Below are 72,089 nucleotides of genomic sequence, written 5' to 3' on the forward strand. Positions count from 1 at the left end.
GAGAAAAAAGAAAAGGAAAAAAAAAACAAAAGGTAAAAAAAAGAAAAGGTAAAAAAAAAAAGAAATAAAAAAGAAAATAAAAAAATATATTTATTCTTTTTCACCCCAATCAAGGCATATTTCATTTGCAACGTTAGGATTCAAGATAATATCTAAGAGGAGATTGTGGGGAGTTGAGTAGCGAGTTATCTGTTCACATTATATTCTGATGCGCCAGCCTAAATGTGGCAAGAATATTCTATGCGTGAACGAATTGTGGCTTTGTAAATATATAGGATACTCTCTAGTCGACATAATTTTCTACACGTTCTTTGCACATTATATATATCTAATATATAAAACGCTGTATGTTTGTCTGTCTGTCTGCCTGTGCACATATTTTCAAACTATCTCCTCCAAAACTAAAAGTTGTATGGATTTTTACGGACCATTCTTTTATAAGTCTTCGGTGGTTAAAATAGTTTTTAAGGGGTCAAAAATTGGGCAGAATTGAAAAAATCAGTTTATATTTTGCACATTCATCTTAGTTTATATTTTATTTTTAATCCGTTTATGTGTGTGTCACGTTGGTACAGTGGTAACGTCACCAACTTTGAATGCTTCGGTTTCAATTCTAGCTGATGGCACCTGAATACTTTTGGTTTTACTTTTGAAATCACAATTCTATAATAATATATACGAAATCTGGACAAATTAAAATATCATATTTAACTGTATTTTATGCCCGGGTAAAGCTGGGCGCCCCGCCTAATATATATATATATATATATATATATATATATATTGTGTCTGATGATGCTAAATTTGAAAAGGACATCCAATGTAGAATTAATAAAGCTAGTGAGGCATTTGGTAGGTTGCGACACAGACTCTGGAACAGCCACGATGTGTCTCTAAAAGTAAAGGTGGCAGTCTACAAATCTGTTGTTCTGCCTACTCTTCTGTATGGTGTCGAAACGTGGACCTTGTACCGCAAGCGTATAAATCAGCTTGACTCCTTCTATATGAGACGTCTGCATTTTATTTGCAATGTTGGATGGCAGGATTGTGTTCCGAATAGTGAATTACTGGAGATGTGAAATCACTGGTATTGAATCATTTTTGATCAGGATACAAATGCGGTGGTCGGGTCATCTTGTAAGAATGGATGACTCAAGAGTCCCTAAGCAACTTTTTTATGGGCAACTGCAAATTCTTGCCGTTTAATAGAGCGTCCCCTGCTTCATTACAAAGATAAACTAAAAGACAACCTGAAACGTTGTGGATTTTCTCTGAGTTCCTAGGAGAGTGCAGCAGGGGATCACAGAAAATAGAGGAAGATGTGTTTCCTGGGGACCAAAGAATTTGAAAATAAACCGCCTTTGTCATAGGGACGCCCTTCGTGCAAATATGAAAGCAAAACACAAGAAAAATCCACCTAAAAATGAATATGTATGCCATTGTGGTTTCAGAGCACACAGCAAAGCAGGGTTATCTGTTCACTCGAGAAGGTATCTTTGACGGACGAGCATATGCAGGTTCACCATTTCACCATCGGTGGAGGAGTGTGCCAGACGTCTACAGGATTGCAATTATGCATGTGGTGTCACAGAGCTTGGGAGCTGCTGAAGATAGCATACTGAACCCTCATTCATCGTCTTCGATGAGAGAATCCACCATATATATATATGATTACTTAATTTAATCACATAAATTAATATAGGAAAGTATAAATTTATGCGTAAATTTTAAGTATTTACTTCAACAGTGCTCAATATGTAGGTAGAGCTAGATATCTTTCAAGAAAACATAAAAGATAATGTTGACATTAATTCTGTTTTCATATGATCAGAATCAGAAACAGTTCGGACAATTCACAAGCTGCCATCTTTCTTCACCGGCTGCTGCTGATTCATGACAGTGTGTGTTTTGTAAGGGATTATTGTAAGACCTTTCACTCTTTAGTCATTTTTTTCTCTCTTCTTCTTTTGTTGTTGCTGGTCAAACAATTGCAATGGTTGGACACTTCATCTGCCTGGCTGAACATAGCTTAAGGTTGGATTATTTCCTGAAGGGGTGGGCGTAGATACATCTGCTTCACTTGTCAGTAAAAACTATTTATCACTTGACATTATGGATAGAAGCACTGAATCGCTTACACTACAATCGTGTTAATGTTAATACGTATGACGCTGATGAAATTGGTAAAGAAGAGAGTTATCCTCCTTTTTTAGTGTAGCTCATATTTTTATTGAGTCTAAAATAACTATAAAGAATATTTACTGTCAAGTATTATTTAGGAAGTGTAATTTATGGTCTACTAGCAGACTGCTCAACGTTGCCCGGTTGTAAAATGCGCATAAATATTATATTTTAATTTGTGCAGATTTTGTATCTATTATTATAAAGCCAATTCTCTATTAATTATAATTCAACATACAGTAATGATTTCAAAAGTTATTAGCGTTTTACGTTCCAATCTTAGTCGTTATTATCTCTGAGCTAATAACATAGATACAAGAGGTTAAAAATTAAGAGACTTTGAACTATGAATGGTTAGTTTTGCGCATGTGCAAAAGTAACAGTAGAAATAATGTTTATTCAACTTACTCTGCCAAGGTAAACCGTTTTGTTTTCAATTTTGACCACTTAGCAGTAATTTTTGCCAGCTAAAACCCAAATCGAAAGTGTGCTACAGGTCCAATACATCCAATGGCTCAACAAGAATTTGTTTACATTGGATTTGAAGGTTACCATGTTGTATTCAGCCGAGAAGCAGGGCCGTAGAAGCAGTTCTGGGAAAGAAACTTTGTTCATGGAATCTGCGTTTAAATATTTTTTTTTTATTCAATTTTCACCCCAAACAAGGCACAGTGCCACTTTGAAGCAGGGGGCTACCATCAGGGACTTAGTTAGCAGGGTCATTATGAAGGGAGATGAGTAGAAAGATGTTTGTTAACATTACACTTGAACTTCTGCATATCAGTGCAGTTGGGAAAGCAGAATCCCGGAAGGGAGTTCCAAAGACCCGCAGTTCCGGGGAAGAAACTATTGGAGTAAAAGGCTTTCTTGCACCTAGGGATCTCTACTGTAAAGGGATGAGACTTAGTAGCTTGTCGGGTTTGTCGGGGGAAGTTACGTCGGAGAGGTACAAGTGTTTGCAGTTCGTCAGAGCATTCACCATTAAAATATTTGTAGAACAGGCAGAGGGATGCAACATCTCGTCGATGGGACAGAGGCAGAAGCCTAGATGACAGTTCAGGACCTATCAAGTTCGTAACTCTCTTTTGAACCCTGTCCAGGAGCGAGAGACAAGAAGCAGATGCACCAGCCCAGATGTGACAACAGTACTCCATACATGGGCGAATGGTGGCCTTATAGAGGTATAGGATACTGTCAGGCGTAAGTAGTTTTCTAGCACGGTAGAGGGAGCCAACCTTCCTTGCAGCAGCCTTGGCAATGCTCTCAAATATTTTTGCGAAAAGCGGGAGGAGGCTAATAGGGCGATAATTTAGTGGGTCAGTTCTTTCACCAAAATTCTTGAAGACTGGCACCACAGAGGCGGTTTTCCAGCAGTCGGGAAAGCAAGATTCGTTAAGGCATTTATTGGAAAGTTTGAAGGGAACTGGAGCAACCTCGGCAGAGCATTTTTTTAATAGCACAGCCGGGATGAGATCTGGTCCACATGCTTTTGAGGTGTCTAGGTTTTTTATAATAGCATATACCTGAGAAGGGGTGATTTTCAAATCGTCTAGTGTGGCGTCTGTTTGCAGAGGAAATCAGGGAAGGAGTAGTGTACCGAGTTCAGTGTGGAGTTTGAGGCAAACTGACTGGCAAGCAGATTAGCCTTGTCAGTTGCCTTGCAAGCAACCTCATGATTGTTTGATAGTGGGGAATAGTTGACTGTCCATTATTTACTACGCTGTTGTAGATTTTCCAAAAATCCCAGGTTCCTAATTTCTGTGCTTCGATGCGTTTTCTGGTGATTTTAGAGTAATCTGTCTTAGCTGTCTCTATCACTCTCTTACAATTATTTCTAGCTTCTATAAACTTCTGTTTATTTGATCTGGACTTATGTCGGTTGAATCTGCGGAACGCATGCTGCCTTTGACAAATGGCAGCTGCACAAGCAGAAGTAAACAATTGGGGAGAGTGGGGCTTGTTATCGAATTTCCGTGCGGGAACATGTGCTTCAATTGCAGTTTTGAACCATTCAGTGGTCTCATTTGCACACTGTTCCGCTGAAAGAGTAAAGATATTTTGCCATGGGGCATCTCTGATGAGTTCCCTGATGGCTTCCCAATCAGCCTTTTTGTAATACCTCGTTGTTTTGAGTAGTGGGTCTTCAGTTTTAGGGTGAGAATTTAGGCTGATTTCTACCATTATCACAGCATGATCAGCATTCTCGAGTGGGCTATGGCATTTGTTGTACAGTCATCGGGAACCGTTGTCAGAAAGAGATCTAGAAGTGAGGCATGTTGATCTTGCTGGTCTGGGAAACGTGTCGGAAATGTAACCAACTGAGATAGTTAAATTTAGGCATAGATAGAGAGCGGGGAAATCGTTTATAGTGGTTGTAGTTAGTCAAGTGTTTTTGCAAAAGTTTAGTGAGGGCGGATCATAGATTGGAGTTCAGTTGAGCACCTACCATGAAAATAATGATAGAGCAGAGACAGGCTCGCAATGTCTCTTCTGTCAGAAAGAGGTTGCAGGGAAGAGAAAAGGGCATCACTTACAAGATTTCGAAGGTGGTTCGGAACTTTATCAAGGCTGGATAGGGCGCGCTGAGCAGCTCCTGCCAAGATATGAAAACAGAACTCAATTTTATGGCATACTGGCTCTTATACAGGTAGAGGATTGCATCAGCAGTGAGATACCTGCTGGAGCGGTAGAGTGATCCAACTATTTTGTTTGATCATCGCTTGTTTGTATTCGTTTTTAAAATTAATGAAAGTTAACGTATGTATAAATACATATCACATGTATAAATACATATAACATATGTATAAATACATATAACATATGTATGAATAAATATTACATGTATAAATACATATAACCTGTATAAATACATATAACATGTATAGATACATATAACATATGTATAAATACATATAACATGTATAAATACATATAATATATGTATAAATACATATAACATATATATAAATACATATAACACATGTATAAATACATATAACATATGTATAAATACATATAACACATATAAAAATACATATAACACATGTATAAATACATACAACATATGTATAAATACATATAACACATGTATAAATACATATAAAATGTATATAAATACATATAACACATATATAAATACATACAACATATGTATAAATACATATAACATATGTATAAATACATATAACATATGTATAAATACATATAACATGTATATAAATACATATAACACATGTATAAATACATATAACACATGTATAAATACATACAACACATGTATAAATACATACAACACATGTATAAATACATATAACATATGTATAAATACATATAACACGTATATAAATACACATAACACGTATATAAATGCATATAACACATATATAAATACATATAACATATATATAAATACATATAACATATATATATATATAAATACATATAACATATATATAAATACATATAACATGCATGAATACACATAACATGTATAAATACACATAACATGTATAAATACATATAACATGTATAAATACATATAGCATGTATAAATACATATAACATATATATATATATATATATAAATACATATAACATATATATATAAATACATATAACATATGTATAAATACATATAACATATATATATAAATACATATAACATATATATAAATACATATAACATATATATAAATACATATAACATATATATAAATACATATAACATATATATAAATACATATAACATATATAAATACATATAACATATTTATAAATACATATAACATATGTATAAATACATATAACATGTATAAATACATATAACATATGTATAAATACATATAACATATGTATAAATACATATAAAATGTATAAATACATATAACATATGTATAAATACATATAGGATGTATAAATACATCTAACATGTATACATACATATAACATATGTATAAATATATATAACATATATATATAAATACATATAACATATATAAATATATATAACATATGTATAAAGACATATAACATATTATAAAGACATATAACATATGTATAAAGGCATATAACATATGTATAAATACATACAGCATGTATAAATACATATAACATGTATAAATACATATAACATGTATAAATACATATAACATGTATAAATACATATAACATGTATAAATACATATAACATGTATAAAGACATATAACATATGTATAAATACATATAACATGTATAAATACATATAACATGTATAAATACATATAACATGTATAAAGACATATAACATGTATAAATACATATAAAATATGTATAAATAAGCTAAAGAAATTCAAATGCGTGAACACCATTGAACACATCCGTAACCATGACAATGAAAACTTTGAAATTATTGAAAGAAATTCCAAGTCATAGTTAAACGAACATTTTCAAGTATACGAAAATATTTATATTATAAAGTATCCTTTTTCTTCTTTTTATAGCATGTGATGCACGGTTGATTAACTTTTCAGTGAAATATAATCACGTCATTTAATGAGATACAGTTTTGGCATTTGATGCACAGTTGATTAATTTTTGAATATAATCATGCCATACGTCATTTAATGAGACACAGTTTTGGCATCGTCGCATCCTTTGAATGCAATTCAATTTATTTGGCCAAAAATAAAACAATCATACTTCAAATGTCATATAAGGAAACGAAAGCAAAAATGTACACAGCAAAAGACACAGTAATCTTAGCACCTGTCCAAATTTACCTTGAATTGTTGCGTTATTGGTGCATTTGTTACCTCACTTGGAAATCTAATTCAAGGTTCAAGGATCCTGATTAAGAAATGGCTTTCCTTTGGTTCAATCGAAATCAACAATGGAATAATTTCTTGTAGCATCTGTGTAGACCTCTTCCTCATGCCGGAATAAAAACTTCTAAAGCATATCATAATAACCATGGAGGAGATTGTAGGCCAAAATAAGATCAAGGGGCAAAGGTTGTTTTTTGAGTGGACTTTCATGGGCAGATCTGATAGATCCTGCACGATTCGAGTAGCCAGTCTTTGAACTCCAAATGCTGGATATCAGGTATTAGATAAAGAGTGAATATTCCAAAATAATCTGATGAGGGAAACATAAAGAAAGAGAAATATTTCAGGAGTTTACAGAATGAATGTTGCAGGAAATTGAATGCAATGTTTAGATGGCTTGAAGGACGAGTCAACCAGAACGCCAAGATCTTTTGTTTCGATCACCTCCTTGAGCAGAACAGTGTCATCATTGAAAGTAAGGGCAAAGTTGAAAGGAGATGTCAAAAAGAGCAGAGAGTGTAGACTATAAACAAAGTCTGTGTGTAAAATTGATATTAAAATTATTTCTCTCTCTCTCTCTCTAATACCATATGATAAATATGGATTTTCTTGGTTTATTTTTTTGGTTTTGTGATAATAAAGTGAATGCGGTATTCTGGTGATATAATTGATTGGATCAAAACATTTAAACTTCTACAAGTTAGTATTTGTGAATTGCAGCAATGGGACAGAGACTGAAGCTTGGTGGATGGGATATGACAATTTTTATTTTTCCTTGAGAAATGGAAAACTAAGATGTTTGGGTCTCCAAAGCTGGAATTGTTGCAAAGGTTCTGAATGTAAAAATACTATTAAGATCTCTGTGTTTCTGAATTTTTGAGATGAGGATTCGTATTATTTGGATTCTTCAGACTATTGTTCTCATCTTGAGCGTTGCTTTCACAACTAACATTGTCAGACTGCCAAACTCTAGTGCACACTGAGTATTGCCAACGTCCCTATCACATCACTTTTTCTGTCTTATAATAATAATGAAACATGAAAACGTGATGCCGCCCTACCCCAAAGTCCAACTCTCGAATTGTAGAATTGTAGTAACAATTTTACAAAACACAACAACGCCTACCATCAAAAAGTCCAACTTTAAAAAGGTCTATAAAAATAAATTGCGCCAAAACACAATATCGTAAATCGAGTAATCTGAGATAAATAACGCCAACTCAATCGTTTCTCGTTGAACACCCGACGTGCTCCCAACTAATCGCGCCAACTTTATTTTCTCCCTGGGTGGAAAATTCTTACTTTTCTTTTTTATCCCAATGAGAATTTACCCATGCAAAACAATGCTCATTTGCTTAAGCAAAATCTTGTCATTGCATAAAAGTGACTATCTTATATTGAGAATAGTCTGGGTTCCATATCTGATGAATAACAAATGGTGCTATCCAAAACGCGCATGATGATTGATACTATTTTGCACTTCATACAAAAGCATATTGCCACTTGAACCTGAGGAGCTACGAATTGGGATCATGTCTACAGGGTATTATATAGGTGGTTGAGCAGTGAGATGTCTGTTTGAGTTACATTTAGACTTCTGCAGGTTAGTGCAGTCAGGGAAGCAGGAAACAGGGAGGGAATTTCAAAGTCTAGCAGTCCGAGGGAAGAAACCATTAGAGTAGAAGGCTTTCATGCATCTAAGGACCTCAATAGTGAAGGGGTAGGATTTTGTTGCTTTTCAGGTACATTGAAAGTGTTGATAGTTAATCCATTAAATACTTGTAAAACAGGCACAGGGATGCAACATTGCGGTGATGGGACAGAGGTTGGAGCTCAGTTGATAGTGCGGGACTTATTAGATTGAAAACTCTGTTTTGGACTTTGCCTAGGAGGAGGAACACAGGTGTGGCAACAATACCCCACGCATGGATGAATGATGGCTTTGTAGAGATTCAGGATACAGTCAGATGTGAGTAGTTTCTTGCATGGTAAAGGGAGTCTACTTTCTCTGGAGTAGCCTTGGCAATATCTTCAATGTATTTGTTCTAATTCATGCTTCCTGTAAATGTTAAGCCAAGGAGTTCAATGAGTTTTCAGGTAGAGTGTTATTAGTCATGGGAAGAAATAGTTGAAGGGAATATCGTTTCAGAATACAGTTGGTTGTGGGGATCTGGAAAGTGGGTATCATCTGTCAGCAAAATTTTAACCATGTTGGCGAGAAATTTACAAACATTTAAACAAACATCCAACCAATTTTTTTTTATATATAGACTATCAGGCCAACAGGCATTGCCCAGTCGCAAAATATGCTTAAATATAATATTTTAATTAATGTTGATTTCGTATTTATTATTATAAAGTCAATTCTCTATTGATTATTGTATTGTACCTAATATATAGAAGTGATTTCCAAAATTTTATAAATAAAATATGACTTGGGTGCATCAGTTAGAATTGAAACCAAAACATTTAGTTGTTACCATATGATCTAAAAATACTTGGATATCAGAACGTTAAAAGTTAACACACTTAAATGTATAAATGTATACTTGCACATACGTAGACGATACACATTAAGTCGACTTATGCCTGCTAAGTTTCAAATTTTCAATTTTGACTCCTTAGCAGCTATTTTTACCAGCTAAATATCGAATCGAATTTGTTCCACAGGTCTGAATCTCCTATATATGAACTTTCAAGTTGTAAACCAAAAATTGATAGAGTAGTTTGTTAGCGATCGTTTCTCAGACAGACGGAAAGACAGACAGACAGGATCACTTTTATACTTTACAAATAGATTTATAAGGATTTTAAACATTATGTTGGAAATGAATTAATTTGATGAATTAAAATAAATGAGGATTGTAGGAATAATTACATTTGGTTGGAAAATTGATAAAGCATTAGAAATCCAAAGATGCAACTCTAAAAATTAATGAGCTGAAATGATTAATAGGATTTTTATAAAAGAATTAATAAATCCTAGGATTAAAATTGGATGTTTGCTCTGTGGTTCCATTCCACTGTGTGCCAATTAGTTTCACTTTATTTGCGATTCATTAACAATTCGATTGTATATGATTAAAGCAATAATTAAATTTACATTATTGAAATAATTCAGACCATTATTCTCGATTGTGGTTGTTACAAACACAACGTTCCGGTCATTGTACTAGTGACCAGTCTTTCTCAGGAGACACCTATTCTAATTGCGAAACAACAAAGAATTTCAAATTGGATGTTGATTTTCAACGTTTTATTTTTAACTATTTTTATCATGTTTTTATTATTTAACATTTTGCAAAGAAAATCTCGATTCATTCCTCGAGAAATCTACAGACGTTGTCGCTCTAAAGAAAATAACACTACAGTTTTATTTTAAAACTTTATTGCAAAAATTCCATTCAGGCAACTTGATTATGTAATAGAGCTGACATCTATTAAATGTAGCCGCATTCAGCCTCAATCACCACCTCGATACAAATCCAGAACTGGGAGCATGCCTTTTCCACAAGTGTCAGTGGGAGCTTGGTGAACACTCGGTGGATGGTGGCAATCAGTCTAGCTTTGGTGTTGTGGAAGGTCATGTTGGTGATGTTCTCGACTATAGATTGCACAGGTTTTAATAAAACGTAACTATGTCTTAAAAAATATAATAAATTTCTGAAACAAATGTAAAAAGTGAGCAAGCAAGTGAGAGAGAGAGAGGAAATAAATGTTTGTTATTTTTTTTGAGCATTGCCATGAAAAATGTGGAAAGCGAGCGAGAGAGAGAGAGAGATAGATAGAGAGAGAGAGAGAGAGAAAGAGAGAGAGAGTAAATGTAAACTTACACCATTAAATGTAAGAAAATGAACGCAGCAATTTAATCAAAGTGAAAAGTAGGTATCATTGTGATGCCATATTTGAATGGTACATTAGCGTTCGTTTAGCATGTGAATACTGTTAATCCGGAATATAGGAATGGTCAGAGGTCAGTCAATCAGATTGAGCTGAATTAGTCTGGGGAAACTTTATTATTTTTTAATCAGAAAAAGGAAAGATTATGTTATGTGGTGATAGGAGGACTTGTTATTTAGAGGGAAAAATAGGAACTACTTCCTCCAAAGATGGTTGCAATTGTGATGTTGTTGTTCCTAGGATGAAATGCAGGATTTTATTATAATGACTAAATGTGTGTAAAATGGCGTTCTAAACTTACATAAGATAGTAGTTAAGAATCTAGACATAATAAATTTGCATGTGCCATCTGTTGTTACAAACCTACGGTATTTTAGTCCAGAGGGGAATTTCTGCAATCAAAATATTATATATGGAGGTTAGATGAAGAAATCACCCGTGGAATTTTCACAGGTCCCACAAGTTTATACTAATATAAGACGTATGTCTATGTGTCCACTTATTATGTTTAAGCTATTAGTAATTATTGCAAATGAACAGTTTAGAATTCACCTAGTTTTAAATATTGAGATTTTCGTGAATTGTTTTTATGAAAACTGAAATAATTTTTCTGATTTTTTAAGATAATCTCCAACCTTTTTCAGTATCTTCTGTTTCTTGCGAACTCGGGGATTTTTTTTAATCATTTTGATAGAGTTTTGCAAGGTTTATCATTTTCTTATTAATTCGAATCTGTACCGATTTGATATTGCGTTTATGAATTTAATTACACCAAGTGGCAATATACTTTGTCGTTAATAAGAGTAAAAAAAACAAAAAAACTCTCATTTTTGTGAAATTTTAACAAGAATTTGACATCAATTCTTCGTTAAATTTAAATTTCTTATTTTAAAGAGCGTGTAATATGAACACAAGTTTCCATTTGAAAATTCAAGCATATATCATACTTGCATAGAATTTAATCCATAGCCATTAAACACCAATTAAACCAGATTTCCTGGATTCTAATTTATTCTTAAGATTTGTTAAGCTTAAGCATTTTCTAGAATCAAAATCATGTAATGGATTGTGATCAAAATTAGAATAAGGATTCTAGACATGATGTGTATTACAATTATACAAGGTGTCTTCAATAAGTTTCCAGACTTATTTTGTATAGGCACTTTTATTGATAGTACATACATGAAACTCTAGTCCCCTTCTAAATAATCTCCTCTGGCTGCAATACATTTGTACCATTCCAACAATTTCTGGAAGGCCCCATGAAAGTCCTTTTGTGTGAGCATGTCAATGACTCTTGTCACAGTCTCTTTCATCTCCTCAATTGTTTCATAATGACAGCCTCTAAGGCTTTTCTTGAGCTTAGAGAATAACCAAAAGTCTCAAGGAGCAAGGTTTGGACTATAGGGACGGTGAAGAACTGTTTTGATGCCTATCTTGGTCAAATAGTCTGTGGGAAAGATGAAGTTGTGGACTGGTACATTCACACAAATCTTCTGCATCTTCAGTTTATCACAAAAAAATGTGCATACAATTCCCATACTGACATCAAACTTATTTTCAAGAATGAGAGTTCATATAGAATTAAATTAAAATAAAATATGCATCAAGTGCGCTTGAAAGCCAAATCATAACGTAATATAAGGAAAATAAACAAATATTTTACTTGTTTGAAATTTATCACAAATACATTTCAGAGGTATATTCCATCTTCAGTGTGTTGTTTTGTTTCTTTTTTCCTTTTCGTCTTCCTTGCCATGTTGTAAAGTTTGAGAAAAAAAGTCTGCTCGTAAGGAGTCATGCGTTGTATCTGGCGGTTGTATTTTGAAATGTTTGAACTGTGTGTAAGCAACGCGAGAATAACGTCAAGAATGAGAGTTCATAGAGAAACGTTGTTTTAATTTGAATTAAATAAAATATTCATCATTCTTGGCATTTTTCCAAGTTTAAAACAGAATTTTATTGCATATCATTATTCTTATATATCCTCACGTCCAGCTTGCATTTTTGAAATTCACCAATTGTGATAATCAGGCTTTAGTAGGGTGTATTACAATCCTGCTGTAGCTGTTCATTAGAAATCATAAAAATTGGTCAATCATGTCATAAGATGCATAGTAATAACATACTGAATTTTTAAGAATCTACAACAATTTTAAATGCCTGCACAAAAAAGTCTGGAAACTTATTGAAGGCACTTCATAAACTTTCAGCACACTTTCTAGGAAGTTGAAGCACTCACTAGGAATTATCACACAGGCCATCATCAGAGATTACTCACTAATAATAACCGGCGGTGTTCCTTGGGATCTGGATGACAACAAGTCTCCCCAAATTCCAGGTAATCTCTACCTCTATGGATAACTTTGCAAATAACTTTGTGTTACCACAACAGCCGCTTACCATTAAGTTCTCACAGGCAACAACCATTAGTCTTCACTGGAATTGGGGTGGCAATAAACCTCTACAAGATCCCTTGCCACCCAAATTCCATGAAGACCAATGGTCATTACTAGCAAGAAATTATATAATAATAATAATAATAATAATAATAATAATAATAATAATTACTATTATTATTATTATTATTATTATTATTATTTGTACTAACTAGGAGTTCTCACAGGTCGTCATTAGAGATTGCAGATTAACCTGTGGTGTTCCCTCGAGTCTGGATGACAACAAGCCTTCCTAGATTTCCAGTACTCCCTTTTTAATAACCTTGGCAAATGAATTTATGTTATCGCAACAGCTGCTTGCCATTAAGTTTTCGCTGGTAATGATCAATTAATATTAATATAATTTTTATTATTAGTGTTATTATTATTGTTGTTATGATATGTGTGTGCATATACCGTGATATCGAACTATATTTACTGATAAAGTAAGTAAAGGGATGATGGGTGTAAAAAAGAAAAGATGAGGGGATGTAGAAGAGGATGAGTTATCCAAGAGTAAAGTGGATATTAGGTTTTGTATGCACAAGTTCGCGGCTGAGTTGTTTATCAAATGTGATTGAGATCTGCACAACGAAGCAGAAATCTGTGCAGCACCCGGACGAGCACCAGGCAGAAAATCAGCTTTACTAAATCAAGCACGGACAATACAGTTGCGATAATTGCTTCCATGTGTATCCGTGAACACACACACACACACACACACACACACACACACACACACACACACACACACACACACATATCTACAATTATATAAATGCAATTTTGTCTGAGTCTGTATGTGAGTTCATTCCTTATAGACTCCAAAACGGCTGAACAGATGTTCTTTAAAATTTACAGAACTTTAGTGTATAAGTCAGATTTTTCACGGGCTGTTCTTTTATGGGTTTTTTACCGATTAAAATAGTTTTTAAACTGGAAAAAATTGAAAAAAAATCGTTATACAATTTGCACATTCATTTTAGTTTATTTTTAATTTTTAACTTGAAATTTGTAATCTATTCAGATGCGTGTCAGGTTGGTACAGTGGTGACGTCACCAGTTTTGAATGCTACGATTTCGATTCTAGCTGATGGCAGCCAAATACTTTTTTTTTATTTTTTAAATCACGACTCTATAATAAATATATACGAAATCTGGACAAATTAAAATATCATATTTAAGCGTATTTTACACCCGGGCAAAACCGGGTGCCCACTCCCCCTCCCCCGCTAGTTTATTATAAATATTTTATATGAAAATAAATGAACAATTTTTACTTTTATTTAAAAAAATATGTAATATTTATTTCTTGTAATTAAGTTAATTTTCTTTTTATGTGTGACATTTGTAAAAGTAAATAAACATTTTTTTTACAGAAACTTATCATTCTAATTATAATAATACAACTACTACTACTACTACTACTACTATTGATAATGATAATGCTAATAATAATATTAATAAGAATTATTAATGCTTTTAAGGTGTCTAGGTTTTTTTATAGTATCATGTACTTGGGAAGGCATGATGTTCAGATTATCTGGCAGAGGAAAATCAGGGAGGGAATGGCTTGCTGGGTCCAAGGTAGAGTTTGAGGAAACTGACAGACAAACATGTTAGCTTTCTCAGTTGCTGTGCAAACAATCCCATGATTGTTGGATAGTGGAGGTATTGTCGATTGCCCATTATTTACTACACTATTTTAGATTTTCCAGAAATCACGAGTTCCTAATTTTTGTGCTTCAATGCATTTCCTGGTGGTTTCAGAATATTTAATCTTAGCTGTTGCTACTTCTTTCTTAAAATTATTTCTAGCTTCTATATACTTTTGTCTGTTTGTTCAGAACCTATGCTAGATAAATCTATAGTATGCATGTTGCCTCTGAGCAATGGCAGCTGCGCAAGTAGAAGTAAACCATTGGGAGAGTGGGGTTTACTATAGAATTTCCGTGTAGGAACATATGCTTCAATTGCTGGTTTGAACCATTCAGTAGTCTCATTTGTGCACTGTTCTGCTGGAAGAGAAAAGATATTTCCCCATGAGGCGTCTCTGATGTGATCTCTAATGGCATCCCAGTCAGCCTTATTGTAACACCTTGTCGTTTTGAGCAATGGCTCTTCAACTTGGGGTCGAGAGTTTAGAGTAATGTCTATCATTATCAATATATGCATATGTTTTTGTAAACGTAAAAACATACACTCATTTTTTGTGATTTTAAACAACAAATAACACTAAAAGCTATAGATTTTAATGTTATTTGTTGTTTAAAATCAATGAAGATTGATCAGGAATGGAAAATGAAATTTTCAACAAAAACGAACAAAAAATATAAATTATTATCAAAAATCGTTTTTAGCATCGGAAAATTGGTGCAAATTTTCTAATTCCAATACTGATTCTGATACCAACAAAAGTTCTGATTTTTACGATTTCCGCTTCCAATTTTGATCAATCGTCCCAATACTAATTTGTATGCTCACTTTTGTGATCCTTGTAGACTTAGCAAGCGCTACCTTCACATAAGTTTTTTCATACATCGAAAAGGACTAAACAAAAACAAAAATATTGGAAGATGGAGGAGATTTATTTGATTTGATCTTCGTTCCAAATTACTGACCAGCAGAGTGGAGGTTTAGATGGATGGAAATTTGGATGCCGTTTGTAGCGGTCATAAAAAGTTGGAATCTGTCGTTGGTCAGTAATGCATGGGTTAGTTTTATGCCCTAACTTTTGCCTTTAAAAAAATATTCCTTTTTCAAATTGAAATAAGTTTTTATTTTTATAAAAAACAAAACAAAATGTGTTGTTTATTCATAATTAAAATGCCTACAAACATTCAATCCCAGTATCAAACGTCCAAGCAAGATAATTCTCTGGAGAGAATTAATTCTGTGGTGAAAACACTGTCAATGATGATGCCAAGAACTCGGAAAAGACCTGTCAAACATACGTAACAGACGACATACCAAACCTTTGAATAGTCTATGTCTATTGTTTTATCGTGTTTAACACTTGGAGAGCTGGTTGTCATGACCAGGATGTAACAACCATTCCAGAAATGTCCCCTATAACACTGACACACTAAGTTACTCTTCCCAGCAAGTGATAATATCACAATGGATAGGGGGAGGGGCGAGAGAGTGATAATCACTTTTTTATTATATTTTATCAATGCAATTTTAAATTAACATGTCGCACGTGAAGTACATCTAAGGAACTGCAGACTTGCCTTTTTCTCACTTTCTCTATCAGCCATGTGACATCACATCCGTTTCTCTCTGTTCTCACAGTTTTGCAATTCTAACCTTCAGTTTAGAAAGTTGACTCCGACTGAACTTTCATTTCATGTTATTTTCGAATAATCTATTTAGATACTTGTAGGTTTATTTTCCCAATATTTTCTGATACTCCCAGCACAGACTGTCTGAAGATATTGGCTTTGGGGCTTAAATTTATCAAACATTGATGTTGTTTTTTTTTCCTTTTACTTTGAAAAACTCAATCATATTCTGTAAAGATAAAAACAAAAACAACAATTTTTCTTTTTATTTATTTATTTATTTATTTGTTTGTTTATTTATTTGTGAACTGTTATCCTCATCTTCATAGTTGTTGTTTCATGACATTTCGGCCAACTATTCCTCTGGCCTTCGTCAGGTGGTAACCGCAACGGGATAGGAATGCTAAGTGTCTTTACTGTATCTTCAGTAATTACTGCCTTCCATAGTTGTCGTCTCTCTACGTTTTGGCCAACTAATCTTCTGGCTAACTTTGGGTAGGATTGAACCCGCTATCTTCAGACAATGTCAGGGCCCATAGCACAGTGGATAGAGGCGTCGAATTTCTATGGTTACAGATAAGCATTCTTATCTCGTCACGATTAACCACCTGATAAAGTTCAGAAGAATAGCTGACCAAAACGTTGCGAAATAACAACTATAAGGATAACAGTAGTCCGCAAATAAATAAATAAATATACAAATTACTCGTCCCAAAGGATTCCAATAATAAAATAACAATTTTTCTCTACAAAACAACCAAACCAAACACCATTAATAAATATTTAAAGATATAAAAAACTTGAAGCATAAAAACATGAAAAGGGTTGATATGCGATAAAATAAAACATCCAAACCAAACAGCATGAATAAATATTTGAAAATGTAAAGAACTTGAAGCATAAGAATCTTTTGCCAAGTTACTGTATTCGGTATTAGATAAACCGAAAAGGATTAATATGCTGTAAAACAAAACAACCAAACCAAACACCATGAATAAATATCTAAAGATATAAAGAACTTAAAACATGAAACCCTTTTTTCTAAACTTACTGGCTTCAGCATTAAATAACCTGAAAAGGGTTGATATGCCATAAAACAAAACAGCCAAACCAAAATTAGAAATATTTGAAGATATAAATAACTTGAAGCATAATTATTTTTTAAAAAAAATACTGAATTCAGAATTAATAATCCCAAAAGGGTTGATATGCCATATAACAAAACAACCAAACCAAACACCGTGAATAAATATTTGAAATAACAAACAACCAAAAGTGTAAAACTTTTTTTTTCTCCAAAATAACTAGATTCGACATTAAATAACCCCAAAAGTGTTGATATGCCAAAAAACAAAGCAACCAAAACCACCTCCCAGTATTTAACGCACGTTTTAAATTCCGTCTAAGTTCCTGAATTCGATATGAAAATTTCCAAGTTGGACAAGAAGATTCCCTCTTTTTAAAAGATTTTAAAAGATGTCGGAGGTTACAGCGGCCAAAACGTTTCCACTATAATAATGAATATAAGATTAGTAATCCAAATAATACACATAAAAAACTTAATGTTTGAGGGGAAAAAATCTTTAAATAAAAAGAAATGCGCTATTGTGTGTGAGAGGAAGAGGAGGAGGAGGAGGAGGAGGAGGAGGAGGAGGAGGCGGAGATAAGGCTCTTTTAATTCCGGTAGACGTCTGCTTTTGAAGGGAAGTCAATTTGAGTTTATGTGTCCGTTTCCATATGGATGATTTCCTTCCTTATCCATATATTTACGTCCTCTCACGGTTCTTAAGCCTGGCACGATTCTCCGGTCATGTGTCCAGACAACAGGCCCACTCGGATGAAGCGATCATGTTTCTCAATAAATCTGTATTATTCTCTATATCGCTACATCAGCCAAGTTGTCTGCTCTCAAGCGTATGCTAGACATAAGCAATAAATTACTTTCCTTTTTCTGCGGTATACATACTATTGTATCAATCCGAATTCATTCATCAGTCTCTTCCTACTCTGCTAGTGTTTGTTGACAAAACCTTGCAGATGGGCCGCCATTTTGACATCATTATAAAAATGGCGCCAATATGACACTCTTGGAGAAGGAACATAATGTCTTGTTTGCGCCTGTGACACTTGTAAATCAATTAGAAACAGACGGGGTATGCCTTTCAGGTTTGGGAAGGAACTGATATATATATATATATATATATATATATATATATATATATATATATATATATATATATATATATATATATATATATATAAAAGATTTGTTGACGTTTTGAGCGATATTAACAACTTCAAAACGCTGTTATTTATTTTTTTCACTACCTTAGCGATTTTTTAAAGCGCTATAAGCTCTTTTTGTTACTGCTAGTATATATATATATATATATATATATATATATATATATATATATATATATATATATATATATATATATATACTAGTAAGATCCGTTAACCAGCGTGAATTTAGGAAAACTCGTCCCGGGAAAACTCGTCTCGAGAAAACTCGTCTCGGGAAAACTCGTCCCCTTTCGTTAGGTAGGAAAACTGGTCCCTTATTGAATAAATATCAATTTTATGATCGTTCTTGAACGAGATATTGCTTTTTAAAATAGACTATAGCCCCCCAGCTAATATTTTTAAAAAAATATTTTTATTTGTTTAATGTTTTTTTTTTTTTTTTTTTTAAAATAAAATCGATTGCCCGTTTTCTACCTAACTGGCTAAGTTCTTGGTGGTTTCACTTATTTTAAAGCGTTTATTATGTTCATACAAAGTTAATTACAATTTTTTTGTTTCTTATTTTAACGATGTTTTTTGGAGTCATAAAAACAATAATAAAAAACAAAACAAAAAAATTAAAAACTGGGAGCGTTACTTTTTTGTTTTGGTTTTTTAATTAGGATAGTTTTTTGGGGTTTGTATTACTGTACACATGGATTCGAAAAAGTTGTCAAAAAACAAATATATAACAAATAAATGTTATCAAAAGCAAGATAAATTACTTTTCTACCAAACTGGATATAATTTTCGTGTTTTTATTTAATTTAATATGTTTATTCATTCAAAAAGCATACAGTGTTTACCGATGTATTGGAAAATTCAAAATGGCGGCCGACTCTCTCTTTAACACGGTAAGTTCGGGAAAAGGTGTTATAAATAATAAACTAGACAAAATACTATTAAAAAACCACCGAATATATGTCAAGTTATGTCACGGTAACATATATTGAAAAGGTATTATAAATAATAAACTAGACAAAATACTGTTAGAAATTCGCTCAATATATGTTACCGTGACATAAGTTGACATAAATTCGGTTGTTTTTTAACAGTATTTTGTCTAGTTTATTATTTATAACACCTTTTCCCGAACTTACCGTGTTTAAGAGAGAGTCGGCCGCCATTTTGAATTTTCCAATACATCGGTAAACACTGCATGTTTTTCGAGCTGAATAAACATGTTAAATTGAATAAAAACACGAGAATTATATCCAGTTTGGTAGAAAAGTAACTTATCGGGTAACCCAACTTATTTTGCCTTTGATAACATTTATTTGTTATATATTTGTTTTTTTAACTACTTTTTCGAATCTATGTGTACAGTAATACAAACCCAATTTTCGAATACATCGGTAAACACTGTATGCTTTTCGAGCTAAATAAACATGTTAAATTGAATAAAAACACGAAAATTATATCCAGTTTGGTAGAAAAGTAATTTATCTTGCCTTTGATAACATTTATTTGTTATATATTTGTTTTTGACAACTTTTTCGAATCTATGTGCACAGTAATACAACCCCCAAAAAAGTAACGAAAAATCGAATCGCTCCCTGTTTTTTAATTTTTTGGTTTTGTTTTTAATTATTGTTTTTATGACTCCAAAAAATATCGTTAAAATAAGAACAAAAAAAAAATTGTAATTAACTTTGTATGAACATAATAAACGCTTTAAAAGAAGTGAAACCACTAAGAACTTAGCCAGTTTGGTAGAAAACGGACACTTAGAAAATCGATTTTATTTAAAAACAAAAAAAAAAAAAGAAAACATTAAACAAGTAAAAATATTTTTAAAAAATATTAGGGGGGGGCTATAGTCTATTTTAAAAAATAATATCTCCTTCAAGAATGATCATAAAATGTGTTTTCAATCGGTATTTATTCAATAAGGGACCAGTTTTCCTACCTAGCGAAAGGGGACCAGTTTTCCGGAGACGAGTTTTCCGGAGATGAGTTGTCCGGAGACGAGTTTTCCCGAGACGAGTTTTCCCGAGACGATTTTTCCGGGCACCAACCAGCGTTGCCTCGTGGAAGCATAACACAGATCCTGAACAGAATCGTTAAAGGACCCTCCCCACACCTGGCAAAAAATTAAACTGTTGTTGGTAGTCACTGCCATCCCTTTAAAATAGCGGATCTTGGCGGCCGTGGCACAGATGAAATAATCTGGCTCATACTGTCAGACATTGTTTTCCAATGGCAGCTAGTGGAAGCCACTGTCTGTGATTATCGGCATTGTTGTTTACTGACGATAAGGGCTGGTTTGGAGCGATAACCTGCAGGTACTGGCGGATTGTAAAAAACGCATTTAAAGGAAAAACATTACATACTTATTTGTCATGCTTAAATTAATAAAACTTCAAAAAATTCCAAAAAATGGTTCATTAGAAAAATAATAATAAATAAAAACAGACGTTTTCGAAGTTATGGATTCTCACTGTATATTAACTCTTTAGAGTGATCGAAGACAGTGGCAGATAACTGCCTTCTGCCGATGACACTATCTTTCAAGTTGTTATGTAGTAGGTTGAACACAAGAAAGTATTTGTTAGTTATTTATCTGTTTGTCGATCTGTGTGTATTTCTATATCCATCCATCTCGATCTATCCATCCATCTATCTATCTATCTATCTATCTATCTATCTATCTATCTATCTATCTATCTATCTTACTGGAGAGATAAACAAGAAATGATTATGAAGAATGTTGATAAAACCTGTCAAAATATGACAAATCTAGATCATAGACAAGTTGCCAAAAGCATCTGATCAGCTGACGGATCTAGGTGTGAGTTACGCGGATTAGGTTAGTTGGTGATTTGGAGTTGGAATTTGGACGTTGAGCAGAGCGGACGGTTTAACAGGTTGCTCCTCCCTTCACTGGGGAGGGAGCTGGCGTGCGTTAGAATCGAAACCTAGAATTAATCACTCAAGCAAAGATATTCACTTTCCATTCTTTTGTGATTGACACCTGAGAAGTGAATAAAAACTATATAAAACCAGCGTTCTTGGAAGAAACAGGTTCCAGCCTCCCACTCCAAGAACAAGATCAATTCCAGGTGGACAAGAGCAACGACGCATGAAACAAAGGTAGATCCAAAATATATGTATCACACACACACACACACACACACACACACACACACACACACACACACACATTTAGACGATCATTGGAACATAAATATGGGGAAAGATCAAGGTTGGATTTTTTGGTATTATAAAGCCACGTTTATTGGAAGATCAGATAAAAATAAACGTGGATATATAAGACCAAAAAAATCCAACCTAGAATCTTTGCTGTTCCAGGTGAGAATTGTCTGAAGATAGCGGTTTCAATCCTACCCAAAGCTGGCCAGAGGCTTACTTGGCCAAAAATGTGGTGGTGAGACGACAACAACTATGGAAGGCAGTAATTGATGAGGGTGCAGTCAGAAGATTCGGAGTTCCTATCCCGTCGCGGTTACCACCTGATGAAACGTCATAAGACAACAACTAAGATGAGGATAACAGTCTGCAATAAATACAATTAATTTAGAATGATGTAGAAACGTCAACAATTAGTCTACGATGAAAGAATGCCATTTTCTTTTATGATTCATCATTTACTTTATTCCCAAATGTGCGTATATTTGGAGAAAGCCGAAAGAAGCATTCAGACTGCATTCTTCAATAGAGGTTGATCAGTAATGATGTTGGAGGGCTATATCTTGGAAATCCTCCCGTCCTCTAGTTTCCTTGAACGGAAGAATCACTAGACAAAATTATTTGAAAATTTTGTGTGACCAAATTCATCCTATGGCCAAGAAAATGTTTTCAGACGGAAATGCCATCTTTCAGGAAGAAAATGCTCCCATTCACGCAGCAAAAGTTGTAACTGAATGACACGAAAAACATTCAAGTAAAGTAGGGCATCTCAATCCCCAGATTTAAATATTATTGAACATTCGTGCATTTCAGAAAAAACAAGTGCCCCCCCTCCCATCATGGAAAGAACTAGAAATGGTTTTTAGCCGGTGAATGGTACAAAATTCTTCTAGCAGTGTTGTATGAATTCATGTCATGTCGAATTCAATCAGTTATTGATGCAAAAGGGAGTCATACACTATAAAAATGAATTTAAAATTTCAAGATGTTTTCATTATTTTATCCAACCTCTGTATTTATAAGATCATCAAAATGTTCAAATAAAAAATATAAAAAGTGAAAAAATATTTTTATATTCCTTGTTTGATGAACCAATAAATAGTGTAAATATGTTTCACCATTTCAAGCTGATATTATATTAATGCGTTATCTATAATATCGGGTATGCCTTTATCACGATAGGATCTACTATAAAATATTTATATTATTTGATTACCACACACACACACACACACACACACACACACACATATATATATATATGAAATAATTTGTCTTATCTTAATGGAAGGAATTTTATCTATTCTTAAGAAAAGGAGAAAAAATGTATTCATGTATATTTAAAATCCTTATTTGTATTGTTTTATTTGCAAACTTTTTATGCTCATTAATATGTACATTTCTTACTGTATTATAAAGCTAAATATGTATTCTGATACACACACATATGCGGAGTACCTAAAGTCTTTGACCGCGGGCTATAGGCGACATAATGTCTGACATCTCAAGTAATTTATAACGCAAAATTAAAGAGGAGATACTTAACTTTTACGTTATAAAAAAGAATATAAAAAGAAATAAAAAAATAAAAATTATCCCTTACCGACTTTAAGATATGAAGAGATGAGGAATGGATTGTTCAAAGACCTTATTTATCCCCCCACACCTAACCCCCACACCTAACCCCCACTCCTATTAGATGACAAAATTCTAATTTTGTAAACGAAATAAGAAAATGATTTTTGTATCTTGAAATTTCAGTTTTCAAGGGTAATTATTGGCCTGAAGACGTCATCTCCCCAGTAACGGGTGATTACAGAAACATGTATGCACATATGTAGCCATCAATGTTTGTATAAATAAATTTAATACACACACACACACACACACACACACACACACACACACACACACACACACACATATATATATATATATATATATATATATATATATGTATATATGAATTTAGGAAAACTCGTCCCGGGAAAACTCGTCTCGGGAAAACTCGTCCCGGGAAAACTCGTCTCGGGAAAACTCGTCTCCGGAAAACTCGTCTCGGGAAAACTCGTCCCCTTTCGCTAGGTAGGAAAACTGGTCCCTTATTGAATAAATATCGATTGAAAACACATTTTATGATCGTTCTTGAAGGAGATATTGCTTTTTAAAATAGACTATAGTCCCCCCCTAATATTTAAAAAAAAATATTTTTATTTGTTTAATGTTTTTTTATTTTTTTTTTTTTTTAAAATAAAATCGATTGTCCGTTTTCTACCTAACTGGCTAAGTTCTTAGTGGTTTCACTTATTTTAAAGCGTTTATTATGTTCATACAAAATTAATTACAATTTTTTTGTTTCTTATTTTAACGATGTTTTTTGGAGTCATAAAAACAATAATAAAAAACAAAACAAAAAATTAAAAACTGGGAGCGTTACTTTTTTGTTTTGGTTTTTTAATTATGATAGTTTTTTGTTATGTTTTTGTTTTCTCTCATACCAAATGCACTCATGCGTTATTTAAAATAATAATTCTATCAATTATCCACATTTATTGTCGTCCTGTCAAATTTTGCAAAAATTAACTAATAAATTAAAAGCGAAATATTTTTTTGGCGCGAGAGATGCCATGTGCTAACAATCTCTCGTTAACTCATTTTTAATTTTTTAAATTTTTACTTCAAAATTCTAAAATCAATCATTCAGAGAAAAAGTAATCACTAAATAAATTTATTAATCAATTTTATTGAAAACTCCGCTATCGTTTATCAAGAATCTTTTTAATTTCATTTTTTGTTAGTTGTTTTTCGTAGGGAGATATAGTTTTAACCCCCCTCTCTAAATTATATTTTAAAAAATATTAAAATTTGGGTTTGTATTACTGTACACATAGATTCGAAAAAGTAGTTAAAAAAACAAATATATAACGAATAAATGTTATCAAAGGCAAGATAAGTTGGGTTACCCGATAAGTTACTTTTCTACCAAACTGGATATAATTCTCGTGTTTTTATTCAATTTAACATGTTTATTCAGCTCGAAAAACATGCAGTGTTTACCGATGTATTGGAAAATTTAAAATGGCGGCCGACTCTCTCTTAAACACGGTAAGTTCGGGAAAAGGTGTTATAAATAATAAACTAGACAAAATACTGTTAGAAATTCGCTCAATATATATTACCGTGACATAGGTTGACATATATTCGGTGTGTTTTTTTATAGTATTTTGTCTAGTTTATTATTTATAACACCTTTTCCCGAACTTACCGTGTTTAAGAGAGAGTCGGCCGACATTTTGAATTGTCCAATACATCGGTAAACACTGTATGTTTTTCGAGCTGAATAAACATGTTACATTGAATAAAAACACAAAACATATATCTAGTTTGGTAGGAAAGTAACTTATCTTGCCTTTGATAACATTTATTTGTTATATATTTGTTTTTTTGACAACTTTTTCGAATCTATGTGTACAGTAATACAAACCCTAAAATTTATTATTTTCTTTTTAAAACCAAATCTTCCTCAGTGATTTCTTTAATTTTCTATTTTTTAGCGATTATCAAGACTCTTAAGATGTGATATACCGGACATTATTTCTCGTTCTCACGTAACACTCGACATGTTTTTTTGTTTGTTTTCTGTGTTTTTTTTTCTTTACCGAATAAACGATTCCAAATAAATTAAACAACACACAACATAGTCGGCAAAGTAGAAAAATCGATTTTACCCTTTTATATCAACAGTAAATAAGTAAATTCTTTTTATATTAGTATAAAAAAATATACGGTCTCGTTTTTTAACATAATAAACGCTTTAAAATAAGTGAAACCACTAAGAACTTAGCCAGTTAGGTAGAAAACGGACACTTAGAAAATCGATTTTATTTAAAAAAAAAAAAAAATTGAACAAATAAAAAATTTTTTTTAAAAATATTATGGGGGGGGGGGCTATAGTCTATTTAAAAAAAACAATATCTCCTCAAGAACGATCATAAAATGTGTTTTCAATCGATATTTATTCAATAAGGGACCAGTTTTCCTACCTAGCGAAAGGGGACGAGTTTTCCCGAGACGAGTTTTCCGGAGACGAGTTTTCCCAAGACGAGTTTTCCCGGGACGAGTTTTCCGGGGACCTATATATATATATATATATATATATATATATATATATATATATATATATATATAAAATAGTAACAGCATAGTTACATTTCAAGATCCAAATATTTATTTTTTATGCAAAACATTTAGGTCAATTCATTTCCGTTACAGCAGCATCTGCCATACAAATGTATGCTCTGTTGTTATATTTGATATACATTGAGCTTCTAAACAAAAAGGATGGATAAACACAAACGTGATTAATCTCTGAGAGCTTCGAGTAATATAAGGTTGCTTTATTTTTATCGCTGTCCCCCCATTTTTTCTCCCCTCTGATACATAACGTAACGCAACGTGATTTTATTTGGACATATTTTCGATTCCATCTCGTTATTTTTTTTTCTAAAACAAATTCCCGGATACAGCTTTGAAAAACCGAGGACGAAACCGGTCTGCTGACTCCTCAATTTTTTCTTCTCTTCTCTTTGCCCCTTAGACTTTATTTTAAAATTTTTTAATTATGAATTTAAGTCTTCCTTTCATGATTGCGATATATATATATATATATATATATATATATATATATATATATATATATATATATATATATATATTGGCAGCAAGTCATTATTCAAGCGCGTTTGATTGAACACGGCAGCTTATTTCAGCTAGCATGTTGTATATTATGGCGCCCAAAAGAGAAAAAAAAGAAAAAGAAAATGACAACAACAATAATCGCTCCTTATGACGATTGGATGGACCGAGAGAAAGCGCTTGAGAAGAATATGGCTGAACAACTTTTGGGTGCGATAATATACAACATGTCAGACCGCTCGGCGGATTCATAAGATATAAAAAAAAATCATAAAAAGAATAACTGTCGCATTCAATCAGATGTGCTTTAATATATATATATATATATATATATATATATATATATATATATATATATATATATATATCCGTTCCGTTACATAGTGGTTAGTAAATACAAAACTGCCTAACCAATAAAAAAGGAAGTCAAATTCTCTTCACACATAATCTATTTACCTCAGACGTTTTTTTGTCTACTTCTATGCCGTTTTATACGTTTTTTCTTTTTTCATATTTCATTATTATTTCCGGAAAATATATTTGAAGTTTCTTAACATCTGATGCTATTTGGAAATCTCACTTTAATTTATATCTCTCTATATATAAAAGTGAGAATGTGTGTGTGTGTGTGAGAGAACACCTATATATTCCACAAATGTTTTATCTACATTCTTGAAATTTGGTATATAGGGGGTTCAGCCATGTGAAAAACTTTTTAATCGGTTTTTATCCTGAAAATAGGGCTGATAAAGGGTCAAGATTGAAAAAAGTTTTCAACTGTTTCACGAATGTGCATGCATAAGTCGTTCACAAGACAGGTTTGAAAACACTTCTTGTAGTTCGTGTCATGCTGGCCTAATGGTAATCATACTTGACTCATTGTCTTTAGGCTTTGGTTTCGATCTCAGCTCGAATATATTTTTTTACTCATAAGTGAAAACGTAATATTGTCATGCACGTGTCTCAGTTACTTTCATTTTTTTCATTTTTTTTTTCATTTTTTTAAAAGGAATTTAATATTACATTTAATACATTACGTTTATTACTTAATGTATTTCTATTTATAATAAATAAGAATTCTGCATTAATTAAAATATAATATTTATGCACATTTTACGACCAGGTGATCTGTAAGTATATATATATATATATATATATATATATATATATATATATATATATAGTGGCGTAGCAACTGTTTTTGCCGCCCGTAATATTCCCCTCCCCCTACTGGCATTTGATAACCTCTTAACCTTCAAAATTCCAAGAAGCCCTCAAAATATTTATTTTTCATGGAATTACAATGAAGAGTCTAATTTTAGACTGCTGCTATTAGTGCTAGACTTTCATCTCATTACAGTACTCCCATGTTTCAAAACAAAAACGTATAATTCAAATGACAAAAAATTGCTAAATTAAGTGGCCACGTAAACAAGTAAGTAAAGACTGGATACGCATCCAAAGATTTTTCAAAACAAAAACGTATAATTCCAATTACAAAAATATTGTTTAATTGAATGAATTGGCTGCACAAACAAATATAATAACATTTAAATAAGAACATTTGAAAACCTGAAAATGATATGAAACGATAAAATAATTTTTAGTTACTTTTTTCTTGTTAAAGTCCGAATTTTCACCCAAAAGATGTCTTTATCAAGGAGAGGATAGTCCGATGTAGATTTCTTTTCTTTTTCTTCATAATTTTGTTATTAAGAGATCGAGCCTCCCGAAGAGAGTGCCGTACGTGTAATTGTCCAGTTTAAGCGCAAAGTTTAAGAAATGGAGAGTCACGCATTTTAGAAAACGTTTTTATAAGTTTAAATAAGAACATTTGAAAACCCGAAAATGTTATGAAATGATAAAATCTTTTTTTATTTACTTTTTTTATCTACTGTTGTTAATAATATTTCAACCCCGTTAAAAATAGTTTAAATTTTTTTTTAAATAAATGTATTTATAAATTGCAAATAATGCTATAAATTTATTTTTTGTGAGAGAACTACTGCAAGTCATCCAGTCGGCTGAAAATTTACAAAAAGACTTTTCGTTCTTTCAAAGTTCACTCTATTGACGAGTCCCCTTTAATGTAACAGAGTGAAACGCTACAGAAACGGTTTATACACAAGTCAGATTACCGTTAAGGGGGCACAAGTGCTATTAGTTCACCAGAGCACATTCCATTAAACTACTTGTAAATATATTTTCATAAATTTCTATAATAAATTACTCGTACAAACAAAGCACATTTATTAAAAATTTGAAAAAAAAAATTTTTTTTCGTATTATTTCGATTCTTCAGGTTACTGTTCTCATTTGGAGTGTAATTTTCACAACCTTTCGGCCGATGTAACTTCTGACCTTCTTCAAGTGTACCTTGTCGAACTCCGGGATCTTTTCTGGAACTCGGAAATTTGCACGAAATGTCACATGGTACTCTTTATCTAATCCACGAGGGGTAGCATGCCCTCGTTTCATTAGCCATAACGGCGTAGAAGTCCTAAGTAATAAGCAATTGTATTTGAGTGTTGCCTGCACTGGTGATTGAACCTTCAAATATTCAGAAAAATGTAATTTTACAACGTAATTTTACCAAGTACTTTATTTGGTATGCCACAGGTATTAACAACCCGTCTCTTAAGTCAATTATTCTGTACAAAACTGGCTAAAAACGATCAAAATCAGCCTCCTGATCCTCATTTCCGGAGAGAGGGATGTGGTTGTGAAATCATGAAATCGTTTAAAATTCCTACTCAAACATGCGTTTCATGATGTCAAGTTACAGCCACGCACGACATATTTGAAACATTAATATCAAGCAATTTAATTCTCTAAGCCGGACAAATTTGGAAACTTTGCTTATTCACTTGGAAACCAAATAACTTTTTTATTATGTCTGATAATTGTTTTCAATTTCATAAATCGGCGAAGGATTAAGCAAGTCACGAACATGATGTTCAGATGTGTACGCAATGACCATTGTTAAGCCCGACCTCCATGAAAATAGAAATAATTCTGGCTTTTAAATATATTAAAGAAATACAATAATCTTGCTTGTTAATCTGAGACTATTTAATTTTCTTAAAGGCAGTTTGAAGCCTATAATACTCTATTTACTTGCCTTTCCACGAGGGCAAAGGTCTTTTATGCTGCAAAAATTCAATTCTTCAAAAGGGACTATAGAAGATTAGAATAAAAATAAAAGCTCTCATTCTCTGACTGAAGAGAGAACGAATTCAGATCCATTGCAGTGTTTCCCAACCTTTTCACTTTTGTGAACCCTTTCCAATAAAAATGATATCACAAGGAACCCCTAAAATATTTTACAGTATTATTTTTATTTCCTCTTCATAATGCAAGCGATATGTTTATTTTATAATTAGTTTCAGTCGTCAAAAATATATTTGTCAAATTTACTGCAAATTAAAAAAAAAAAATCAACCTATTTTTTATGACAACTTGTTAAAATATAACTGGATTTTTGTTGAACTCGGGAATTCGGGAGCATACTACCTCCATGGATTAAATAAAGGGTTCCATTCGAAATTCCGTGCATATTCCCGTGCTTGATAGAAAGATTCTCAAGTTTGACGGTCATAAAAAAAAGCGGGACTTGAAAAAAAAAAAAAAAGAAAAAATCCGCGTGCTGAACACGAACTCACATAACTTAAGTTAATTAGCGAACCCGTTATCGATGGGACCACAAGGACACAAATGCTTTTATAGTGCAAATTTTGCTTTTTAAAATGAACGAACGTAACGACGGTTCACACATGCGCGGTTTACAAACCGCGTCGAAAGCAAGGTTTTTTTTTATCTGACCCCTTCTAGTAAAACGACATATCTACACGAAATAATTGGTGATTTTTTTTTATTATGTGTCCGACAGATCGCTCTTTCTAACGATACCGCGTTCGTACCTTTACGATGCGGATGAGAAAAGTTTTTAGTGGACATACAAACGCACACACAAACATTTGCCCTTTATATAATGGAAGAAAACAGAAAAATGATTTATAAAAACTTAAACATTTTAAAACAAATTTAAGCGGGCATAGGAACATCAGGGACTGCCAAAACAATGTGAAAAACAGAAAGCATGATTTCGTGACCTCAGATTTGTGTTAACTATACGAACTATGGAAAAGCAGAAGTTACTTAATGACTAAAAAAAAAACCTTTGTTTATCTTTTTCAAACTGCAATTAATAATTAATCTTTGTTATAATTCTGTTAAATTTTAAGATTTACACAGTTTAATGATTAATATTATAAACATTTGTATATTGAATATCAAATACGGTTTTACTGAATGTTCATTTGGTTAACTACCGGCTTCTATATTTTGTTCAGTAAAAAAGACAAAAAAAAAAAAAAAAACATGAAATGGGGGGGGGGGGCTAAAAATGCTTAATATTTCTGCAATAATATTTTCAAATCGGTTTTAATCTGGCGATAAAATAACTGACAAGCCATGTTTATAATAGCCATGTTTATATTAAAACTTAATATAAAAAAAATTAAACACAATTAATTAAAAATCTATGTTGTAACGGAACATTTTGAAATAATGGAGTTTTAATCTTTTAAAAATTAATTAATGTTTATGAAGATTCTTTTTCTTGGCAATTCAACTGATTATAGTATATATTAATTCGGAAAAAAAACCCGCTATTAAAAAAAACATAATAATATTTATATCATTTTTTAATTGCAACTTCAAGGTAAGTTTTTGTTCAGTAGGTGTATTTAAATTAAAAAAAAATGTTTTGCTTATTTGAACTCTTATGTTTCATAATAAATAGAAATTTCGATAGATTTAAATATATTTTGTCCAAATTTCGAAAAACTAAATATGGGAGGGAGGACACGCACTAAAAAAATGTATATTTTACGAAAACTGCATTTTATATGTACTTTCATTCTAAAATGGATAAGTATCGAAAATTTCATGAAAATCTGACTATTAGTTGATTTTTGCTAGATTTATTAAACATGGGTATGTTTTCACGTTCGAAATGCTTACTACATGGGAATGTTATTTTAAAACGCCAATTATGTAAACACGATTTTTGTCTCGCAATTTCATTATTTTCGTTCGATGAAAATTTTTTTTTTAATTATTACTAGTTTATTTTGCCTTTCTTTTAAATTGTACAAAAGTTATATTGATAATATTCATTTATAATAAAGTTGCATCGTTTTACATATGGGGGGATTCTGTGGTGACTTTTGGAAGTGCCTAAGGAACATACAGTTAGAAAATATGATATTAAAAAGGCATACGCCTTTGCAGACTACACGCCCACAAATGAATTACCTTCCCCCAACAAAAAAAGCTTTTCGAGTTTAACATAAAGATTCCTAAGGGTGAAAAGATGTACCTGAAGAAGGTCTGAGATTACATCGGCCGAAAGTTATGACTAAAACAATAGAGATAAGAGTAATCGTCCGAATAATACAATTTCGTTCATATTTTTATTTAAAGACCCAGCAAAGAATTTTTTATGTAATGCAATTGCAATGCATCTTATAGACGTGTCTATCGATAAAAGACGCCTCCTCCCTCCGCTACAAAAAAAAAAAAAAAAGAAAAGAAAGTCATCCTCATTTCGTAAATAAGTTTAGATCAGTTTCCAAGAAATATGGCGTACGACCATTCCTCACCTTGTCCACCATCCAATGTCATAATATTCAAAGGATAGACAACAATGATCAACCTTTGGGGAGGCGGAGAGAACCTTTTCATCCAAAAGAAGACACAGAAGAGATAAACAGAGGTAAAAACTACATGAAAAGGTAAAGACTTACACCAATGTTGTCTCACTGTGTGAAGAGTTCTACTTTCTCACAACATATGTCATGCAAACATTCTGTCGTGGTGGAGTATGGGATTGAATCGGAATCGTATGAAACAAAACCATCAAGACATTAACGGACAGAAAACGGGGGGGGGGAAGAGAGATGTGGTAAAAACGATGACATTCAAATTCATTGAATGAAAGGAGAAAAGAAGAAGAAGAAAGAAAAAAAAGAAATATGGCGGTCGTCTCTCACTCGGTTCTCTCATCACGGAAGCTCCGTCATGACGAATTAAAAAGAAAACCTACAGAGATAATTTCAATGGCGAATAAATGTTATATACTCACTTTGTGTCCATCCCTTTTCATAATGCGAAACATTATTTAATAACATTAAGCAAAGAGCACGAAAATTTACGTTATTTAACTTCACTCATATGAAAATATCTATATCATACTTCTGTCGGTCGATTCCGCTTTTCTCAGAAACTAGTGAGCCGATCTGTCTGAAATTTTGTATGGACCTTTGTTATGATATCATCCAGCGAACTAAGTAATATTGTATCCGTTCAATGCATAGAAATAAATAGTAATCAGGCACTACAATACCACATTTACTCTAGAAGTTTTCTTGGAAAATACTAGGCTGACCTCACTAAACTTTTGTATGACCACTTGTTTTGATAAGGTGTGGCGAACTAAGTATTATGATATTCGTTCGATGCATATTTAGAGAATAATAGAAAGTAATATGATTAGTATTTAAGGCAAAAAGGAACACAAATTTAATCATATTCAGCAATCTATTTGGAATAAAGCACTCATTCTGAATCAACGGTCTATAACTTTTGCCAATGTTTAATAGGCTAAACATCTAGTTTGATATAATAACTATTATACAAGATCGACAAAAATAAAAAAATCGTGGTCATGGAAGAATGTGATAAAATATGTCGTTTTGTTTTTATCTGTTACTAAATGAGGAATCATTTCCATTAAAATCTTGTTAGTACGATGCACCTAAAACTGAGGAAAGCACGCTTGAAAAGTGTTAATGTTAAGTGAAAAATCGTAGCAAAACAAAATGGTCACTTAATTAAGCCTCATGTCATTTTTATTGAATAACACATCTTACCATACTGTCTAGAATTAATGTTCTGAGATCAACGCAATACTAAGGCCATTCAACATAAGAAAATTAATATGTAATAATGGCGAGCAATCTACGAAAGATTAATGCAAGCAACAGTAAACGTAGTCACTAGTTTTGTCTTCTCTGCGTCAGCCTCTCGAACCAAAGGTTCTCAAGTCCTTCACCGCCCTTACTCAAGGCACGCATCCATGCTGGTCTATCTTTTGCTAGCTCCTCCCACACATTCACATCGATGCCAAGAGTGATCAGGTCCCGCTTGGCCACGTCTTTAAAGCGCAGCACCGGTTAACTGTGGCTTCTTGATCCTTTTGCCAGTTCGCTGTAGAGGATATCCTTAGGGAGACGGCCATCGGGCATTCTGCGCAGGTGTCCAAGCCATCTTGATCGTCGGATCTTGAGTGTCTGGAACAAGGAGCGGCTGCCGGCACGTCTTAGCACCTCTTCGTTGGTGATTCTATCCCACCAATTGATGCTCATGCTATGTCGCAAGCATCGGAAATGGTAGACGTTCAGTCTTTTCTCGTGACGAGCATACATGGTCCAAGTCTCTGCTCCATACAGTAGGGTACTCAGAACACAGCATTCATAGATGCGGAATTTTGTGTGAGAAGTGAGGTATTTATTGAACCATGCTCTTTCACGTAGTCAGTTGAAAATAGACGCTACTCTACCTATGCGCGTTTTTAGCTCCTGTTCAATGGATACTCCCTTGCTGATGTTGAATCCAAGATATGCAAAGTTCTCGACAGTCTCTAGTTCATGGCCATTGATGGTGATTGGTGATGCGTCACCCTGGTGCATCACAACTGTCTTCTTCACATTGATTACCAGTGCGAACTCTGCACAAGCAGCACTCAATTTGTCAAGCAGCTGCTGGAGTCCACTTGCGGAGTGCGAGACCAATGCAGCACTGTCTGCAAACAGCAGCTCAAGTATTGGGACTTTTCGAATCTTGGTTTTGGCGCGTAAGCGAGCCAAGTTAAAAAGTTCTCCATCAGAGCAAGTATGAAGGAACACACTGTCTTCGTCCTCGTGATTTCCAAAAGCGTGGTGCAGAAGAACTGAGAAGATGCCAAACAATGTGGGAGCCAACACACAACCTTGCTTGACTCAACTGCACACGGGGAAATTGTCAGACATGTCACCCTCTAAAAGACTGCGGCTGTCATGTTGTCATGGAGTGATTTTGTCAAACTAAGAAGAGTTGATGGACAGCCCAACTTTTGTAGGATGGCAAACAGACTATCTCTACTGACCATGTCAAAAGCTTTCGTGAGGTCCACAAATGCGATATGGAGGGGTCTACGTTGTTCTTTGCATTTTTCCTGGATTTGACGCACTGAAAATATCATGTCTGTGATTGAGCGCCTGCTGCGGAAGCCGCATTGCGATTCTGGATAAACACGGTTTGCAATTGCAAAATTGTCACTTTATTCAAGAAAGGAGACAAAGGAGATTGCAATAACTACCGTAGTATATCTTTACTTAGTGTCACCAGCAAAGTCTTTGCCAGAGTGATCCTTCCAAGGCTCCAGCAGATTGCAAACCACGTTTATGTAAAAATATAATATATATAATGAATAAATAGATAGCGAAACACTTATAAACATTAAGTAAAAGTGCTAAGTACTTCAACACCTCAAGATGATTCGTGGATGAATCGAAAGTGCTCGTAACAGCAACAACTATGGAACTTTTATTAATATTTTTGATTTTGATACAAAAAAGATTATACGGAAAATCAAAAAATTAAAAAAAAAGAATCATAAAGCAAAGTGTCTCCGTTGCATTTAATAATGTTTGCTTGAATGAAAAAATGCTGCCTAAATATAACAATTTTAAATATATATAGCAATTAGCAATAAACAAACCCCTTCTCTAAGAAAGAAGAACTAACATTTTCCCGCAATCAATAGGGAAAAGGCCATCTCAACAATAATATAAACTCTGTTGAGTTTGGTGCTGTAAGTAAAGCCACAAAAAAATGCGATATAAAAGTTTGGGAACAAACAAACAACAACTAGAACTTTATAAATAAACGTATCCGCCCTAATGACCTACTAACCACCAAATAGAATAATTAGTTTAAATTTGAATTGTAAAATGGCCAATGATTTCACCCTGCGCCATCATTATACTTGCTTTCAAGTTAACTGGAGCCGTTTTCACCAATCTGTCCGGAAAATGTCCGGTGTTTGCGTTGCTTCTTCAATACAGCAGCAACCAATTATGTTATCGAAAACATCGGTTTTAATGGACGCAGACGTTGTAAGGAATGACTGAACAGATTGTGACAGAAGTGATTGTTGATGTCCAAAAACAACCATGAAAATCAGACATTATGTCGGAAAGGTTTCTCCTTAATTGTGCACTTGAACATTTCGATTTGACAAAATTAACATAAAAGTTTGTGTGGAAATATATTCGCATTGATATATATATATATATATATATATATATATATATATATATATATATATATATATATATATATATATATATATATATATATGATCCACTGACACGTGTTCCGTCGACTATGACTCATTAGCAGTCATGCGAGATAGCCCTGTGGAAGAAGTTTAGGCTTCTTATCATGGGGTTCCAATTTCGAATCTCGCTAGCTTTAGCCACTCTGATGAGTCGTAGACGACGAAACACGTGTCAGTGTAAAAAAAATACATATGCCGCTCCCCGTTTGGAGTGGGGGCAAATTAGTCGAAGGAAAAATTATTCCCAACTCGCATTTAGGTAAAAATGCACTTTCGTATAAATAATTGAATTCGTTCAAAAAGTATCACTAACAAAAACAAATAAACAACATCTATCTATCTATCTATCTATCTATATATCTATATATATATATATATATATATATATATATATAAGAGCAAATACTTAATAAAACATGTTAAAAAACACTTTGAAAAAGAGTTAAAAACATATTTAATCTGAAAAGGAAACACTTAATAAGTGGATAATCCTTAATCCACAGAGTTTCGAAGAAATACTTTCCTTTTCATCAGAGGGTAGGAATTAGCAAAAATGCGGAATCGGATTTCGCATACAAAAGTATTTGATGAAACTGCAAGTCAAAGATCTTACTTGCAAGTCAAAGATCTTACTTGATGACAAAAAGTGAAGCAGAGGGAACATTGGTGAAGAAAAAGGTGATTTCACGTGAATGGACAGCCAGATGAAAGGAAAAGCATCCAATGACGGTAAAATCCAAAAAAGTTAATTTAATTTTCCAAGTAAAATCCAAGGAAATCGCGTAATTGGAAGATGGTCCAAAATAATCCAAGAGGCCGAAATCTGTGGAATAATTCACAAATATGTATAAGGAAAATGGGAAATATATTATATATATATATATATATATATATATATATATATATATATATATATATATATATATATATACACAGTAGAACCCCGGAATACGGTGGCGCTAGGATACGGTTTTTTCAGGTTATAATTTGGAATACGATGTTTTTCCGGCCCATGGTTACGGTATTTGCCCCGCCTTACGATGTTATTTATAACACGTGCATTATATACTGCATTGTATTTTGTTACTAATTTTTAATGCCGTATCCCAGAGTTCTACTGGAGAATTAAAAAATCATTTTGCATTCGGACTACCACAAACTCGGATATTTTACTTTCATTAACTTCTTGGATTCACTGGATTTTCGACTCAACAACCAGGAGAATACCCCCTCACGTGAAACCATTTTTTTCTTTTTACCCCACTCCATGTGTTTCATTTTTCTACATTTCATTTTCGCGCTAGTTTGATCCTTTTCATATTTAGTTTCTTTAAATATTTTACAAGCAAAATTTCTTTATGCATTTTGCTAACTCCTCCCCCCTGACGAAAAAGAAAGTATTTCTTTGAAACTCTGTGGATTTAGGACTTTCACTCACTCTCTCTCTCTCTCTCTCTCTCTCTCTCTCTCTCTCTATATATATATATATATATATATATATATATTACTAGCAAAAGTACCCGTCATTGACTGGGTTCAAAAACAGCCTACAGAAAATGAACTCTGATTTATGAAAGTATGATATGTTATGAAAAGGAAGGGTTGTAAATTTGGGTTGAATTTGGGGGTATCAAAACCAAACCAAAATATGATGAAAGTGAAAATAAAATAGATAAACCCCATCATTTATTAAACCATACCTGTTCACTCTGAAACACGTATCACAATATTCTGTGGATCTATATTAAAAAACCTTGTTATATTTCCATTCCATGGAGGTCAGATGCGAACGAACACCCCATAATTTTATTATACAATATTTCTTCAAACTGAAACATAATTATCAAAGTATACTTACGCAGATAGATATGAAAAGTCTTTATTAAAGTTTGTGCCTATTTCCATTCTATGGAGGCCAGGCGCGAACGCAGACCCCACAATTTTATTATACCATCCCTATTTAAGTTAAAACATACTTATCAAAGAATTCTTATGTACATCTATATCAAAAACACTTGTAAACGGTTATTTTTTAAATTTTTTATTTCCATACTTTGTGGACCAGGTGCGAACGCAGACCCCACAATTTTAATGAACCACCGTTCTGCCAGATCAAACATACCCATTCCTGTGTCTAGATACATCTTCTATCATTATATGTAATCAGTTTTTAAAAATAGTCAACCATATAAGAGCCTATTCGTGACCACACACACACACACACACACACACACACACACACACAGCTTTATATATATATATATATATATATATATATATATATATATATATATATATATATCCGGATAATGACATGCAGAAGATAATAATTTGATGAATCTTGTGGTTTCAAGTCTTACAAAATATTTTTGGGAGATAATAGTTTTATATAAAATAATACCAGCCAAATAAAATTGCTAGTTGGAGCAAATTAAAAATTACAGTTTTATATTTAAATTTCTTGTAGAAAATATAATTTTCAAAATAAAAATTTATTGCTTGAGCAAAGAATACAAACATTTAAAGTAATTTGCTTAATCCATGAATTTTCGATGTAGGCTCATCTCCTCAGAAAAAAGTCATTAGCAAAATATTAATTAATTAATTTTATCAATACTAAGAGCTTCTGATTTCTGCCCATCAACCACTACTCTTATGAACTTATCAGAGAGAAATGATTTAATAATTGAGAAGACATTTCCAGTTATACCGTAGCTGGAGATCTTGTGAAGTAAACCTTTATGCCATACCCTATCAAAGGCCTTTGATATGTCAAGAGCAATTGCCCTAGAAAGGTAGCCTCCATCGAGAGATTCGCTAATCCTATGAGATATACATATATATATATATATATATATATATATATATATATATATATATATATATATATATATATATGCTCTATAATTACATTGAGCTTCATAAATTGAAGGATTGGTATAAATATACACACACATACACACACAACCACATACACACACACAACCACACACACACACACACACACACACACACACACACACACACACACACACACACACACACACACACACACACATGCACACACGTATATAATGCGCACAAATGTGTAACAATAAATAAATGCTTATGCAAAAGAAATAAAATATATATGTTTGCGTGTTTGCACACACGTGTACATACATATGTATATAATGTTCCAATATATCAATAAATGTTGACATGATCGTGTCTGAAATAAAAGTTAGAATTCATGAATTATGTAGACGCTTTTATTGCTTTTCATGCTATATTTATTTCATGGCAAGCCAGATCTTCATGCTGGTTTTTCTCTTGTGTGTACACGTGGGGTCTTCCATACATTAAAGAGATGAAATATTACACAATTTTTGCTTGGCAACATGGCAGATTCATTACCAGGCTTAATGGTGCTATGTCGTTTTTCACACGTAGCATTCAGAAATAAGATAATATTCTTGACGTGTGTTTCAGGAGCAAGAAATCCTTTCGGTATTTTTCTCTTAGTCAAAACACATTGGAAACCTATTTTTTTTCAGATGGTATAAAGCTGTATATTTTTATATTTCATTTTGTGTCCAATAATTAAGAAAATTCTGTTAGAAAGAAATTAGAAAATAAATGCACTCTTCTGGAGGTTGAAGGTTCATTCATGTGGGTGATACTCAAAATACAATTGCAAATTATTAAGGGCTTCTACCCGGTAATGACTGACGGAACCAAAGTATTCTACCATCGTTGATTTTGTTTTTTATTATTCAATTTTCACCCCAGACAAGGAACATTGCCACTTTGAAATAGGGGGGGGGCTACTATCGGGGACATAAGTTGCAGGGATATTATGAAAGGAGATGAGTAGCAAGATATCTGTTCACATTACATTTGAATTTCTGCATGTCAGTACAGTCGGTAAAACAGAATCCCGGAAGGGAGTTCCAAAGTCTAGCTGTTCTGGAGAATAAAAACTATTAAAGTAGAAGGCTTTCATACACCTAGGGATCTTTACTGTGTAGGGGTGGGATTTTGCTGCTTGTCAGGTTTGTCAGAAGTATTTACGCCGAAGGGTTATAAGTGCTGGTAGTTCGTCAGAGAATTCACCATTAAAATACTTGTAGAACAAGCAGAGGGATGCAACATTTCATCGATGGGACATTAAATAAAAGTTTCGATTCAAAATTCCACGCAGATTTCCAAGTTCGACAAGATCCACCAGAAGAAAGGTTGGAGGTTACATCAGCCAAACATTGTGAAAATAACACTCAAGATGAAAACAGTTGTCTGAAAAATCCAAATAATAAGTCTCATCCTTTTGAAGAAAGGAGGAAAGATGATCTTGCATAGCTGTGATTCTAAGGATGAGATGTGAGCAACTGAACTGTTTTCCTGACTTCAAAGAGAGTGGACGTCTCAAGTGAACAGTGTTAAAACAATGTCATTAAGAGAGTCTTCTCAAGTAAGAGCGGTTCAGACAACATAAAAAAATCATCGATGAAAGAAAATCAATTTTTTTTATTTTAAGCAGAATTTTCAAGAAATGTTTTTTTTAGATCAATAATATAAATAGAAAATGTCCTTCAGTCTGTAGTGGAATGGAGTCATAAATAGATATTACCATTTAATGCTACTAAAATGAAGTTTTTTCCTTTAGCAACTACAAAAAACATTCTCAACCAACGATTGTTATGATAATACGAAACAGTTTTGTCAGTTTTCACATAAAGTTTTCAATTTTTAATGCTTGGTGTAAAGTTTTAGTTTTTGTTTAATTAATGTTATATCAGTTTTGGTGGAATATCAGCAGCCGTAAATGCTGCAACCAAACGAATAAATGCGAAAGCTTTCTTTACTCTAACTATAGAAAAATCAAAATGGACTACGTTTATTTAACTTTATAATACAAACTAACATTCTGAAATATTTGGGATTACGCAGGAGTAACATCGGGTGGCCTTGCTGACAGTCGATTTAGAAAATTTAGAAACAGTTTCGATCTGACAACGCCGGGTATATATATATATATATATATATATATATATATATATATATATATATATATATATATATATATGGTTTGGTTTGGTTGTTTTGTTTTACGGCATGTCAACCCTTTTCAGGTTATTTAATGCCGAATCCGGTGATTTTGTAGAACGATTTTTTAATATAGTGTATTTGTTTTTTAAGTCGTATTTTATTTAACCCATAGTTGGGACCCTAATAGGTACTACCACTCCGGTGAGTGGACCTGGGAGTAATGGCAATTAAAGGGTGGCTCCACACTCCCTAAGGCCTGCAAGCTGGGGCCTCACCATCGGATATAGTTTAAGGTCATATCCAGGACCTATATATATATATATATATATATATATATATATATATATATATATATATATATATATATATTATTAAATCCTTCAAAAAATAATTTGGGTTCATACCTTTCCCAACATTTGATAGAACAGTCAAGCACTCCACAGCTATGGTAGATTCTTTAATGAATGGTTATGAACTGTTTGTTTATTTCTTATTGTAATTTCGCATACCCATTTTAGAAGCAGCCAAATAGCGTAACAGTGAGAAGAGTTGACTGGCGCATAGGCAGTCGAGTTTCGATCCTGGCTTGAGGTAGTTGCTAGTCTAGACGCACTAATGAGCTGTGATACTGCGAAACAGTACTGTATTTCTTTCACCACATCTGACAGGACGATCCAGCACTTCCCTAATATCATGGTAGATTCTTTAATGGATGGAGGTGGATTGCTAGTGTATCTCTCACACATTTATATCTATATTTCTCTCTCTCTCTCTCTCTCTCTCTCTCTCTCTCTCTATCAATATATATATATATATGAGAGGGAGAAAGTGATACACTAACAGCCCATCTCGATCCACTATGACTCTACCATTATATGAGATGACTGCTTGATTGTTTTTTTTTTCAAATGCTGCGAAAGGTATTAACCCAAATTATTTTGAGGTATTAAACATCATCACTTACAGCCTTGTTTTAGTGGTTCGAATACAACTATCATTCATAATATCAAATCACAAGTTTTGTTGTCTGAAATAATGTAAGAATATCTGCTACCTCTTAAAAATGTTTCTCAACTGTTTTCAAAGATTCTATATAATTTGAACGGGAAAAGAAGATGTGTTTTCTAAGCTCCCCCCACAACTCTCGTCTGCGTTCACACGCTGAAAGAAACTGACGCTGCTGCTCAAGCAAGTCGTCAGGATGTCTTGATTGATTAAGTTCTCAAAGAAGTGGTTTGTGAAAATTGCTCGAGCTACTCTGAATATCAATTTGTCGTATTTCTTAAAAAGATATTCTTTGAGCCTAATTGCATTTCGGATCTCATAACAAACGGTTCGCAGTCAGAATGGAAATTCTCAACGGATTCTCCAAGAATGCGATTGTTTCTGCATCTTTGGATATACCCAAATCTATTATCGATGGTTGTTTAGACATTAAGTTCTTTCGTTCATATGCAAAACTATGTAATTCTTTCTTGCACGTTTTTCCACTTTTATGATAAAACTAGTTGGGTGACACAACGTTGCCCGGAATTGAATGAGGATTAACGAATTTTCCATACTTCCAATACTTTTATTGTCACCGAAAAAACGTGCCTATTTTGCAATCAAATCGATTGATTGCCTGCTGTAGTCAGACATGCACTGCCGTGCACCGAGAGGAAGCTTTATATGCCTCCCTGCAGTGACTCAGTGCACAATAGATTGTAGTCTACATTACACTGTAGAGAAACTACTGTTGATTTTATAAAATTATTTTTATATAATGGCTTGAATTAAAGTTTAAAACGCAAACGTCAAGTATCATGGTTCAATTGTGCTTCAATACATAGAAACATTCATTTCGATCGTACCCCTGTCTTATCAAAGAACCTACTCATAAAAGTTGTTTATCGTCTAACCGTGGCCATTGTACTTTATTCGTCAACTTTAGAAGGCTGGCCTTCTATTTATGTAGGTCATGCTCGAGTAGGTTAATGTGCATGATCGTCAAAATGTCTACAAAGAGTTAAGAACTTTTCTTTTCCTCCTATCTTCTTCCTGAATTGATAAGCAAGAAAGAGTTCCCTTTCTCCTGCTGAGGACAGATACTGCACTTTGAATTACTTATTTGTAGAAAATAAATAAAAATTAACATTTAAAACAAATTAAGCACAAAGCCATCAAAAGTGAGCGCTTAATTGCGTGTCGTTGGTCATTGTCAGTCTAAAGTGGTAAAAAATGTTTATCCTCTTAACGAGAATCATCTCAGTCGCCACAATATCACATTTACACTAGATAATCCCAAATTTGTTCAAATTTCATCTTTTTTTCATAAATAGATTTATATACAAAGATTTTAGTGGATTAAAATGAACACTCCAGCTTTCTTATTAAATAGTTTTCCCATGTTCTTTTCAAACAACTGAACACTTCAGTAGTCTTATTGAAGTTTTATTATTAAACGATAATATGTCTTATCATTCATCTATTTAATTTAACCATGATCAAAATCTGACCGAATGGTTAATTGTAGGCATAGACCAATTCATACCATCTAAAAAATTCCAACAAAAACCTAACAGCCAGCCATGGTTCTCCCCAGAATGTGCTGCTGCTATCGCGCACAGAAATCACTTTTTCTATAACTACCAACGTAATAGATGCACTGAGACTAAAGCTAATTTCAGGACTGCCAGCAACCACTGTAAAAGAGTAATAAAAAATGCAAGAGAGCTATATGCCCAGTCTGTTAAATCCAAGGTAGCTGATCAGCGGCTTGGTTCCCACCAGTTTTGGCAAATAACAAATAGGATCCTGAACAGAAGTGTGCGTTCTATCCCAACCATTATCAATGGACCAGAGGTTATCTCGTCAGCGTCAGACAAGGCCAAACTATTTGCAAAGAACTTTGCAGCTAATTCTACCCTATGCGACGAAGGCCATCAACTCCCCATATTTCCTCCTATAACACAGAACAAGCTAGGTAACATACAAATATCCGTGCATGAGGTCGCCAAGCTAATAAAAAACCTAGATTCCAGTAAAGCAACTGGCCCTGATGGCATCCCAATTATAGTGTTAAAAAAGCTTCAACCAGAACTTGCTCCCATACTTACGAAACTATTTAAGTGCTGCCTTAAGGAGAAGTGCTTTCCGACCCCCTGGAAGACCTCATCAGTTTGCCCTGTATTTAAGAATTCAGGTGATAAGTCATCTCCCTCTCAATACAGACCAATAAGTCTTCTCTGTGTTATGAGTAAGTTACTGGAATCAATATTAAATAGAGAAATAGTCAACCACCTCAGCAGAAACAACCTTCTTAGTGACACACAATATGGTTTCCGCTCTGCAAGATCTACTGCAGATGTGCTGACGGTTATATCCCACAGGATTAGTGAATCTCTTGACAAAGGCTTCCTTTCTAGGGCAATTGCTCTTGACATATCAAAGGCCTTTGACAAGGTATGGCATAAGGATCTACTTCACAAGATTTCCAGCTACGGTATAACTGGAAATGTTTTCTCAATCATTAAATCATTTCTCTCCGATAGGCTCATAAGAGTAGTGGTAGATGGACAAAAATCGGAGGCCTGCAATATAAATGCTGGAGTCCCTCAGGGGTCAATCCTGGGCCCAACTCTCTTCCTGATCTACATCAATGACCTCCCTAAACACATACTTAAATCATTCGTTGACATCTATGCTGATGACACAACCATCTACGGCAACACATCAAAGGCTGTAAATGACGAAGTTCTCTCGGATTCTCTCTCCTCTGATCTCGAGCGCGTGGTTCAGTGGGGGAAGATGTGGCTAGTTACCTTTAATGCATCCAAAACCAAACTCCTATCCTTACATCATCAACGCTCTGATCCCCAGCTGGCATCAATTGTGATGGATGGCTCTCGTCTGGGTGAGGCCCCGTGTTTTGACAAGCTTCTGGGTTTGACCTTTACTCCTGATCTGAAATGGAACACGTACATCAAGTCTGTTGCCAAGGTCGCAGGAAAGATGGTGGGATCCTTCTACCGCTCCAGAAGATATCTCACTACTGATGCAATTCTCTATCTATATAAAAGCCAAGTACGGCCAAGGATGGAATACTGTTGCCATATCTGGGCAGGAGCTGCCAAAAACAGCCTATCATGCCTTGACAGAGTACAAAATAGACTTCGTGGTTTAGTGGGGGATGCCCTTTTCTCTACCCTGCAACACCTCTCCCACAGAAGAGACGTTTCGAGCCTATCCTTGTTTTATCATTATTTTCATGGCAGGTGCTCGTCTGAACTCCAATCCCTGGTCCCCCCTCGCCAAACTTTCACGAAAAACACCCGTCTAGCGGAATCCACTGTGAAAAATTTTCCCCACTCTATATCTGTGCCTAAATCAAAACGCGGATTTCATGAGCAAAGCTTCTTTCTTAGAACTGCACGCCTGTGGAATTCTGTTCCGTCTGCCTGCTTCCCTCCGGACTACAACTTGGATGTCTTCAAGTCTAATGTTAATAAATTCCTAATGAACCGCCCCCCTAATTAAACACTTCATAAAATCTCCTCACTAACGTGATGTACTTGCAATCACCCTTATCCCTGAGTGGCTTCCGGGCCTTGATAAGTGGTGATCACTGTGTAAAAAAAAAAAAAAAAAAAAATTGTGTCGAAACATTTTCATATACAAACAAATATTAAACGTTCGCGTATTTGGGATTTTTGTCAGTGAGCGATCAATCAACACAAACTCTGACATTGCTATTAAAAGCCTACTTTTCTATTTAAAAATTATTAAAACAAATTTTGGAATATACTCAGTCATGTATATGCGAACGACTGCATTAAGGTTAACTAATTTGCATATTCCTTTGATAAACGAATTTCATTAATTATTAATTTTTTATGGTTCTTTATTGGACAACATTAAAAATGATGAACAAAAATGAATTCATGAATACCTCAATGGAGATAGATAGATAAATGGAGAGCCATAGCCGTCAATGCATGTACCAGGCAGGACACCATTTGATGTAATTTATTATTAGATAGAGTTCAAAATAGACTTCGTCGCCTCATAGGAGATGTCCTTTTCTCTTCCCTGCAACCTCTATCCCACAGAAGAGATGTTGCGAGTTTGTCTCTGCTTTATTTTTATTTTCATGGCAAGTGCTCGACTGAGCTTCAATCTATGGTCCCCCCCCAAACTTTTACAAGAAACACACGTCTAGCTGATAACACTATCAATAATTCCCCCCCCCCCATTCTTTATCTGTGCCTAAACCTAAATGTAGATTCCATGAACGAAGCTTCTTTCTTAGAACTGCACGCCTGTGGAACTGTCTTCCGTTTTCCTGCTTTCCAGCTGACTACAATATGGTTGTCTTCAAGTCCAACATAAACAAGTTCTTGATGAGCCGTTCCACTTAAGTTAACAAATTTAATGAATTTCCATTACTAACGATTACAATATTGTCCAATTGACTATTGTACACTCTTAACCCTTATCCTCGAGTAGCCTCTTGGCCTTGATAAGTGGTGATGCTATGTAACAAAAAAACAAAAAACTATTATGCTCAGTTCTATTCATGCATAACTTCTACATTTACATATACATTATATATGTATATAAAAGTGATCTTGTCCGTGTGTGTGGAGAAAGTCTCTACCAAACACCTCTTTGAATTTTTAATCTGCAGACTTGAAACTTAATATATAGAGGATTTAAACCTGTTAAACAATTTCGATTTTGTTTCTAGCCTGCAAAAATAGCTACTAAGAGGTCAGAATAGCAAAAGCCCCCCCCCCCAAAAAAAAACAGTTGACCTTGGCAGGAGTAAGTCGAATAAAGATGTTACTCATGCTGTTACTTTTGCGCATGCACAAAATTAAACATTCAAAACTTAAAGTCGCTTAAATTTTAATCTTTCATATCCATCTGCTAGTAGCTCAAACAGTAGCAATGCTGGAGTGGTAAATAACAACTAAGGCTGGGGCACTAAATGTTTTGGTTTCGATTCTAGCAGATGGCACCCAATGTAATGCAGTGGTGTTGCATATATTTATGAAAATATATCATCGTTTACTGTTTATGGATTTACGTGTCGATATATTTGATCATCTAGTGATGAGAGTATGGACAGGACACATAATATAACAACAAAAAAAGGAGGGGGGGATTGATAGCAGTTCTCTTGGGTGAGTTAACATCTACCAACGGGGAAACATACCTGGTCCAGCTTTGGTTTTGTTTGAGGGGAAGCTGCAAAGTAGATTCATCCCAATAAATCAACAAATCTCGGGTTGTCTTTTCAGCAACTTTATTCTGGATGTTTCCCCATTAGAAAGTTGCAACGCTGGTCTTAAATTTTTACTATTGACATTTTCTGACAGTCTTCTCTGCTCGGAGCCATTACAGTCAGTGGATTGTCTCTCTCCCTCTGACTAACGACCGTCAATTTCCTCTTTGGTTGCCAACTTTTTTCTCTGATTACGTGTGTTACCATCTATCTCGTTACGTCATTAACTCACATAACATTAAGATCACGTGATGTCATAACTAAAATCATCTCCATTGTTTATGTTCTAACATTTTTGTTTGTTTTAACATTCTTGATACATTTCTATCATAATATTTTTATCTTAAAATTATCTTTTGTCTTGATAAATATTTTCTAGACTTCAAAAACGATCAGAATAATCGTTCAGATTATTTGGTATCCCCCGTCAAGTGCTCTATATGACGCCCAAGTCATATTTTTTAAAAATAACTTTTGAAATCATTACCATATATTGGATAATAAACAATAGAGAATTGTCACTAAAATAATAAATATGAAGTATGCCTGAATTAAAATAAATATTTATATGCATATTTTAAAACCGGGAAACGCCGGGTACCCTGCTAGTCAGTTAATAAAAAATCGTTTTTTACATATGCGTTTTCATTCTTCTTTATCGTCGCTTTTTTATGTGTGGGCCGTGATGCCTTTGCGCTTGTTAAGATTCTAGTTAACGTAATACGAATCAAGCATGGAAACACAATAGAGAGTTGCTGGGATTTTAGAGGTTTTATTTAGATAATAAATTTTTTCTGTAATTTACTTGGCTTAAGCTGGCATTTATTCCTGATTGAAGCGATTTACGCCGAGCACAGTGATTTCCAAAACGTGTCATCCTTTCCTTGTGTGTGTGTGTATATATATATATATATATATATATATATATATATATATATATATATATATTACTGGTCGTGTGTGCATATGTGTGCACGTGGTAGTGTGCATTTGACAATTATGTATGACCTGTTTTGATCAGATTATTGTTCTCATCTTGAGTGTTATTTGTGCAACATTTCGATTGATGTAGCCTTCGACATTTGTCAGGCATGTTGGTCACCATCTTGGAAAAGAAATGGATGGCGACCAACATGCCTGATGAAGGTCGAAGGCTACATCGACCTAAACGTTGCACAAATAACACTTACGACCAAGACAAGTAATACAAACAATTAGTCCTCATCTCAAAAATTCAGAACTGTAATTGAAAATTCTGGTTTCATCATTAACACATTATTGCCATTTAAGGACTAAGAAAAGAATAGGCGCTTTATTCAACATGAATTTTGTTTTCCTTACGTTTCTTAGGCTTAAAATAGTCACCAGAGTCTTGTGACAATAATCACTTAGATTCATGCTAAATCTTCAGAACATGTCTTTCCTGCTTCCTGAGTCAAACTGTCTAGAAACTCTGTTCTCTTCTCTGAACGACATTTCAGCTGATGTAACCTGCAACCTTCTTCAGGCTTGTCTTGTTAAACTCAGTAATCTTTCTGTCAAAGTTAAGAATCTGCATTGAATTCCAAACAAAATCCTTTATTTAATCAACCATAGGATGCTCTCATGCCATGAGTGGATAGAAGTTTTAAGTAATTTGCTGTTGCATCCATGGTATCGCCTGACGAGTGTTGTAAGGTGGCTACCCTCGCAGGAACGAACAAATAATACATAAATAATATCTGACTCGACTTTTCTTTCTGAAAAAAGGCATTTATTACTGTTACTTTCCAAGCAATGCCTGCTTTTTGTTTTTTCTAACTGTTCATTTCGTCTCTTTCTGCCACTGCATGGCTACACGTCCATCTCACCTGGTTTGCATTTTTCTTTGCTCTCCTCGACCACACGCCAGGCATAGCGGGCCATTTATAGTCTTTGACTTTACACGTCCATCTTTCTCAACGGGCATTTTGCTTCTTTCCAACCAGGTGCTGTCCTTCTTTTCCTTTTCTTCTGATGCAAGCTCATACACAGTTCTTAATTTGCATATCTGCTTTTTCGGCTTCTGCTGCTAATATCTTCGCAAGCCAGCTATCTTACAGCTCCTGCTGATATTTTCCCATGCGCTCATACACGCTCTGTTATAGTGCCACTTATAACTGAAATTTTACTAAGTACCTTATCTGTTATACAATGATTGTTTGTAGACAATTCTAGAATTAATTTCGGAAGCCTTAAACCTATTCTTGTTATTTGTATAATTTTACTACTTATAGATCACTGCTTCAGGATGAAACGTTGTACGAATAACATTCAAGATGAGAACAGTAGTCTGAATTATCAAAATATTGCAAATAATCGATCCTAATCTAAAAAATTCAAAAACTTTCTTATTTAGACCTTGTAATGCGTTCGAATGTATTGTAAATTGTTTGAAGCAAAGCTCACAAATACTGAAAAATTAGTTCAACATAATGTAATGAGTTATTCCCCCACATCAAACTAAGCAGCAATCACAGAGTTATCTTCCCTTCTACCATCATTGATTTGACCATTAGAATTAATCTCTGTTAAGATTTCTCCTATGTACAGAGTCGAACGCTTTCCAAAGTGTTCGACTATGTACATAGAGGGAAAATGGCCAGCATCTTAAGGGCACATAGCATCCCAAACGGAGTCATTAACACTAATATGATGCTATACAAATACATTCGAGCAATGGTCAGATCGCTAGATAGTGACACTGAATTCTTTGACATTCGTACCTGAGTTTTTCAAGGAGACACTCTAGCCCCTTTTCTTTTCATTGTCTTGACTGTGCACTTCACACCTCTGCTAATATACACAGCACACTGAGTTTCACCTTAAACGAATCCAGAAGCAGACACCATCCATCACCACACCTAATTGACACAAATGACACAGACGATATTGCTCTGTTTGCGAATAACACTGCTAGGTTGGAGGGGTTTGCAGATGACATTGGTCTTTGTGTTGGTGCGGCTGGGACAGGGTTTGTGACTTTCAATGCGGCCGGGGAGATCGAGGCTCTGGACCAAGCAGCATGGGAGAGAGCGAGTCACATTAGTCAAGGCAAGGAGCCTTGCTAGATAGAGATGGAGATAGAGATTGAGATGAAGATAGAAGATTTCTCCTACTCTGTCTTTTGAGCACTCTGAAAATGATTACTTGTCTGTCCAGCCAATCATCTTTCTGGACATTATCTCCTTTTGTCAAAGAGAATTACTTGCCTGTATTTTCTCCTTTTTAAAAGGGTATTCATTTATTGCCAGTCTCTTTAGGCACCCTCCAAACCAAAACAGCACTCACCTTATGCAGGTTGGACCAGCTTCCTCCAAAGGAGAAAGTTTCATGGGAATATCACATTCACAAGCAGTCCCCAGTCGCTTGTATATCCCCGTCGTTGGAGATAATGATGTTAGTTTTTTTTTTCAGATCTTGCAGGGAGATGTGACGTTCTCTTACATACAGCACCTAGTATTCCCAAATGGTCACCTATCTATTAATGACCAGAATCAACGTTGCTTAACTTTGGTGACCAAATGAGAAACAGTGTATCAACATAATTTTGTAGTATATAAAGGCACTCTCATGAGGGAATGTCAAAGGTTATTTTATTCCTTGCCCAGAATGCCCCCTTTTTGGGGGAGCTGTACTTCTCAATTTGAAACAACCTAGTGTCATGTCCGACTTGGTGAGAAGCAAAGAAAATATTCATTTTCTCCCGCCTGGAGGCACTCTACCATTATTCACCACTTCAATCGATTTCTGAGCGGCAATTTCTCTCTGTCCGAACGAGGGTCAAATATGATGACCTTCCTCTGCGATACTTTACTCTATCTCCAATCACTCAGATTTTCTTGGATCCCATTCCAACGGATCAATGTCTTGATCTTTGGCCATTTAAATCTATTTCTCGGAACTGATTGTGTAAATTGGCGGAAATATTTTCTGTTGTGATTCTATTTGGAATGTCTAATCGAATCCCTCCTCTACATTTATTTTAAAAGTCACTTCAATGTGAAAGAAACTTCGACGCTGAACTTGTAAATTATGTGTCCGACATAATTGTAGTTAGACCCAGGGTTTTGAATATTCAAAGAAGATTTTTTTATTTCCAAATAATCAATAGACGATCTAGATATTGAAACACTTGAAAATGAATCGAAATTTTATACATTCTGACGAGGGGAGGTGTTAGATATACCTCCACTGCGTGAGGAGGTGTTAGATATACCTGCTCTGCGAGGGGAGGTGTTAGATATACCTCCACTGCGAGGGGAGGTGTTGGATATACCTGCTCTGCGAGGGGAGGTGTTAGATATACCTGCTCTGCGAGGGGAGGTGTAAGATATACCTGCTCTGCGAGGGGAGGTGTTAGATATACCTCCACTGCGTGGGGAGGTGTAAGATATACCTGCTCTGCGTGGGGAGGTGTTAGATATACCTTCGCTGCGAGGGGAGGTGTTAGATATACCTCCACTGTGAGGGGAGGTGTTAGATATACCTTCACTGCGAGGGGAGGTGTTAGATATACCTTCACTGCGTGGGGAGGTGTTAGATATACCTGCTCTGCGAGGGGAGGTGTTAGATATACCTTCACTGCGAGGGGAGGTGTTAGATATACCTCCACTGCGTGGGGAGGTGTTAGATATACCTTCACTGCGAGGGGAGGTGTTAGATATACCTGCACTGCGTGGGGAGGTGTTAGATATACCTTCACTGCGTGGGGAGGTGTTAGATATACCTCCACTGCGTGGGAAGGTGTTAGATATACCTTCACTGCGTGGGGAGGTGTAAGATATACCTGCTCTGCGTGGGGAGGTGTTAGATATACCTTCACTGCGAGGGGAGGTGTTAGATATACCTCCACTGCAAGGGGAGGTGTTAGATATACCTCCACTGCGAGGGGAGGTGTTAGATATACCTTCACTGCGAGGGGAGGTGTTAGATATACCTTCACTGCGTGGGGAGGTGTTAGATATACCTGCTCTGCGAGGGGAGGTGTTAGATATACCTCCAATGCGAGGGGAGGTGTTAGATATACCTTCACTGCGAGGGGAGGTGTTAGATATACCTTCACTGCGTGGGGAGGTGTTAGATATACCTGCTCTGCGAGGGGAGGTGTTAGATATACCTTCACTGCGAGGGGAGGTGTTAGATATACCTTCACTGCGTGGGGAGGTGTTAGATATACCTGCTCTGCGAGGGGAGGTGTTAGATATACCTTCACTGCAAGGGGAGGTGTTAGATATACCTCCACTGCGAGGGGAGGTGTTAGATATACCTTCACTGCGAGGGGAGGTGTCAGATATACCTTCACTGCGTGGGGAGGTGTTAGATATACCTGCTCTGCGAGGGGAGGTGTTAGATATACCTCCACTGCGAGGGGAGGTGTTAGATATACCTCCACTGCAAGGGGAGGTGTTAGATATACCTCCACTGCGAGGGGAGGTGTTAGATATAGCTTCACTGCGAGGGGAGGTGTTAGATATACCTTCACTGCGAGGGGAAGTGTTAGATATACCTTCACTGCGAGGGGAGGTTTTAGATATACCAGCACTCCGAGGGGAGGTGTTAGATATACCTCCACCACGAGGGGAGGTATTAGATATACCTCCACCACACGAGGAGGTGTTAGATATACCTCTACCACGAGGGGGGGGTGTTAGATATACCTCCACTGCGAGAGGAGGTGTTAGATATACCTGCACTGCGAGGGGAGATGTTAGATATACCTTCACTGCAAGGGGAGGTGTTAGATATACCTTCACTGCGAGGGGAGGTGTAAGATATACTTTCACTGGGAGGGGAGGTGTTAGATATACCTGCACTGCGACGGGAGGTGTTAGATATACCTTCACTGCGAGGGGAGGTGTTAGATATTCCTGCTCTGCGTGGGGAGGTGTTAGATATACCTGCTCTGCGTGGGGAGGTGTTAGATATACCTTCACTGCGAGGGGAGGTGTTAGATATACCTCCACTGCGGGGGGAGGTGTTAGATATACCTCCACTGCGAGGGGAGATGTTAGATATACCTTCACTTGGAGGGGAGGTGTTAGATATACCTGCTCTGCGTGGGGAAGTGTTAGATATACCTGCTCTGCATGGGGAGGTGTTAGATATACCTGCTCTGCGTGGGGAGGTGTTAGATATACCTTCTCTGCGTGGGGAGGTGTTAGATATACCTTCACTGCGAGGGAAGTGTTAGATATACCTTCACTGCGAGGGGAAGTGTTAGATATACCTTCACTGCGAGGGGAGGTGTTAGATATACCTTCACTGCGAGGGGAGGTGTTAGATATACCTTCACTGCGCGGGGAAGTGTTAGATATACCTACTCTGCGAGGGAGGTGTTAGATATACCTCCACTGCGAGGGGAGGTGTTAGATATACCTTCACTGCGAGGGGAAGTGTTAGATATATCTTCACTGCGTGGGGAGGTGTTAGATATACCTCCACTGCGAGGGGAGGTGTTAGATATACCTCCACTGCGTGGGGAGGTGTTAGATATACCTACACTGCGAGGGGAGATGTTAGATATACCTCCACTGCGAGGGGAGGTGTTAGATATACCTTCACTGCGTGGGGAGGTGTTAGATATACCTCCACTGCGAGGGGAGGTGTTAGATATACCTCCACTGCAAGGGGAGGTGTAAGATATACCTCCACTGCAAGGGGAGGTGTTAGATATACCTTCACTGCGAGGGGAGGTGTTAGATATACCTTCACTGCGTGGAGAGGTGTTAGATATACCTGCTCTGCGAGGGGAGGTGTTAGATATACCTTCACTGCGAGGGGAGGTGTTAGATATACCTCCACTGCAAGGGGAGGTGTTAGATATACCTCCACTGCGAGGGGAGGTGTTAGATATACCTTCACTGCGAGGGGAGGTGTTAGATATACCTTCACTGCGTGGGGAGGTGTTAGATATACCTGCTCTGCGAGGGGAGGTGTTAGATATACCTCCAATGCGAGGGGAGGTGTTAGATATACCTTCACTGCGAGGGGAGGTGTTAGATATACCTTCACTGCGTGGGGAGGTGTTAGATATACCTGCTCTGCGAGGGGAGGTGTTAGATATACCTTCACTGCGAGGGGAGGTGTTAGATATACCTTCACTGCATGGGGAGGTGTTAGATATACCTGCTCTGCGAGGGGAGGTGTTAGATATACCTTCACTGCAAGGGGAGGTGTTAGATATACCTCCACTGCGAGGGGAGGTGTTAGATATACCTTCACTGCGAGGGGAGGTGTCAGATATACCTTCACTGTGTGGGGAGGTGTTAGATATACCTGCTCTGCGAGGGGAGGTGTTAGATATACCTCCACTGCGAGGGGAGGTGTTAGATATACCTCCACTACAAGGGGAGGTTTTAGATATACCTCCACTGCGAGGGGAGGTGTTAGATATACCTTCACTGCGAGGGGAGGTGTTAGATATGCCTTCACTGCGTGGGGAAGTGTTAGATATACCTTCACGGCGAGGGGAGGTGTTAGATATACCTTCACTGCGATGGGAGATGTTAGATATACCTTCACTGCGTGGGGAGGTGTTAGATATACCTGCTCTGCGAGGGGAGGTGTTAGATATACCTCCACTGCAAGGGGAGGTGTTAGATATACCTTCACTGCGAGGGGAGGTGTTAGATATACCTTCACTGCGAGGGGAAGTGTTAGATATACCTTCACTGCGAGGGGAGGTTTTAGATATACCAGCACTGCGAGGGGAGGTGTTAGATATACCTCCACCACGAGGGGAGGTATTAGATATACCTCCACCACAAGAGGAGGTTTTAGATATACCTCTACCACGAGGGGGGGTGTTAGATATACCTCCACTGCGAGAGGAGGTGTTAGATATACCTGCACTGCGAGGGGAGATGTTAGATATACCTTCACTGCAAGGGGAGGTGTTAGATATACCTTCACTGCGAGGGGAGGTGTTAGATATACCTTCACTGCGAGGGGAGGTGTTAGATATACCTTCACTGCAAAGGGAGGTGTTAGATATACCTTCACTGCGAGAGGAGGTGTTAAATGTACCTGCACTGCGAGGGGAGATGTTAGATATACCTTCACTGCAAGGGGGGGTGTTAGATATACCTTCACTGCGAGGGGAGGTGTTAGCTATACCTTCACTGCATGGGGAGATGTAAGATATACCTTCACTGTGAGGGGAGGTGTTAGATATACCTTCACTGCGAGGGGAGGTGTTAGATATACCTTCACTGCGAGGGGAGGTGTTAGATATACCTTCACTGCAAAGGGAGGTGTTAGATATATCTTCCCTGCGAAGGGAGGTGTTAGATATAGCTGCACTGTGAGGGGAGGTGTTAGATATACCTGCACTGCGAGGGGAGATGTTAGATATACCTCCACCACGAGGGGGAGGTGTTAGATATACCTCCACCATGAGAGGAGGTGTTAGATATCATTCTTCTTGTTGTAAAATAAAGTGCATATGAATGCGTGGGAAAATATCAGCAGCAGCAAAGGATGGCTGGCTTGTAAAGAGATTAGCAGCAGCAGTAGATAAAAAAGCGCATATGCAAAATAGGAAGTGGGCATGAGTTGGCATGACAAGAAAAAGAAATAAAATGACATCATGTGCTTGTCGGAGAAACAAAGTGGCCACCGAAGAAAATGAATATGTAAAGTGAAGGCTAGAATGGGCTGGCTGTGGCGAGGTTGTGGTCGGAATAAAAAGAAATGCCTGCCAGGTGAGAACAGACTCTTTAAGCTGGTGTCAAGATCGAGAGTAATGCTAATAAATACAAAAAAAAATTTCTTTCTTTCCTTTGTTTGTTTGTAACTGCAATGTTACAATGCCCTGTTCCTCCCGTAATTATTGTTGGATATTTGGCAGGTGACCCTGTGAAGAGATGCATTTGATGCATTGCACACATGTCAATTAATTCCATTTGAGGAATGCGAGACTTTCACCATTGTCTATTGAAATGCATAATTTGACCAAAAATATATGAAAGAATTATCGGTCAAAGAAATAAAACAACAGACATTGGGAAATAGTAAACACTCCAGAATGAAAGAATCTTTATGCAAATCAACAACAGAAAGCGAACAACTAAGAGACAGAGTTGGCCACAGAACGAGGAAGGTTGCCAAAAACATCCACATCACACCCCCGCAGCGTGCCTTCACTGATTTCACAACCATCATACTAAAATCTAAATGTTGTCATTGGGAATAAATAAAATAATAATAAATTATAAATGTTTTATAACCGGGCTGTGTGTTTTTTATTTTGCTGCCAATATCGAGACAAAGGTTGATTTTAGAAATTAAATAAATTAAATAGCACATTGAAGCACCTGGAGTTAAAATCTATCAGCAGTACGAAAAATAGAAGAATATTCTTAAGTTAAAGGAAAACCATTTATTAAAATGGTCACCTTCTTTTCTGCTAACAGTGAAAAATATCGGGAATCTTGGCCCTTAATTTATATCGCTCTTTCTTTACCTATACTGATTTCTCCAAAGAGTCTCAAACAACTGACTTATCTCTCTTGTTCCTTCTCTCTTTGAATCGTGTGACGTCATGTCCGCCTTTACCTACACCAGGTTGAGTTAACATTTGAATGCATACTCGCTAACCTCATGACCCCAATTTTTTGTGCATGCGTGAATAAAGATCATCAGGTGAATACTAGTAAACATAACCAACATATGAGTTGACATCGGGTCAAACTTTTGAATATTTCAAGAGTTGGAACTTTTTAAATTCCAGGAGTTAGTGCCACTCAATTTTGTATCCATGTGATCCAACTTGGTTCTGTGGTTGTTGGGTTCAATAGATATGTCTTTGTGTATAAAACTTATAGTTGTTGATGCATTACAAAACATTAAAAATAAAATATTTTTTTATTATTTGGATTAATCGGACTACTTTTCTCACCTTGAGTGCTATTTGCACAACGTTTCGGCCGATAAAACCTACGACTTTCTTCATCTGTATTTTGTCAAACTTAGGAATCTTTCTGTCGAGCTCAGAAATAAGTATTATTCTGTTGTGTTTTAAGATTGATTTTCATATACAAACATACACAATTTTTTTTCTCATAGACAAACATACACAATTTTTTTCTCATATACAAACATACACAATTTTACTTTTCATAGACAAACATACACAATTTTTTTCTCATAGACAAACATACACAATTTTTTTTCTCATAGACAAACACACACAATTTTTTTCTCATAGACAAACATACACAATTTTTTTTCTCATAGACAAACATATACATTTTTTCTAATAGACAAACATACACAATTTTTTTCTCATAGACAAACATACACAATTTTTTTTCTTATAGACAAACATACACAATTTTTTACTCATAGACAAACACACACAATTTTTTTTCTCATAGACAAACATATACATTTTTTCTAATAGACAAACATACACAATTTTTTTCTCATAGACAAACATACACAATTTTTTTTCTTATAGACAAACATACACAATTTTGTACTCATAGACAAACACACACAAATTTTTTTCTCATAGACAAACATATACATTTTTTCTAATAGACAAACATACACAATTTTTTTCTCATAGACAAACATACACAATTTTTTTCTCATAGACAAACATACACAATTTTTTTCTCATAGACAAACATACACAATTTTTTTTCTTATAGACAAACATACACAATTTTTTACTCATAGACAAACATATACATTTTTTCTTATAGACAAACATACACAATATTTTACTCATAGACAAACATATACATTTTTTCTAATAGACAAACATACACAATTTTTTTTCTTATAGACAAACATACACAATTTTTTTCTCATAGACAAACATACACATTTTTTCTAATAGACAAACATACACAATTTTTTTTCTCATAGACAAACATACACATTTTTTCTAATTGACAAACATACACAATTTTGTTTCTCATAGACAAACATACACAATTTTTTTCACATAGACAAACATACACATTTTTTTTCTCATAGACAATCATACACATTTTTTTTTCTCATAGACAAACATACACAATTTTATCTCATAGACAAACATACGCAATTTTTTTCTCATAGACAAACATACACATTTTTTTTCTCATAGACAAACATACACATTTTTTTTCTCATAGACAAACATACACAATTTTTTTCTCATAGACAAACATACACAATTTTTTTCTCATAGACAAACATACACAATTTTTTTCTCATAGACAAACATACACAATTTTGTACTCATAGACAAACACACACAAATTTTTTTCTCATAGACAAACATATACATTTTTTCTAATAGACAAACATACACAATTTTTTTCTCATAGACAAACATACACAATTTTTTTTCTTATAGACAAACATACACAATTTTTTACTCATAGACAAACATATACATTTTTTCTTATAGACAAACATACACAATATTTTACTCATAGACAAACATATACATTTTTTCTAATAGACAAACATACACAATTTTTTTTCTTATAGACAAACATACACAATTTTTTTCTCATAGACAAACATACACATTTTTTCTAATAGACAAACATACACAATTTTTTTTCTCATAGACAAACATACACATTTTTTCTAATTGACAAACATACACAATTTTGTTTCTCATAGACAAACATACACAATTTTTTTCTCATAGACAAACATACACATTTTTTTTCTCATAGACAATCATACACATTTTTTTTTCTCATAGACAAACATACACAATTTTATCTCATAGACAAACATACGCAATTTTTTTCTCATAGACAAACATACACATTTTTTTTCTCATAGACAAACATACACATTTTTTTTCTCATAGACAAACATACACAATTTTTTTCTCATAGACAAACATACACAATTTTTTTCTCATAGACAAACATACACAATTTTTTTTCTTATAGACAAACATACACAATTTTGTACTCATAGACAAACACACACAAATTTTTTTCTCATAGACAAACATATACATTTTTTCTAATAGACAAACATACACAATTTTATCTCATAGACAAACATACGCAATTTTTTTCTCATAGACAAACATACACATTTTTTTTCTCATAGACAAACATACACATTTTTTTTCTCATAGACAAACATACACAATTTTTTTCTCATAGACAAACATACACAATTTTTTTCTCATAGACAAACATACACAATTTTTTTTCTTATAGACAAACATACACAATTTTGTACTCATAGACAAACACACACAAATTTTTTTCTCATAGACAAACATATACATTTTTTCTAATAGACAAACATACACAATTTTTTTCTCATAGACAAACATACACAATTTTTTTTCTTATAGACAAACATACACAATTTTTTACTCATAGACAAACATATACATTTTTTCTTATAGACAAACATACACAATATTTTACTCATAGACAAACATATACATTTTTTCTAATAGACAAACATACACAATTTTTTTTCTAATAGACAAACATACACAATTTTTTTCTCATAGACAAACATACACATTTTTTCTAATAGACAAACATACACAATTTTTTTTCTCATAGACAAACATACACAATTTTTTTTCTAATAGACAAACATACACAATTTTTTTTCTCATAGACAAACATACACATTTTTTCTAATTGACAAACATACAAAATTTTGTTTCTCATAGACAAACATACACAATTTTTTTCTCATAGACAAACATACACATTTTTTTTCTCATAGACAAACATACACATTTTTTTTTCTCATAGACAAACATACACAATTTTTTTTCTCATAGACAAACATACGCAATTTTTTTCTCATAGACAAACATACACAATTTTTTTCTCATAGACAAACATACACATTTTTTTTTCTCATAGACAAACATACACATTTTTTTTCTCATAGACAAACATACATAATTTTTTCTCATAGACAAACATACACAATATTTTTCATATACACTCATATACAAACATGTACAAACATTTTAAGATTTATTTTCATATTCAAACATACATAATTTTTCTCACAGACATACATCTGTCATTTCTCATACAAATTGTTTAACATTGATTTTCATATAGCTTCAATCACTATCAAGAATTTCTCTTATTCTCTATCCGTACCTAAATTTGTATGCAGATTCCTTGAACAAAGCTTTTTTCTTAGAACTGCCCGCATGTGGAACTTGATTCCGCTGGCATGCTTTCCAGCTGACTACAACATGATCGTTTTAAAGTATAATGTAAACAAGTTTTTGATGTCTATCTCCCTTAAATAATCATATTTAAAAAAAATTTTTTTTATTATATTTTCACCCCAAACAAGGCAAATTGCCACTTTGGTGTAGGGGGCTACTATCAGGGGCAACAACTACTGGGGTACTATGCAGGAATTTGGGCAGCAAGATGTCGGTTCATGGTACACTTGAGCTTCTGCATGTCAGTACAGTTGGGGAAGCAGGGACCTGGAATGGAATTCCAGAGTCTAGCGGTTCCAGGGAACAAACTACTAGAGTAGAATGATCTTTCACATCTAGGGATCTCCACTGTGTAGGGGTGGGATTTAGCTGCCTATCGAGTTTGTCGAGGGTGTCTACGTCGTGGGGGCACAAGTGTCTGCAGTTTGCCAGAACATTCACCATTAAAATACTTGTAGAACAGACAGAGGGATGCAACATTTCGTCGATGGGACAGAGGCTGAAGCTTAGATGCCAGTTCAGGGCCTATCAGATTGGCGACTCTCTTTTGAACCTTGTTTAAGAGCAAGAGACTAGCAGCAGATGCACCAGCTCAAATATGACTACAATACTCCATACATGGGCGAATGGTGGCCTTATAGAGGTACAGGATACTTTCGGGTGTTAGTAGTTTTCTAGCACGGTAGAGAAAGCCTACCTTATTCGCAGCGGCCCTGGCAATGCTTTTAATGTAATTGTTCCAACTCATGTTTCCTGTGAACGTTAGGCCAAGGAGTTTGAAACATGTACTCTCAGTACTCATGTACTATTCTATCCAACTTCCACCACCAACGATCAATAAGCTGTCATCTTAGTGAGCACCTTACACTCATTAACCCTTATCCTTGACTGACCTTCGAGCAATGATAAGAGGTGACTCCCTTGTAATAAAAATAGACAATGTTCTGTTTGCTATGAGTATTGGCTTCTTCTAAACGGTTGTCATAGCAACTCTCTTTTTGCTGCCACAATTATCACGATTCGTAATATTGGAAAGAGTTTGTTTCTTTTTCAATGATTCTTCACTTTTCGATTGATTATATGGATGGCAACGACATCACCTGGTAAAAATGGATATTTGTAGCACAACTAATTAATACTGTTCTTTTTAGTTTAGATTAAATCCTTCATGACTGAGACAATTTTTATTTGGGAGAGCTGGATTTTCTCCATATTAAAAACCGACCTTGTGCCTAACTTTTCCCTCGTGGGAAGGCGAGTAAATAGGAACAATCCAACATGTTAACTGAAAAAAAAAAAATTATTTGCTTGACGCAAAACATAAACATGTAAACATTTACGAGTTCTTATCTCTTTCTACGTCAAATACGCCTGTGAAGTTTTCTGCGTACAACAGATTACAGATGTAGAAGGTTGAAAGTTACATCGGCCAAAACGTTGTGAAACCAATACACAAGATGAGAACAGCAGTCCGAATAATTATCCAAATAATAAGCATTTTTATTAATTATTTAGAGGATTGTTCTCTTCAAACGTCATCAAATGAGATATTCTTGATTATGGCCTTGTGCCAATCTTATCACACTAAATGTCTTGGTGTTGTTTATATAGTCTCTCTTTTCGAACTGACCCTGGTATAAAACGAGGTGGGGGACGGTATTTGATTGTGAAAATGCTAATATTTGAAATGTTTGGATTTCGATCGGAGACAGCGGCAAGATGTCGTCTGAGAATGTTGAGACCACATTAATTAATGGGAATCCATTTTGAGCCTGCCCTTGTCAAAGAATGACAAAATATTTGCTTGGATCACACAGTAGAGAATAAGCGAAACAAAATTAAAAGAAGAATAAATAAAATGACAGTTCCATCGATTGTTATTTATGTCGGGAGAAAATGATATATACTTCGAAAATCTATATTTAATTATTACACACGAATTGTATGTTGAGTTTGCTTTGGCAATTCTCATCAATTTTCTTCCATGGGAGATAACTCTGATGAAATCCAATTTATAGCATGACCTTTCGTATTTGACTTGATCCTGTATACATTGAATTCATTTAAAAGTATTTCTCCCCCCCCACACACCGTCTCTCTCGCTTTCTCTCTCAACCGGTAAATCTTTCGTTTTTTTAAACTTTTTCATATATCTTATCTCCGTGACATTTCATATATATTGTGTATTTTATCTTTATATATATATATTTGCTGACCTTTCACTACTTGCAACTTTAGAGTCCCAGCTGACGAGAAAGCACCCCAGATCATTAAAGACCCTCCTCCACTATGCCGAGTTGAAAACGTCTCTTTGGGCAAATTTTTATCATGCCAATAGTGTTGAAATCCATCTGGACCATCTAGATTAAACTTTTTCTCATCAGAGAAAATTACATTTTCCCACTTCTCTTCATCCCAAGTCTGGTATTTGGCGGCATATTTAAGTCGGTTAGTTTTGTGCTGTTCAAGAAGGCGTGGTTTCTGCAGTCGCTTTAAATGATTGAAACCCTTCATTTTCAGATGCCTTCTAATGGTTTTAGGACCACATTCTGCTGCTGTTTGGCTTTTCAATCGATTTGAGCTCATACTGGAGTTTTTTTTAAACTTCTGATACGGCAATCCAGTGATGGGGTTATTTTTTTTGGTCGACCTGGACTCTTTTTGTGCCCATATTGATCTGGATTTCTTAAAAAGTTTGTGACGACCGTTTTGCTACGATTCACTTCGTTTGCAATGGATCTATGGGAGAGTCCACCCCTATTAAGCTCAAAGATCCTTCCTCTCTCAAACTCTGATAATGATTTCCCTTTTGCCATTTATAATTTAGTAAGATGTTTTTTTTATCGACTAACAAGTTGCTTTTAGAAAGCTTTCGTATTCATTTTTTCAAAACTAACCGATTTTATTAAAGTGGTCTTATCATTTTGACCAGGTGAAAATGTTTGTTTTTTAAAAAATAATTATTAGATCAGGGTTAAGGTTTCGAATGAAGCAGATTTCATTTTTTCCATCATATTTTTCCATTTTGGTAATGGTTTCAACCATTTGTTTGATTAAAAATTCGATAATATGCGTAAATGCTTACTTTCTTAAGTGGTCTTATGATTTTGACGAGGACTGTATATATATATATATATATATATATATATATATATATATATATATATATATATATATATATATATAGTAAGTTATAAATATATATTTTATAACTTACTAACTAGCTCTACCTACGTATTGAGCACTGTTGAAATAAATATTTAAAGTTTACGCATAAATTTATACTTTCGTATATTAATTTATGTGAGTAAATGAAGTAGTTATATATATATATATATATATATATATATATATATATATATATATATATATATATATATACACTAGGGAGAACGTACGTAGATTACCCAACATCAAAATGTTAACACTTCTCGACGGAGTTCAATTGATTTTGTTTATAAAATCTCTACCCACATCACTTTAGAAAAACTATTGATTCATTAGTTCGTTATCAATACATTTGAACTTATATATATATATATCTTGTTGTTGACATCCTTCCATCTCGATAGATGATGGAGAATCGCACCTGGAGGTTGTCATGTTGAGTGGTGGCAGCTGCTGCTGTGACTGAGCAGACTAATATGGGAGCGGTAGATTCTATTGTACTTCCCGCAGGAGTACCCTCCGTCATGCTCTGCCAATGCTGCTGCTGATGCTGTCCTCTTGCGCCTGCCTCTCCTTTCCTCCCACCGTTCATTTATTCTCTCCTCGCTCAGCCAGACACACTTCTTGACAGGAGTCACAGTCTGTATGATTCGCGATCAGCAGGGTGTATTTTGCCAGATTTTAAGTTGTTAAATATGAGGAGTGGTCTAAGAGTTGGTCTGCTGCCAGCTGAGAGCTCGCCCTACAGGATGTCTTTGGAGATTTGGTCATCCTGCATGAGGACGACATGCCCAAGCCAATGCAGACGTCTCTAGGAGAGGATGGCAAACACGCTTTGGAAAGAACGTCTTTGTTCGAAATCCGGTCCTGCCATGTAATGCCTAAGATCTTTCTGAGATTGCGCAGATGGAAGGTGTTTAATCTGCACTCTTGACGCATGTATAGAGCCCATGTCTTACTGCAGTTGAGTAAGATGCTGTGGACGCAGGCTTGATACACCCTCATCGTAGTGTTCATGCTCAGCATATTGTTATTCCACACTCTCCTGGTCATTTCAATCAAAAGGTATGCCAAGAATCCTTTGTATGCGTCTCTCAGCAAATCAGGCTCAGTGAACGTCCTGTGTATCTATGCTCCCACTCTAAGCTCAAGTGCTGAGATAAAGGGCGAGTTCTGTGAGGAGCTAGAGAGCACCATAAAGGAAATTCCTGCTTCAGATAAATTGTACCACCTCGGTGATTTCAATGCCTGTATCAGAGCCGACCATGACTCCTGGCCTTGTTGTATTCATCATTTTGGCATTCAATGACTTATGCATCACAAACATTTTTTTTTCAAACTAAACCCATATATAAATATATAATATAAAGCTGAATGTCTGTGTGTGTGTGTGTGTGTGTGTGTGTGTGTGTGGTCACGAATAGGCTCCTATATGGTTGACTATTTAAAAAAACTGATTACATATAATGATAGAAGATGTATCGAGACACAGGAATGGGTATGTTTGATCTGGCAGAACGGTGGTTCATTAAAATTGTGGGGTCTGTGTTCGCGCCTGGTCCACAAAGTATGGAAATAAAAAATTAAGAAATTAAAAAAAATGTTTACAAGTGTTTTTGATATAGATGTACATAAGAATACTTTGATAAGTATGTTTTAACTTAAATAGGGATGGTATAATAAAATTGTGAGGTCTGCGTTCGTGCCTGGCCTCCATAGAATGGAAATATGCACAAACTTTAATAAAGACTTTTCATATCTATCTGCGTAAGTATACTTTGATAATTATGTTTCAGTTTGAAGAAATATGGTATAATAAAATTATGGGGTGTTCGTTTGCACCTGACCTCCATAGAATGGAAATGTGTCACAAAGTTTAACAAGGTTTTTTAATATAGATCCACAGAATATTGTGATAAGTGTTTCAGTGTGAACAGGTATAGTATAATAAATTATGGGGTTTATCTATTTCATTTTTACTTTCATCATATTTTGCTTTGGTTTTTATACCCCCAAATTCGAAGCTATTTCTTTACAACCCTTTCTTTTCATAACTTATCCTACTTTAATAAATCAAAGTCCATTTTCTATAGGCTGTTTTTGAACCCAGTCAACGACGGGTACTTTTGCTAGTATATATATATATATATATATATATATATATATATATATATATATATATATATATATATATATATATATATATATATACTTTAAACAATTATAATGTGTGAAAAAGTAAAAAAATAAAAGTACAAAAACAAAAATAAGCCTGACTTTTTTTCTATGAGTTGCAATTTTGTTCTAAGCTTATATGTCGTTTATAATCGACTATTCATCCTGCTATCATGAAAAAGGATGATTAAATATGAAAACATTGTATTTCTTTTTATTTTTGCTTTTTTTAAATAAGAAACTGAAAAAGAAAAGAAACACTCATTTTTAGCACGGGCTATGCTGAGCGACTTATAAATAATTTTGTTTTATTTGCAAGGTTTTTAACCGTGTCTGGTACTTTTGTTTGTCTATACCTTGCTACGTGGATTCAGATAAATACGGAAATATTAACGTTTTAAGTTGTTTTAATTTTAAAATATATGGCAAGAAAGACTTTGTGGCGGTCAGGTAGGATACTTAACATGAAAAAAATTATTCTTTGAAACTGAAACTGTTTATGACGAAAAGGCACAGCAGCTTGCGCTGCCACATAAGTGCCTACTAAACATTTGGTGTGCTCACAGTCTTAGGTTATAAATATGGAGAATGAAATAGCGACAAACTTTTCTGTAGACAGTCGGAAAGTGGACATAGTTTTCTAGTATACCAATGTCTCTATCAAAAAATGCTTAAACTTACCACATATTCACTTAAATAAAATTAACCATGAGTTACTTTTTTCGTCTAACACACTAATAAAGATAATTAAACTTATTACCGACATGACCTACTTCCAATTTAATAACACTTTCTATAAATAAATATTCGGATTCCCCTTGAGTACCACGTCTCTAGCGGGGTACTATCCTGTTTAATTCTAGAGTTCTTAGAGTCTATCCATTAAAATTTAAACATAGAATACTTTATATATATTGACGACATTGTCATTTTTTCACTGAAGATACACAGGTTGAAGAACTAAAGAACAAATTAAACACAGTTGAACTGTCCATAAAATTTGACGAAAACAACTCCCTACCATTTCTAGACATACTTATTATAATTATAAAAATCAGAAAATAATCCACTGTTTAAAGTACATCGAAAAAACACACACAAAAACGACCACATACACCTACTCACACCATAACATACAGAATAAAAATTACGTGCTTTCAGGATTTGTAGCCCTCAATCTCGACAAAGAACGTCAACATATTACTAACTCACTTAAAGTACCAAAATATCCCACAAACTTCATATCAAATGCGAAAAAAGCTATAAAAATATATTCCAATATAGGCAGAAACATGACACAACCAACACTTCATTATTAAACAGATATTTTCTCGTTCCCACCCATACCAACAATGCAACAGTTTGTTACACGCTGAACAAAATAGGAATACAAACGATATAAACCACGTCATTGACTATAATTTAAGCATTAAAAACTACAAAGCACTTCTTCAAAATCTCCACATCTGACACCAGCATATGCACTTTCCCCTGTAATAGCTACCGTTGAGTGTATATAGGAGAAACGCAATATGAATTAAGAAAAAAGATTCGCCGAATACGAAAGAGATATAAGAAATGGCAACCCCCTAAATGCACCTTTTCCCACGTCTCACAGCAGAATCACTCTTTTATTTTCACAATAGCTAAAATAATTAAATTTGTTCATAGTAAAACCCGACAAAGACTCCTCGAATCGGTGCTTATTCTTTTTTTATTGCATTTTCATCCCAAACAAGGCACAATACCACTTTGATGTAGAGGACTACTATCTGGGACATAATTTGTAAGGGTACTATGTAGGGAGTTGAACTTCTGCATGTCAGTACAGTCAGGGAATAGGGACTTGGAAGGGAATTCCAAAGTCTAGCAGTCCTAGGAAAGAAATTATTAGAGTAGAAGGCTTTCTTACATTTAGGGATTTCTACTGTGTAGGGGTGGGATTTTGCTGCTTGTTGGGTTTGTCGGCAGTATTTACATCGGGGTGGGTACAAAGGCTTGTAGCTCATCGGAGCACCTAGCATTAAAATACTTGTAAAACAGGCAGATGGATGTAACATTTCGTCGATGGGACAGCGGTTGAAGCCTAGCTGATAGCGTAGGACCTATTAAGTTGGCGACTCTTTTGAACCCTATCTAAGAGGGAGAGACTACAGGGACCCGACAATATTTTTCGGACACTTTAACAAAAGTACTTCAAGATAGTTACTAGTGCCAAAAACTTTTGAGATTGTCAAAATCCACTACTAGTGTAATCATTTTTTTAGTTTGGGTTCGATAATTTTAGTTTTTTGTGATTTTTGCAAAAAACTTGCGTGACACTATTTTTTGGAGATGACAAAAAATCCTATTTTATTAAGAGCTATGGTCATGTATATGTTGCTGTATGCAAACTTTCTGCTTGTACATTTAGCTGTCATCATTAGAATAAATTATCTGTTCTATTCTACTGGCAAAACAATGAAGTTTAATGAGGTAAAATGCATTCAAAAGAAGTCGTTTGTTTGGCACGGAAGAAGCGGAAAGATGGCCTCAGCATCAGAAGGATCGTCATGGATTTGAAGCTGTTGAAATCAATGGTTGAATACATGCTAAAGACAAACTCCGAGCAGAAAAAGAAGAGAGGACGGAAAAGATCAATTAGTAAGAGGACTAAAAGGAGAATGAAGAGGACAGTGACACGGCTTTTGACATGTGGAGAAAAAGTTACAGCAAGAAAAGTGAAGGAGAAATGTGAATTGGATGTAAACGCCCAAACAGTACAATGAACGCTGCATAGGATTGGTTTGAAGTATGCAAAGGCTATGAAAAAATTACACTAACAAAGAAATACAAAGGAGCAAGACTGGAGAGTGCTAAAAGGTGGTTAACAAAGCATGTTGACTTTAAAAAGGTTATATTTACTGATGAGAAGCGTTTCAAGTTTGATGGGCCCGGTGGATGCTGTACTTGGTCGAGAAGGAGTGAGCCTGTTGTACTGAACAAACGACAGATGGGAGGAGGAGGAGTTATGGTTTGGGGTATGATCTTTGCTAATGGAAATATATGGTTGGAGTGGCTAAAAAGACGGCAGAACACTGAAAGCTACAAACAGTTGCTGGACGAGAAAGCCCGACGAAGGATATATATTGGTAACTAAAAATTTTCGACCCAAACCAATTAAAAAGCTTGCCCTATATCTGAATACCCTTTATGTAAAATTTAAAATGTTTAGACCAGAAATTGTCTGAGTAATTTGGTAGAGACCGCAGAGGTCAATTTTTTTAACTTTGACCCTATTATGACCCCTTAATATTTATTGTTTGTGACTCAAATCAAGTTATTAAGTTAGATCCATGTCCAAGGAACCTATATCTAAAATTTCAAGTGTTTAGACCCAAAATTTTCGGAGGAGTTTGGTAGAGCTCTCAAAGATCAAATCGTTGAACGTTGACCCCTTAACAGCCAAATTTCTGGCCGAAAACGGATTACACAGATTTTCCCAAATCTCAGTAACCTGTATATCAAATTTCGAGTTTGTAGACTAAAAATTGACAGAGTTATTGAGTAGGCACACAGACACACAGATACACACAGATACACACATACAGACACGTTAACTTTTATACATATATAGATTATTATTATTATTATTATTATTATTATTATTATTATTATTATTATTATTATTATTGGTATCTTGATTTTCCTTTTATAGTAACGCAAACCAATCTAATAACCGACCAAATCTTCAAAATTACAAAAAAAAAAAAAAAAAAAAAAAAATTAACATTTTTTCATAAAGGTAAGGTAGAGAATATTTAACAGAAAACCCTCCCAATGTTAAGAATGGTTTTCTAAACGGCAGCATTATGTAGAAACCTATTCTTGACATGGAACGGGCTGTGTTAACTATTCTGTCCCTACACTATTTTCATATTTTGTATACCATTTGTCGATTCTTTTTAATGGTTTATGAAAATTCAAACATCATTAACGACGAACAAGTGAAAATGATGTTTTTAAAGCAAAACAAATATTTTCTCACAATTTTCAATCAATTACAAGAAAAACATTTCAGAAAAAGATTTAGAACGATTTATTCTGATAAATATATGCCTTCCTTACATTGTTTTTTTTTTACATTTTGGGATTACATTAATTTGGACATTTTTACAAGGCATCAAATCTTTAATTAAATGTTTAGAAATTTTCAAAGAATCAGAATCAGAATCGGTACTTCTATCGGAATCGAGAATTTAGATCAGTTCCAGAAGTAATGCCTCCTATTTCTTTTTTTTTATTATTCCACTCAGAAACAGGGATGCATCATTCGATTCCTGGCAAAAGCATGGTGGTGACTATATAAAAAAAAAATAAATTCTGAAGCAAAACTGGTCAATCGTTTTAATGGTACCACTCCTGCCTTCATAGTTCTTCAACATTTTGATTTAAAAAGTAGGAGACTTTACTTTTAGAACAGCCCTTGTATGATATATATATATATATATATATATATATATATATATATATATATATATAATGACCATTAATTTGTTTGTCAACAAGCTAATGGTTCGAGCACTGTGCGACGGGAGGGTGTGGATTTAATACACACTCTAGGAGAAATATTTACTGCACTGATTCGTAGCCGAATGGTGAGAGCTGCCGACTGTCAATGCGACGGTTGTAGGTTCAATCCATGTCTTGGGAAAGGTGTTTGTCTAGCCGCACTGATGAGTTGTGATACAACGAAACAGTACTGTATGTGGATGACTATATATATAATTAATTTTTTTTGGAAAAAGAAATCCTGTGCTCAATTATAAGAAAAATCGGAAAATAAGAGCGAATTTATATTTTGCTTACATAAATTTTTTAGATGAAACACGTCATTGGGATCGTCAGTTTCAAACCCGATAATTAGGACGGTTTTAGATCAAGCTCTCGTCAGCCAATACTCATCTCATCATCAAAAATGAGTATTGGCTGACAAGAGCTTGATATAGGTATCTAAAACGGTCCTAATTATCGGGTTTGAAACCGACGGTACCAATGACTTGTCTCTTCTAAAAACCTTCTGTAAAAATATATTATTATTATTATTATTATTTTTTTTTTTTATTATTATTTTCATTATTATCATCATTATTATTATTATTTATTTTATTATTATTATATTTAATATTATTATTATTATTATTATTTTCTTTATTATTAGTATTATATTTAATATTATTATTATCATTATTTTTATTATTATTATTATTATTATTATTTTCTTTATTATTATTATTATTATTGTTGTTATTATTATTAATATTATTTTGAGATCTCTAATTTTCATTACTGGAAATTTAAATTTTAAATTATTAAATTCATTATGATAAATATATAAATATATTTATGCTTAAGAGATCACAGCCTATTTACCTATCTATGAGGTCGTCTCATTTATTTTTATCATTTTTGTACACACATATGTGAGTATATATGTGTCTTTGCCCTGATAGATTAGTGGCATGAATATACATATTTGTGTGTATGATTTACTGCTAACTTGTCTTCATCCACGCTCCCCCTCTATGTTGACATGTTACTTTAAACGCTCTTAAACTTGGCATATTGTTTTCACCCCTCCTCATTTCTTATAGTAATGTAATGTAATTATATTGACCCCCTTCTTCTTCCTTCCGTCTTTCTGTTCTTTCCTTCCTACTTTTTTCTTTTCTCTTCTTTCTTCTCTTTTTTCTTCTTTTTAGCTGTCTCTTCCTTTTCTCTATCTCTTTCTACTCTTCTCTTTTATCTTCTTAAGCCTTGACATCCTTTTTCCCTATTTTTGAGCTTAAAATGTCACTTCATATCACTTTAAGTTAGCGATTTAATACTTTGTTTTTATAAATAAAAAATAGATTCCATTTCATTTAAGAACCAGCTGCTTTGAATAGTGGATAAACTTTATTTCTGCCGTCTGATGAGGAACTTTTGTTTTTTTAATAAACAAATTGTCCGAAAAATGAGCATATTCGGTGTAGCGACTATGAATAAATATATAAATAAAAATATATTTTGCTCTTTTTAATTGAGC

The sequence above is a fragment of the Euprymna scolopes genome, chromosome 20, assembly GCF_053919585.1.
Source record: "Euprymna scolopes isolate OS-2025 chromosome 20, ASM5391958v1, whole genome shotgun sequence".
In the NCBI taxonomy this organism is placed as follows: Eukaryota; Metazoa; Mollusca; class Cephalopoda; order Sepiida; family Sepiolidae; genus Euprymna; species Euprymna scolopes.